This window comes from Acomys russatus, chromosome 27 (genome assembly GCF_903995435.1).
Source record: "Acomys russatus chromosome 27, mAcoRus1.1, whole genome shotgun sequence".
Classification (NCBI taxonomy): Eukaryota; Metazoa; Chordata; class Mammalia; order Rodentia; family Muridae; genus Acomys; species Acomys russatus.
Genome location: NC_067163.1, coordinates 55,678,510 through 55,739,457, shown reverse-complemented (window position 1 = coordinate 55,739,457; position 60,948 = coordinate 55,678,510). Strand labels below are relative to the sequence as shown.

Below are 60,948 nucleotides of genomic sequence, written 5' to 3'. Positions count from 1 at the left end.
AGGCGGGGGCTCTTCCGGTCTCTAGGCTCAGGTCTGAAGCTGAGGGAGGCGGGGCTTTTCCGGTCTCTAGGCTCAGGTCTGAAGCTGAGGCGGGGCCTCTTCCGGTCTCTAGGCTCCGGTCTGAAGCTGAGGGAGGCGGGCTCTTCCGGTCTCTAGGCTCAGGTCTGAAGGAGGGAGGCGGGGCCTCTTCCGGTCTCTAGGCTCCGGTCTGAAGCTGAGGGAGGCAGCCTCTTTCGGTCTCTGGGCTCAGTTCCGAAGCTGAGTCACTGCTAGTCATATCTCTGCAGGGAGCTGTGAGGGGTCCACAGCCCATCCTGGAAGCCTGGATATGGTGAGCAAGGGGCCGCTGTCTGGGGAGGAGTGGGCGGCTGAGCCTCTGGAGCCCGTGCTGTGGGCCTTACCTGGCGCTGGGTCGGAAGCAGTGGCTAACATGGCGTCCTGTGAGGTCTTTTGTGGTCCCTGCAAGTACCTGGGCCCACGTGGTGGCCTCGGCGTAACTTAGCTCTGTGCTTTGTGCCTGTGCAGAGCATCGGGAACAGGGCCTGTGTGTAGAAACACCTTGTAGTCAGCATCACAGTGCTTTCTGTGCATCAGAAGATGCCAGGGTACCAAACTCAGGGCGTTGTAGTTTCTCTAGTGTCATTAGACTTTCTGCACTAACTATTTAACCTCTAGGAGTGCGATCCATTTGGAGTTAATTTCGTGGAAGTAGTAAATGGAATCTCATGTGTTCCGTAGCACTCCAGTACTAAGCTGGGATGTAGAAGATTAGAATTGACGACAGAAACGACTTACCAATGCTTATGGGATAGCAAGTCACATAAAGTGGAATTCATGTAAGGGAGGGCGGCTTCTACCACACCTCAAAATACATAGTATGTTAACCAGGGTTGGTAGAGATTAGGTCCTAAAAAAAGGCTCACTCACTAGGATTATCTACACATTTGGCTCCAAATAGTAACAAAAGAGACAAATGCTTTACAACCCATCACTAGTCCAATCCCCACAATAAAGAGCAGGGTTCTAACAAGCTGCTCACTGGAGCATTACAGGGTTACAACCAACACTAAGGCCTGGTGTGCCATGAAAGTCCAGTTTTCCTTTGAGAATAGCATAGTTGTGCCATATGGTCAAGAAGATCCAGATGACAATTATTTGGAAAGGAAAACACTGTTGTGTTAAATGCTGTCCTGGTCCAGCTAGCCTTTCCCTGAGTCCATCATGAATGGAGAAGAACATAGCTCCTTCTGAAACCCAGGAAGATGCTTGGTAGATCCAGTAACAGCCTGCGGCCCAGGCCTTGGGAGCTTTCACTAAGGCCCTGAGGTGTAAAGAAATAGAGAGCTCCTTCTGAAAAACCAGGAATATGCTTGGGAGAGTTTGTCATGGTCTGATGCCAGGGGCATTGGAGTGGAGGGGTGTGCTTCTGTTGCTGAGACCCTCAGCTCTTACCACAATATTGGGCCGTGATTATCAATCAATCCAAAGGCCATTTTGGGATAGGTCAGTAATACTCTTAAGATCCCCTGTTTTACCTTTATGCAGCATGTGTAATTACCTTCCTTCTGTGTTTATTACATTGTATAATTGTTTCTGCTGTCTTCACAGAAGTGCCTCATTTCCTTCCATTTTTGCCTGGAAGTAGTATACCAGATGCTATTCTTCTTAATCAGCTTGCTTGACATGAGACCTGTCTTGTGCAAAACCTCCCCACACCAGCTTTTATCTTTTCTAACTTCTACTTTTCCAGTCTTTCTCACTCTGTGGCACATTCCCCTCTGGAACCTGTCACTGAGTAATAATCTGCTGCTTCAGGACACTCGGGTACTTAAGAAATAGTTTTTTTTTGTTTCTTTAAATGTCTTATTCATATATTTATTATTTAAGTTAGAATATATTGTGTTAATGATTCTAGTTTATTTATACAGGTGCCCATGTTTCCCTATTATTGTTAAAATTACAAGTATTATCTGTATTACCTGTGGGCCAGGCCAGCACACAGACACTTGTTATATTTTAAAATAGCCTTAGTTAACCTGGGGCAGGGCAGATATCAATCCTTTAAACTACCTCCCATAATGGGGCAGACATGGGATCCCTGCCTCAATCCCATGCCATCTGCTTCTAATAATTTCTGTCAAGCTACCTTCCATCCATAATCCCAAATACTTGGTAGTGTTCTTCATCTGGATTCTCCATCCACTCTGGCCATGTGCTTCTCCTCCAGCTAACTCATGGTGGCCTTCCTCTCTTCACTTCAGGTCTCTCTCCTCCTGGCAGTCCTTTCTTCTTCCCAGAATTCCTTCCTCTCTAAGCCCCACCTATCTCCTGCCCTGCCCAGGTGGGATGGCTTTTTATTAAGCAAAAGGTGGGTCAGACAGCAAGCGATAATTAGCATCAAAATACATCATAGTATCCCTTAACATCTCCCCTTTTCTGTCTAAATAAAAAAGGCCATTTTTCATATACAGTAAGTACAATTATGAAAAAATTATAAAAATCAATAGGTAAGACTTACACACATAATTTCTAATCAAAATGTATTTGGCACCCTTGTAGAAAATATCTATTGTGGTAAATTTAAAGTTTTGAACTTAAGTCAACATCTGTTAAAGCTCAAATCCATCAACCTAAAAGTATCTATATAGACTTAAAAGTATCTTTTTAATTTTTAAACAACTAAGCTTAATTTTAAAATCAATTCTCTGGTCTTTAACCTCATCAGAGACTTGAGAAGGAATAAATTTAATTACCTGAGTAAAAGGGAACAGCAGGTTAGCAGCTTCCAAAATTAAAAAATGACAGAGACAGTTTACTGCCTGAACAGACATCCAAAACTCTGTGACGTTGGAGCATCACCTTCAGCCTTCTGGCCCAGTATATCTGACAGACATATTTGTGAAGCAGGAACCATTGAGGACTTGCTTACCCTGTCTTGGCAGAGTCTGACCATCGACTCTGCCTGCATCCAAACTTGTCCATTTTAGACAGAATTGTGTCTTTGGGAGAAACGAGGACATATTTGTCCAGTGGCTGTTTTGCCACACTCAAAGCCATCTCCACAAGGAGGTTCTTCAATGTTCATCATCTTCTTTATGTTAGGCTGGGTACTGCCAGGAGTTAACCTGTCTTATTGTCAAAGAATCCTTAAAATGATAAAGAATATTTTAAAAGGACATATTCTGTAGGTCTCTGAGGTTTTTGAAGACGTTATCTAACTATTTTACCACATATATCTATAGAATTATGTTAAACCCAGCACGTATATTCCTATACTTGACATGACCATGAATTGGTCAACAGTTGACTTGTATTACTTAATTGACCTAAATAGCCTACAACAACAACAATGTATGAATTGAGTTGTATATGTACAATACCTCATATTAGAGTAGAAATATAATGTGTGGGAACAATAACAAATTTGAATTTTATTTCAATGTATCAAAATTAAACCTGCTTTGTGTCAGTATACAAAATTCTATATCAGTGAATCAAAACTAACCCTATTTGTAAGTAACAGTTAAAGCCTCAAGTTGAGGAGTAGATTCAATAATTTACTTTTTTTCCCTATCATCCCTACATATCTTTATACCCCTCTTTCTTTAAAACCCCTATCTCTATATCTTTTAATGAAATAATATCTGTAGTCCAAGAAAGTAACCAAAAACCTACCCAATCCCCCTTAAGGGAAATGGTGTGTCTTTCTCTTAAAGTTTTTTCAAGCTGATTTGGGGCAGAGAATACCTGTAGTGGGCCCAAATAAAAAAATGGTTAAACAAACTGGGAGCAGTATTTGTGGCCCAGTTTTTAAATGTTGAGAAATTCTAGGCTTAATATTAGTCCTGAGTGGGACAGTCTGAAATGCTGGGCCAATTTCGATCAGGAGTCTGTTTTGAAGCTGTCCTGTTTTGATGAGGAACAGCAACCAAAGCACTTTGGGCTGGAACATGAAGGACGCAGGATGTCAGCATCTCAGCATGCTGGAGGAATGAATCCTGTCAGTTCTGATCCAGCATTAATGTCCAATTTTTTATTCTGAAAGCATACAAGTTCTCACAAGCATTATACAGTCTTAATATATGTGTGTACTTGGTGTGTAGGATGCACACGTCTCAGCAGTCTCAGAGCTATTCCCATGTACTGGGACTAGCCATATAAGTTAACTGCTTGTTCTGTAGTTTGAATTCATATAAACATAGACTTTAAGTTAGCAGTCTCTTTTTTATTCAGGTCTGTTTCATTTTGACCTCTTTTAAAGACAGAATGTAACATTACCATTAACAATGAACATACAATTGTCATATTAAAATCAAAACAAGGTTGTATAGTTCTAAGTCTTTTCTAGGCTCTGTGGCGCTTGATGTATAAGCGAGGCCATGACCTGTTTACCGAGAAAATTTTTTTCTTTTTAGAAGCAAGCCAGTTGCCCTGAGCAGAAAAAAAAGGCATTAAGTTTTAAATAAACATCAGATAGATTCCCATTTTATCTTAGGGTTTATGTATATAGTAGGTATCTTGTACCTATGTTGGCAGCTTGTATGTTTGTTTCTCTTTTTAACCTTTCCTTGGTCCTTATCTTGACGCAAAACATATTTCTTAGGCTGTAGGTATCTTGTACCTGGCTTTTTACGTTTTTGGGAGGTGGTTTTGCCTCACCCCTTCTCTACGAGGGAGCCCTGTACCTTCATGCCTGTCTCCCTGTTTAACCTATGTCTTTACCTTGACCAACAAAACATAAATAAAGTATTTTATTTTTAATTTAATTTTTAAATTTAAAGTATTTTTATTACCTTTTTCATAAACATAAATGTCAGATTGATGCATATCTATCCTTTAGATCAGTAAGTATATATAATCCATTGTTAAGGAAAAGGAACAGACCAAAAAAATGTCACTTTAAATCCTAAGCAGTCTCTTGTAAACATCTCATCTTATCAGTATGGGGTCAAGCCTGTGGAGGCCAGGTTGGAACTCAGGAGTTCCTCTTGGCTTTTGTCTCTATTGTGTTGAGATTAAGGACTGGTGCCACTACCGCCCTCTTTAACTATTTCATCTCAATTTAGTCAAAATTTGTAGAAATTTTAATAAAAAAATCAAACAAGGAAACCAGAAAAGTCTAAGCCTTGGGTCATTTGTGCCAATTTAGGCTTCAGTTAGTGAAATCCTGTCCACCATTCCTTGGAATTTAGTTATTGTTATCTCTCTTTGGTGGACCTTTTCTAGAAAGGTCCTTTCCTGACAAACATCTTGCAGCTAAGGAGCTTAGAATTCCAACTGCTCCCAACTTTACGGAGAAGAATTCAGTCCCTTCTCCCTTTCTAGTTGTTCGTAAGTTAGTCTCACATTTCTCCACTCTCTGCCTATCTCCCTGAACTTCTTTAGAGAGGTTAAGAAGTGTGACTATGACTAAGCACATTGTAAACAAATCCATAAACACCAAAGCAAAGCCAAAAAAGATCCAGGAGCCTCCTGCCATGGCACCTTGGAAAGGGACCATAGTAGTTTATTATTTTTCTAGGCATTTAACTCCATTTCTCAGGCTAGTCTGCCTCTCCAGCTGGCCACGTGTATGTAGCCATCTTTGCTCTGGCCCATGGACGCTCTCTGGGAGCTATGACAAAGTGTGGATACCTGCCCCATGTTGGGCGCCACTTATTGTTTTTAAAATTACAAGTATTATCTGTATTACCTGTAGGCCCGGCCAACAATCAATAAAGACACAGACACTTGTTATATTTTAAAATAGCCTTAGTTAACCTGGGGCAGGGCAGATAATAATCCTCTAAACTACCTCCCATAGTGGGCCAGGCATGGGATCCCTGCCTCAATCCCATGCCATCTGCTTCTAATGATTTCTATCAAGCTACCTCCCATCCATAATCCCAAATACTTGCTAATGTTCTTCATCTGGATTCTCCATCCAAGCCACGGGCCATGTGCTTCTCCTTCAGCTAACCCATAGCAGCCTTCCTCTCTTTACTTCAGGTCTCTCTCCTCCTGGCAGTCCTTTCTTCTTCCCAGAATTCCTTCCTCTTTAAGCCCCACCTATCTCCTGCCCTGCCCAGGTGGGATGGCTTTTTATTAAGCAAAAGGTGGGTCAGACAACAAGCAGTAATTAGCATCAGAATATATCAGATTATCCCCCAACACTCTATAATGTCTACTACGTAGTCCCAATTTCTCTCTCTGATTTGACATTCTGCTTCTATGAAATAATAAATGACTTCATGTTTATTTTCTTTTTCTTTTTTTCTTTTTTTTTTTTTTTGAAACAGGGTCTCTTTGTGTTAGCCTTGGGTGTCCTGGACTCGCCTTGTAGACCAAGCTGGCTTCAAACTCACAGCGATCTGCCTGCCTCTGTCTCCCAAGTGCTGGGATTAAAGGCATGCGCTACCATGCTCTGCAGTATGACTCCATGTTTTAAGTTCCATTTCTAAATGTCCTCTATCAATTATTAATTTGTATCTGCTTTTATGTACTGATGTTGAAGTGTGTCATTTATTGGAGTACTCTGTTCTTTTTAATTAATTTACATACAGTTTCCCCTTCCTCCTCTCCTCTTAGTCATTACCTGTTACCTACCTGCCATCCCTTCCTCCTCTCTTACTCTTCAGGAAAGAGGATGCCCTTAAGGATGTCAACCAGCCTTGACATATCAAGCTGCAGTAAGACAAGGCACATCTTCTCATATTGAGGCTAAACAAGGCAGTCCAGTTAGGGGAAAGGGATCCATAGGCAGGTATCAGAGACAGAGGTAGCCCCTGCTCCAGCTGTTAGTTGTCCCACTTAAGACAATGCTACACGACTGTGAGAGATGTGCAGACAGCAACCTAAGTACTGTACAACCCCTGAATGGGCCCAGGCTGGTTGATTCTGTCGGTTTTCTTGTGGTTTCTTAACCCTCCTGGCTCCTACAGTTCCTCCCCTGGTTCTTCCACAGAATTCCTCAAGCTCCACCCAATGTTTGGCTGCTGGTCTATTCCATCTGTTTCCATCAGTTGCTGGGTTGAGCTAGGCGCCTGTCTCTGTACATTCTGTAGGCAGGGCAAATTGTGAGTTGAAGTTTTTAAGGGCGGATTGGTGTTCCAGTCCCTTTGGACTTCTTGTGTGCTTACAGGAAATGGCCAGTTCAGGATCTGTAGTCCCCATTGCTAGGAGTCTTAGGAAGGTCACCCTCATAGATTCCCGGGAGTTTCCATTGTCCTAGATTTCTAACTTGTGCTAGACCTACCTCCCACACCCCCAACTAATTCCACTTCTCTTTCCAGCCATCCTCTCCATACTTGTTCACCTTCTCGGTCTTCCTTCCATGGAGATGCCTCCACCTATCCACCCCCAATGTCTATTTTATTTTCAAGGAGATCCTAGCCTCCTCCTTTGAGCCCTGCTTGTTACTTAGCTTCTTTGGGTATGTGGATTGTAACATGGATATCCTATACATTGTGGCTAAAATCCACTTATAAGTGAGTATGTACCATGCTTGTTTTTCTGGATGTGGGTTACTTCACTCAGGATGATGTATTCTAGTTCCATTTATTTGCCTAGAAATCATGATGTTATTGTTTTTAATAGCTGACTAATATTCCATTCTGTAAATGTACCACATTTAGTTGAGGGACATTTGGTTGTTCCCATGCTCTGGCTATTACAAATAGTGTATCAAGTGTCCTTGGGTTGTGGCTGAGCGTGTTTGGGTATATGCACAGGAGTGGTATAGCTGGTTCTTGAAATAGAACCATTCCCAATTTTCTGAGAAACCACCAAATTGATTTCCAAAGCAGTTGTTCAAGTTTGTCCTCCCACCAGCATGTGAGAGTGTCCCCTTGTTTTGGAAATATCTTTGCTGGATAAAGCTGTGATCTGCCTAAGTGGCTAGACTTATAGTGTCCTATCCCTATTTAAATTGTTCACTGTGTAACCTGGGCTCTGACCCAACATATGTAGAGCGCAATATCTGTTCTAGATGGCTCCTCATTGAACATTAACTGGAGTTGGATATGTGCTATTATTTTTTGTTTGATTGGGGTTTTTTTGTTGTTGTTGAGACGGGTTCTCTGTGTAGCTTGGCTTGTTTTGTAAGCCAGGCTGGACTTGAACTCATATCAGTCTGCCTGCCTTTGCCTCCAGAGTGCTGGGATTAAAGGTGTACGCCACCATGCCAGGCTCACATGCTATTCTTTAAGAAATTTTTCATTAATTTCTTAAGTTCATAGAGTTTTTCTTCCCAGAAAGCCATATTAATTGTTGAACAGCTGAACCTCCAGCCTTATAGACAAATGCTTCTGAGGCTCTCTCTCTCTTATGTTGCTTCAGGTGCCCTTAATTTTAGTCTGTACCTGTGCAGGGCTATTAGCTTTCTGTCCTCTTGATTAAAATTACATCCTTCACTTAAAATGTTTTATAATAACAGGTTTTATAATTAATTATTTGAGTTACTTAATCAACTGCCTAATGCAGTAACAGGAAGAGAATTTGTGTGTGGAGCATGGCCTTTGCTTTCAAACCAGTATAGGAGAAATAGTCTATTGTGTGCACGGCAGGGCACCAGGGAAGGCAATAGCTAGATCTGAGACTGCAGTGTAAGGAGTCAGCTGCAGGGTCACCATTATGAAGAAGGACCTGAGTTAAGCAGGGTGAGTCATTTTCTAATTTCCAAACGTATTAATTAATGGCATGTGAATGAAGACAGAGCAGACTGGTGGGTGAGCAGTTTGGGGAAGTTAGCTTGAGCCAGTGAATATCAGTTTCCAATTAGGGAACTCTGCTGTGCAGATATATACAATCCTGGTTGACACAGTTAAGTCGTCTCAGATGTTTCAGCCACAGGCCACTCTCGGCTGCAGCAGCGTGTGACAGGTTCCAGATCTCAGCAGCTATCATTTGCCTAGGGGCAAGGCCTGGTGGTGTCTTACTGAAAGCTTTCCATCTCCTACGGGAAGATCTACTCTTTTCTAATTCAATATACCTAAGGGCTTTCAATTATCTTTACATTTTTAAAAAGTCAATTATTAGTATCTCTTTTAAAATTTCATTAAAAAAATCACTTTTCTAATCCTTTTGTGTCTACATTCCAGTGTTCCCTGGTCATTACTAATTTTCCCCCATTTTTCTCAAGTACTATTGATTTATTTCATTATGTCAATGACTCCTATAGCCCACATTTCCTTCACACTGTATAATTGGAAATTGCTTTGAACACCTAATCCTGCCTCTACTGCCCAGTGCTAGGAAGACAGTCCTGTAGCTCCTTCCAGATGAGACCAACGTCTGTGACACCTGGACTCTTACAGGTGCTGAAGTCAATCCTGGAAAAGGAGGGACCAAAGTCACTCTTTAGAGGCTTGGGTCCACATTTGGTTGGAGTTGCACCCTCAAGGGCTGTGTACTTTGCATGGTACTCCAAAGCCAAAGAACAGGCTAATGGCATTTTCGTGTCTAATAGCAGTGCTGTGCACATTTTCTCAGCCGGCTCTGCAGCTTTTGTCACAAATACCTTAATGCATCCTATTTGGATGGTTAAATGAGGATGCAGCTAGAATGAAAGGTGAGAGGCAGCAAGCAGATGAGTGTTCGCCATGTGTACCAGACAGAAGGCATCCGTGGCTTCTATAGAGGGCTGACTGCTCATATGCTGGGATCTCAGAGACAATCATCTGCTTTGACATTTATGAGAGTTTAAAGAAGTGTTTGAAAGAAGCTCCGATAGTCTCCTCCACAGATGGAAGTGAGAAAAGTTCCTCCAGCTTTTTTGAACTCATGGCAGCTGCTGCTGTTTCTAAGGGATGTGCCTCCTGCATTGCTTACCCACATGAGGTCATCAGGACAGGGCTCCGGGAGGAAGGCAGCAAGCACAAGTCGTTTATGCAGACAGCAGGCCTGGTGTTCCGAGAGGAAGGCTACCTGGCTTTCTACCAAGGACTGTTTGCTCAGCTCATCCGGCAGATCCCCAATGCTGCCATTGTTCTGTCCACCTGGAGTTCATCATGCACCTGCTGGGAGAGCGTGCTTAGTAACAAGCCACACTGTTATGTTCTAGAAGAATAAAACTGAAAACCCTAGAAATTTTCTTTTCCGTTCATGTTTAGTGTTCGAAACTGAAAACAGCAAAGGCCATAGAATACCTGGCTCATGCCACCTGTTGGACTTTTCCTTTTGGATTCATGTTTCTGGAAGGTTTAAATTCATTAACATTAATAGTTAATTATAACTTCTTTTTAACTTAAGAGGATTGAGGACTGAGCAGCAAGTAAATTAAGTCATGCTATGTAATTAAAACAAAAACCAAAAAACAAAGTGAAACTGTTAACTAAGTATGTGCAGGGATAAGCAGACCTCTATATGAACTTACCCAGACTCCCTGAGTAAACTCCCCATGCTTCCTATTTGAGAAAAGGCGTTGCTTTGGGAAGGACTCCGTGCTTTTTCTTACCTGTTTGGAGTAAGAAACCTGTCTCTGTTGCTCTGTCTTGCCTGATGAGATGGTAGTCAAGCAGACTCCATCTGCGGTTAACTAGGACTCACACAGCTGCGCCCACCTCGGAGGGATTTTTCTTAACTAAAGCTTTTGAAGGGGGAAGATCATTCCTGAATGTGGATCTTTTGAGCTGATATGATCCACCTTTAATCTGGGCCACATCTTTTGGTGGCAGCGTACTATATTAAAGGACATGGAAGAAAGAATCTGTCTGTCTTTGTCTGTCTGTTTGTCTCTCTCTCTCTCTCTGTCTTCCCCCTCCCTTCTTGTCCTGTCTCTGGGTAGTAAATTCATTTCTGTTCTGGCTTAGAGGCCACTTCTTTGGCAACTGTTCTAACACTGAAGAGCAGCACAGACATCGAGCCTCTGAATTGAACTCTGGACTGAACTACCAACTTTTAGTTGTTAGAGTCCTTGTTAGACCAGCTGGACCACGGCCTGTGAGCCATTCTAGTAAACCCCTTTGCTCCGTACACAGGGAAGTATTTTATCCGTTCTGTTCATCCAGAGAATCTTGACTAAGACAGCTCCCTTCTCCACCTAACAGTCAGAAAGAATGCTGGATGACTATAGAGTTCACTAAAGGCATCCATCCTTCAGCCACTTCTTTTTAAGTGTTCAACTTACCATGAAGACTATACTTTTCTTTATTATTAATTTGTCAAGAGACTGAGTTGAATTTCAGGTAGAAAACTCCTATACGAATGGAGCCACCCTTCATCTTCTGGTGAGAGAAAGATCTATGACTGTGTTTGTCATCTGATTCCTGATTTTCTCTCAGGGTTGTCTGAATTACTCCGCTTACCAAGTTAAATGTACATGAAGTTCCCTGACCTTAGGATGAAACCTCAGAACAAACATTTTGTTTCCTAAAATCTATGCTTTAGTTTTGTTTGTTTGTTTGTTTGTTTGTTGTTTTTCAAGACAGGGTCTCTCTGTTAGCCTTGGCTGTCCAGGACTCACTTTGTAGACCAGGCTGGCCTTGAACTCACAGAGATCCACCTGATTCTGCCTCTGCCTCTGGAATGCTGGGATTAATGGCATGCACCACCAAGCCCAGCAGTCTATCCTTAATTGTTAATATTGTAGCACCCTTCCACCTTTGTATCTTCATCTCAGTATTTAATGGATTAATTAAGGGTCTTGAGGCCAAGTGTCTTGGATCAGGCTAAGTCTCCAACAGATACTCTCTTGCCTATCCCATAATGTTAAATTTGATTGGATGATCCTATCACTTTTAAAAGCCCACCTCACCTTGTGGTTTTCACCCTTTATATATGGAATCCATTATCCCTTCAGGGGTGAGATTCTGATCCCAAGCTGACCGTCTCCTTTTGCCACAGAAAATAAAGCCTACATTTTTTAATCTTCAGTATCTTATGTGAATTTACTTGGCTTCCTCCAGGAACCCAACACATACTAAATGAAGGAAGGAAGAAGGGTGAGTTATTGGAGGCCAGGGCCAATGCTACTGAAATGTAAATCCCTGTAGATCCATGAGAAGTTTGTGCCTGGGCATGAAAACAGCCCAAGGAAACTATTGTGTTTCTTCAGCACATTCTAATTCTAGGGAGGTAGTCTTGTCTCTCAGCACAGGCTACCCAGTCACAGGGACCCCCAGTCAGAAATGGGGCAGCTCTTCTAGTGTCCAGGCTTAGTTCTTTTTTAAAAAATTTTTATTAATTTATTCATATTACATCTCAGTGGTTATCCCATCCCTTGTATCCTCCCATTCCTCCCTCCCTCCCATTTTCCCCTTACTCCCTTCCCTATGACTGTTCCTGAGGGGGACCTCCTCCCCCTGTATATGCTCATAGGATATCAAGTCTCTTCTTGGTAGCCTGCTATCCTTCCTCTGAGTGCCACCAGGTCTCCCCATCCAGGGGTCGTGGTCAAATATGAGGCACCAGAGTACATGTGAAAGTCATACCCCACTCTCCACTCAACTGTGGAGAATGTCCTGTCCATTGGCTAGATCTGGGTAGGAGTTTGACGTTTACAGCCTGTATTGTCCTTGGCTAGTGCCATAGTTTGAGCGGGACCCCTGGGCCCACAGGCTCAGTTCTGCAGCTGATGAATTGCTAGTCAGAACACCACAGGTATCTGTGTGGTGCCCACAGGCCAGCCTGGAAGCCTTGAAATAGTGAGTCAGGGATGACTGTCTGGGATGGAGTGGGCAGATGAGCCACTGGAGCCCATGTTATGGGCCCTACCTGGTGGGAAGTAGTGGCAAGTTGTGATATTCTGTGATGTCTTTTGATGTCCTTGCAACTACCTGGACCCACGTCGTGGCCTTTGAATGACTGCTCTCTGTGCCTTACTGTGTGAAGAGCATTGGGAACAGAACAGGAGCTGTGTATAAAAACACCCTTATAGTCAACATCATAGTGCTTTGGTGCATTAGAAAATGGCAGGACACCAAACTCAGAGAGTCTTGTTTCCTCTAGTGTCTCTGGAATTTCTGCACTCGTGTATTTATACCTTAGGAGTGAGATCCATTTGGAGTTAATTTCCTGCAAGTGGTAATTGGAATCTCATATGTTAGGTAGCACTCCATAAAGTAGAATTTAGCTGAGAGCAGGCTGCCTCTACAACTCTCCAAAATACATAGTTTGTTAACCAGGGTTGTTAGAGATTAGGTGCTAGAAAACATGCTCATTCACTAGGATTATCTAGACATTTGGCTCCAAATTAAAACAAAGGAGACAACTTGGACAAGTCCATTCCTCATATTAAGGAACAGGAGTCTAACAAGCTGCTCGATGGAGCATTACAGCATCACAGCCAACACTAAGGCCTGGTGTGCCATCACTACCCAGTTTTCTTCTTGAGAAAAGCATAGTTGTGTCATATGGTCACGGAGACCCCAGATGACAACTATTTGGAAAGGAAAACACTGTTGTCTTGAGGCTTAGCCTGATCAAGCAAGACTTTCCCATGTGTGGAGAAGCAGCATAGCTCCTCTAAACCCCAGGAAGATGCTTGGCAGATCCAGTAAAAGCCTGGGGCCTAGGCCTCGGCAGCTTTCACTAGAGCCTGAGGTACAGATAAAGAGATAGCTCCTTCCCTGAAACCATGAATATGCTAGGGAGAATTGGTCACGTTCTGCTGCCAGGGCCTTTTGGGAGGGGTTGCTTCTGTTCCTGAGATCCCCAATTCTTCCCACCACATGGGGCTGTGGTTATCAATCCCAAGACCACTGTGGGCTAGGTCACTAATGTTGTTAAGATCCCATTACCCTTATGCAGCATGTTTGATTACCTTCTTTCTGTGCTTATTGCATTGTAGGATTGTTTCTGCTGTCTTCATAGAAGTACCCCGTTTCCTTCCATTTTTGCCTGGAAGTAGTAGATCAGGTGTTATTCTTTTTAATCAGCTTGCTTGGCATGAGACCTGTCTCGTGCAAGATCTCCCCACACCAGCTTTCATCTTTTCTTCCTTCTATTTTTTCCTGTCTTTCTCATCCCATGACACCTATGGAACCTGTTAGTGAATAAAGATCTGCTGCATCAGGACACTTGTGTACTCAAGAAATAGTCCTGGGGATATCTTTTTTATTTGTTTAACTAAAGATTTTATTCATATATTTAGTATTTAAGTTAGAATATATTGTGTAATTAATCTAGTTTATTTTATACATTGCCCATGTTTTCCTATAACATCTATTATATAGTGCCAATTTCTACCCCTGATTTGACACTCTGCTTCCATAATATAGTAAATGACTCTATGTTTTAATTCCTGATTTTAGATGTTCTCTCTCCATTTTTAAATAGTCTGTGCTTTTTAAAAATTTGTGTCCGTCCATTATAAAAATATTTTAATTAATTTACTTAGATGACATCTCAATTATTATCCTATCGCTTGTATCTTCCCGTTCCTTCCTCCCTCCTGCTTTCACCCTATTCCCCTCCCCTAGGTCTATGACCAAGGGGGCCCTCCTCCCCCACTATATGGTCATAGGCTATTAAGTCTCATCTTGGTGGCCTGCTTATTCTTTATTTGAGTGCCACCAGGCCTCCCCACCAAAGGGAAGTGGTCAAGTATGGGGCACTAGAGTTCAAGTCAAAGTCAGTCCCTACTCTCCACATAACTGCGGAGAATGTCCTGTCCATTGGGTGGATCAGAGTAGGGGTTCAGTGTTTACTACTTGTATTGTCCTTGGTTAGTGCAGTAGTTTGAGCAGACCCCCCTGGGTGCTGATCCACCCATCATGTTTTTTTTGTAGGTTTCTAGGACCCTCTGGATCCTTCTATTTCCTCATTCTCCTATATTTCTCTTACCTAGAATCCCAGTAGGATGTCCTCACATCTATCCCATTCTCCTGGTAAGTGAAGACTTTCATGGGACATGCCTTTTGAGCTAGTGCCCATTTATAAGTGAGTATATACGATGTGAGTCTTTCTGCTTCTGGGTTAACCCACTCAGTATGATCGTTTCTAGTTTCATCCATTTGTCCACAGATTTCAAGATTTCCTTATTTTGAATAGCTGAGTAGTATTCCATAGTGTAAATGTACCCTAGTTTCTTTATCCATTCTTCTACTGAGGGACATTTAGGCTGTTTTCAGGTTCTGGCTATTATGAATAAGGCTGCTATGAACATGGTTGAGCGTATGTCCTTGGTGTGTGGTGGAGCATCTACTTGGTATATTCCAAGGAGTGGAATGCTGGGTCTTGAGGAAGCCCTATTCCCAGTTTTCTGAGAAAGTGCCAGATAGATTTCCAAAGCGGTTGTACTAATTTGCATTTCCACCATCAATGAAGGAGTGGTCCACTTTCTCCACATCCTCGCCAGCATGTGGTGTCACTTGAATTTTTTGATCTTAGCCATTCTGATGGGTGTAAGATGGAATCTCAGAGTCGTTGCTGCAGGACTTTCCAGTGGTGAAGCCAAAAAATGCCTCCAGCAGATATTGTGTATGAAATGGCACGTGCATACAAGGGACCTTACGTCTTCACAGATGAACATGAAGTGCTTTTGGAGACTGAAAGAACTTTAACTAAAATAAAGATTTTCAGGCTAGGGCCCTATCTGACCAGAGGGTAAAAGGGTGAGCTAGGAAGGCTGTGCTGTCCTAGTCATGGGATCCTTGTTCATCCAGTAGGGGATGTGCTACTGTCCTGTGGCCCAGTGGGTGGCTGTAGTTTAGCAGAGATTCTGGGAAGGCCTAACAACCATATTCACTAGCAGAAGGAAGCTGTGAGGGAGACCAACAGCCATACCGTGGTGAATGTGAGGCCACTGTACTCAGGTCAGGGGTAGCAGGCAGTTGAGCTACAGATACTGGAATGGAATGTGAAACAGACTGTTGTTCCCTCTGTTTGGTGACCTGGGCAATGGCTCTTGGCCGCTAAACTTCTGATTGTGGATTCCTTAGGGAGAGTGAGGCTTTGCAGCCAAGGGTGTGGGACACTGTTGAGCTCGTAACATCACTATCCAGTGTGCACACCCACATTGCTTTTGATGTGTGGGGGAAAACTGAAGGTCTGGTTTCTAGATGGTCTGACCATTGCTTTCTGCTTTTATGTTTTTTTTTTTTTTTTACAAGTTTTACAAAGAGGTTAGAAACTGTTAGAAAAGAGGTGATGGCTCATCCTTCAGCAACACATGACTGGAATCCGAGGGCTGGAGGCGTGGCTGAGTGGTTAAGAGGACTTGATCGTCTTTTAGAGGACCAGAGTTCAGTTCCTAGGACCTATATCATGTGGCTCTCAACTGCCTGTATCTCCACCTGCAGGGGACATGCTGATCTATTCTTACCTCTCTGTGTGTACATGGGGACACACACACACACACACACACACACACACACACACACACACACACACACACACACACACCCACCCACCCACCCAAAGAGACATGAACATATACAAGGCTGGCCAAGGCAACCCAATTGGGCAAAAATGGTTCCATGAACAGTCAAAAGAGTCAGAGGCACCCCTACCTACCTCCACTCTTAGGACTTCCACAAAAAATCCAAGCCAAACAACCGCAGCATGTACACAGAGGGCCTAGTGCAGACCCATGCCGGTTCCATGATTGTTGTTTCAGTCCCACCGCCCCACCCACTTCCCTCTTCTCCCCCTACCCTTCTGCTCAGAGACAGGGAAACCGCCTTACCAGCCTGCCCTGACACACCATGTTTCATCAGGCTAGTGCCGCCTCTTCCACTGAGGACAGACATCATGACCTTGCTAGGGGAGGGGAATCCAGAGGCAAGAAACAGTCCATGTTAGAGACACCCCAGCTGTAATTGGTAGGGGACCCACAGAAAGGCCAAGCGGCCCACCAGCTTCATACGATTCATCACTCAGGATGAAAAAATTTGTAGTTCCTTGCATTTTCCTGTGAATTTCTTTATCCTATTTTTTTTGTAAGAGCTGAGCAATACAGCATCATTTAACCATCCCAGATTTTCTTCATCCACTCTTCTATTGAGTCATCTTGTCTGTTCCCAGTTTCTGCCTGATATGAAAGGTTTTATGAATATAGTCGTGCAAATGTCCTTGTGGTAAGATGGAGCGTCTTTTGGGTCTTTGCCCAGGAATGGTAAAGCTGGGTCTTGAGGTCTTGATTCCCAAGTATCTGAGGAACCACCATATTAATTTTCATAGTGGCTGTAAAGTGTGCTCTCAGAAGAAAAATGAACATGTGATCTCGTTCTTCCACGTCTTTGCCAGTATAAGTTGTCACTTATTGTGTTGCTCTTAGCCATTCTGACAGATGTAAGATGGAATTTCAATATAGCATTGATTTGTGTTTCTTTGAAGGCAAAGGATATTGAACATTTTAAAAATATTTTTTTTTCGAGACAGGGTTTCTCTGTGTAGCCTTGGCTGTCTTGGACTCGCTTTGTAGACCAGGCTGGCCTCAAACTCACAGCGATCTGCCTGCCTCTGCCTCCTGAGTGCTGGGATTAAAGGCGTGCGCCACCATTAAAAATATTTTTTTAAAAATAAAAATAAAAATATTTCTTGGACATTGATGCCTAATTTACTAAGTTCCTTTTGTATTTTGTATATTAGGCCTCTGTTGGACGTGGATTTCATAAAAATCTTTTCCCATTGTGTAGGCTGCCATTTTGTCTATTGCTGGTGTTCTTTCCATTTCAGTATCCTGAGATCTCATTCATTTGTTGATCTTAATGCCTGCATGATTGGTATTGTGTTCTGGAAGCTTTCTCCTGTGTAATGTGTTCACAGGTGCTTCCTATTTTCGCTTCTGTCATTTTCAGTGCATCTGGTTTTATGTTGAGCTCTGTGATCCACTTGGAATTGAGTTTTCTGCAGGATGATAAATAATTCTCTGTTTCTTTTCTTCTCAATCCATATATCAGTTAGTTGAAGATCATTAGTGTGGTGGTCTTCAGTTTGATTCCATTGATTGGTATGTCTCTTTTTATGAGATGTTTTGACTATATTTCTCTTGTACAGCTTGAAATCAGGGATGGTGATACCTCCAAAAGTTCTGTTACTGTTCAGGATTGTTTTTTGTTATTCCATACAAAATTGAATATTGTCCTTTCAAGGTCTGAAAAGAATTGTGTTGAGATTTTCATGTGAATTGTATTGAATCTGTAGATTGCTTTTAGCAGGATTGCAATTTTGACTGTGTAAATTCTATCCATGCAGCAACATGGGAGATCATTTCATCTTTTGATGTCTTCTTCCGTTTCATTCACTAAAGAATCTAAAGAAAATTCTCTACATTATAGTCATTCAAGTCTTTCACTTGTTTGATTAGGGTTACCCCAAAATATTTTATATTAATTGTGGCTATTATGAACTGTATTTTAAAAATATTTTCCAGCTGGGCGTGGTGGCGCACGCCTTTAATCCCAGCACTCGGGAGGCAGAGGCAGGCGGATCGCTGTGAGTTCGAGGCCAGCCTGGTCTACAAAGTGAGTCCAGGATGGCCAAGGCTACACAGAGAAACCCTGTCTCGAAAAAAAAAATATTTTCCTCAGCCCATTTGTCATTTGTATATAGGAGAGCTACTGCTATTTTGTTTTGTTTTGATGTAATTCTGTATCTAGTCATTTTGCAGAAGATATTTATCAACTCTCGGAGTTCTCTGGAACAACTTTTGGGATCTCTCATATATACTAAGATATATCACCTGTAATTCATGGTACTTTGACCACTTACTTTCCAATTTATATCCCCATCATTTATTTCTGTTGTCATACTGCCGTGGCTGGAACGTCACATATTTTATTAAATAGATATGGACAGACAGGACAAGTTTTGCTGCTGTGAAAGTATAACTTTCCTGTATTTTCATAGGCATAGTTAACCTCCTTGGTGTGGAGTTCTTCTGACATTTTCTGTAGGACTGGATTTGTAGATAAATACTGTTGAAATTTGACCTTATTTTTAAATCTTATATTCTCCATCTCTCATGATTGAAACTTTTCCTGGGTATAGTAATCTTTTCTTAAAAATCTTTTCTGTACCATTAAGCTGCTATCCTTTCTGTGTTCCTATTGTTCTTAGGTTTAGACTTTTCATGGTGTCCCAGATATTCTGTATGTTTAGTGATGAGAACTTTTTCAGATCATTTTCTTTGATCAATATACCTATTTGTTCCATAGATTCTTCCACACATGAAATTCTCTTCTGTCTCTTTTAGCTCTTGGTGATGCTTGCATCTCCTCTTTTTTACTTGTCTAGATTGCTATTTCCATAATTCCCACAGTTTGTGTGTTCATTATTGTTTCTGGTCCTTAACACATTTATTTGTTTCATTGGCTTTCTTTAAGAGATTCACTCCATTTTCTTTGTCTTTTTCTTGATGTCTTTAAGTGATTGATTCAATTCTCTGAGGTCTCTATGATTTTCATAAAGGTGGTTTTAAGGTACGTTTCTTCTGTACTGGTAAATTCAGGGCTTGCTGTAACAGGATAGCTGTTGACATACTGCCCTGGTTCTTTCCTGTTGTATTCCTATACTGGTGTTTTGGCATCTGCATTTCAGGTGATTATTCATTTAAGTCTTGATTTCTGGGCTTGTCTCTTTTGAGTTAGTGCTTTCTTGCTTGGCTTCCTATTTTTTTCTGGTCTTCTGAACTGTGGTATATGCTTGAACAGAGTGTCTCTGCCCAAGTTCCTCAGTAGTTATGCAGGTCTTTGTAGCCTCTGATCCAGCAGGTAGTCTCCAGCTGAGTTGGAGGTTGGACTTATGTCCTGTAGTTAAGCCCTGATTGGCCACTCAACTTGAGGGCTAGGATGTGTTGATGAGGAGGGGAGGGGTGCTGGGTCTAGGATGACTGGCCTATTTGGTCTTTTGTTCTGGTTAGGCATGAGTGTCTTCCTGAAGGACAGAGAGTCAGAGAGGTCTGTAACCTCTTGGCCAACCTCTATTTAATTTCCATACAAATATATTTCCATACACATAGAATCACCTGAAGTAGGGTGATATTGGTCAAGATTCTATTTTTCCATTCTGACTTTTTTTTTAAAGACTTTTGGTTAAAACTTGGCTATTTGTCCTTTTCTCTACATCACTTTATTCTTTCACAATAATGTACACAGTCTTTATTGTTGTAACTCTGTAGTAACTATAGAAATCATATTCTGTCAATGTGTACTATTGTTTAATAATCCTATTGAGCATTCAGTTTTCAGTTTTAATGTTGCTTTGAAATCAGCTTTCCTGTAATAAATTATTGGCAGTTTTCTTTGGCTTGCAATACATTTTTGTGGTAAGTTGACCATACCCAACATTTTAATAATGATGGTCATTTATTCACCTCTATAATTATTTAGGCTTGTTATTGTTGCTAATTTATAAAAGACACTTAGCTTATTAGATAAAAATTATTATGGGGGTTGTGCAAGTTACTCAGCACTTATCATTCTTGGGGGTACTGAGTTCTAATCTCAACACTACAATCAGGAATCTCCTAATTACCTGCAACTCTAGATGAAAGCGAACTGGCACCATTTTCCTTGTGTGTCATGTGTATATACATAGAATGCATATATTCATATGTATATGTATACAAATTATGTATATGCATAAGTATACATACATATACACAACCATACATATGAAAGTGTGGATAAACCTGTTTTGATAGTGCTTGTGACTTATAAAGCAATTGGAGCAAAACAAGTTGCTTTAGTTGTACAATACAAATCATTCGCTATTTCTTTAAAAACCTGATATGTTTCCTTTATCATAAGAAAAATAGATACTTTTAGTAGTCACGGTATTTTCTACACTGTTTTCCCTGTGCACTCCATTCCTGGTCCAGCACACTGATCCCTGCAGGACCTTGGTAGCCACTTGAGGAAGACAAGTGAGATCTCTCTGTGCCAGCACCCTTCTTGAACAAGGATACAAGGAAAACACAGCAGCTGTGAGCTACACCTAGTCCCCTGCAAGTTCTTTCTGCTGGGCCACACACCTACGTGCATTCCTAGAGCTCAGATTTCCCCAGGGACCACCATATCACCAAAGATAACCAGATTCTACACGATGTCACAGTCAAGAGATTGTTTTGAGTTTCATAAGAGACTTTGGACATTTGAACAACATGGGCTGGTGTAGACCATAAGGATCTTTGAAGTTAATCTTGGGGTGACCTGAAGCCTATAGTGACTTGGGTTAATACTAGTAGATTGATTGAAAAACTTCCCAGATAGAAGTATGTATTTGAACACTTGTCTCTCATTCGTTACTTCCTTTTGGGGTGCTAATGGAGTCTTGAGTAGGCAAAGATTTCTGGAGGAAGTTAGGCATTGGGGATAGGATTTGAGTGTCTATAGCCTCAGCCCATGTCCAATTAGTTCATGGTGTATATATTTTTTTGTGATTTTAATGACAAGCCAGCATCCATTTTGTGTTCCCATGCCCTCACCTCCATTATAGACTATTGCTAAATAATATAAGGTAGATTGGAAGCATTTGCTTTTTACTCTAAAGCCATTGGCAGCCTTAATTTTTTTATTTTTTATTTTTGTTTTGTTTTGTTTCTGAAGACAAGTTTTCTCCATGTAATTTGGCTGTCTTGAAATTAGCTCTGGAGACTCAGTTGGCCTTAACATGTTTGGTTTCGCCTCTAAAGTGTTGGGATTAAAGGTGTAAGATGACATGCCTGGCTTTTTATTTTTATATTTTTGGAAGATGGGCCTGGAATGTGGGTTTTTGTAGGTGACAAGCATTTGCTGTCGTGCTGAGCTTCACCTACACCTTGAATGTTGAACTTTGGCAGAGGGTGTCATTCTGTTTCCTAGGTTGATGTCTGTTCATGACTTTAGTACTGTCTGAGCCTCCTACGTCATTGGATTGAAGCGGCAGGACATTCTTCTTTCATATGTTTTGATTTATTAAAAATGAATATAATTTCCTTGTTTTTAGAAGCTCAGTAGTATTCCATTTTGAAAATGTACCACAGTTCTTTTTATCCATTCTTTAGTTGAGGGGCATATAGGTTGTTTCCAGAATCTGTCCCTCAACAGAAGAATGGATAAAGAAACAGTGGGACATTTACACACTGGAATACTACTCAGGTCTTAAAAATAAAGAATTACACTCATTTTTCATCAATATACAAAATTCTATACCAGTGAATTAAAAATAACCTTATTTGTGAGTAGCAATTAAGACCTTGCATTGAGGAGTAGATGCAATAATCTACCTTTTGTTCTCTCCTCCCTCTATATTCCTATATCCCCCATTCTTTCTTTTCAGCTATGTCCTTACCTATGAAAAAAGATAAAGGAGAAGAGAGACATTCCTGAGTCCAAGCCAGTTTTCTCTCTGTATAAGACCTATAATAACTTATAACCAACTCCCGATGAAAATAATCATCTGTAGACCAAGAGAGCAAACAGAACCCCACCCAGCTTCCTTAGAGGAAATGGGTTGTCATTCTCTTAAGGTTTCTTTAGGCTGATTTAGGGCAACCCCCAAAATTGGGGAAAATGGCTAAGAAGGCCAGGGATAGCATTTGTGGTCCATTTTCTAAATGTTGAGAATTCCAGGCTTAATAGGAGACCTGTGTGGGGCAGTCTGAAATGCTGGGCCATCGGGATCAGAAGTTGTCTACAAGCTGTCCCAGAAGCTGTTCTGTTCTGATGGGTAACAGCAACTGAGGCACCTGAGGCTGGAACATGGAGGATGCAGGGTGTCAGCATTCAGCTTGCTGAGAGGAAAGAATCCTGTGAGGTCTGATCTAGTGTCAGTGTCCAGTTTTTTGTTTTTTGTTTTGTTCTAAAAACATAATTTCTCACAAGCATTTTACAGTTGTAATATTAAAATTGTATGAGGTGTGTGGGATGCACAAAACAATTAAAGTGGATTCTCATCCAGCATCTGACAAGACAGCGTAAGCAAGTCCTCAGTAGTTCCTGCCTCGTAAAGATGTCTGTCAGATATATTGGGCTAGAAGGCTGAAGATAATGCTCCAACATTATAGAGTGTTTGGGGACTTTTCAGGCAGTAAACTGTCTCAGTCATTTTTTTCATTTTGGAAGCTGCTAACCTGCACTTCCATTTCACTCAGGTATTTAAGTTTTATTCCTTCTCAAGTCTCTGATGGAGTTGAAGACCAGATAGTTTAGTCTTACAATTAAGCTTAGTTGGTTAGGAGTTAATATGTTTTTAGATCAAGTTAGATGTTTTAAGTTAATAGAGATGAGATATGATAGATATTGATTTTCATTCAGAAATTAAGACCCAACAAGATAGGAAAAATGTTTACTTCAAGTTTGCCAAATACAAATAGCCAAACCACTATGAATGTAACATTTATATAGTTCCTGATTGTCTCATGGTTCTTCCTGCTGAATGTAGTTTATTATTTTCATGTACAATAATGCATGTTAAAAAGAAACATAATAAAAAATGAAAAATGAAAAAAAACCAAAGGAGGATGAAATTTGCAGCAAGTAGATGGAACTAGAAATGATTATCCTGAGTGAGGAAACCTAGACCCTGAAAAACACCATGGTATATACTCACTTATAAGCAGATATTAGCCACATTGCATAGGGTAACCACACTACAATACCTAGACATAAAGAAGCTAAATAACAAGGAGAGAATATTTCATGCTAATTCAGAGGGGCAAATAGACTATACACCAGAAGCCATTGAAGAAACGGAAGAGGACAGGAGCCTACCATAGAGGTCCTCTGAAAGACTCCACCCAGTGGGAGATCCAAGCAGATTCTGAGACTCAGAGCCAGGGTGGAGCACAGGGTGTTTTATGGAAGAGTAGGGACATAAAAGGACCTGGAAGGGACAGGAGCTCCACAAGGAGACCAATGGACCCAACAAATCCAGGTGGAGGAGGGGGTGCTTCAGAGACTGATGCACCAACCAAGGTCATGTATAGTTGAGGAGCTAGACCCTCTGCTCAGTTCCCCTGTGGGTCCCATAATATGGAGAGTAGGAGCTATTTCTGACAAGGACTTTGGTGCCTACTTTTTGTTCACTTCCCCCTGGCAGGGTGCCTTCACTAAGGCACAGAGGAAGAGGATACAGGCTGTCCAGGTGAGACTTGATAGGCTGAGGTCAGATGAAAGGGGAGGAGGTCTTCCCCTTTCTGAAGACATGGGGAGAGTGGGAGGGGGCAAAGCGGAGGAAGAGAGGTTTGGAACAGGAAGTGAAAAAGAATGAGGCTACAAATATTAAGTGAACAAAGTAAAAATGAAAAACATAATAACCATATGAATCAATATAGCAGTTACCCCCACCCACTATTACATAAATAAATGTCACAGAAACCCTTAAAAATAATTATGAGTCTTTTGAATGTAAGCATGCATGTTCCGTGTCTGGTGCTTAGAACAGTCAGAAGACAGCCTCAAAACTTCTGAACACAGACTAATTGATAGTTGTGTGCCCCCATTTAAGTACTGGCAATTGAACTCATCTTCTCTAGAATACCAGAAAATATTCTTAATTTTTGGCCCATGTCTTCTGTCCTATCCTGTCCTGTTATATTTTTAATGACATACATATATATTGCTTACATTTTCATCTGTCCATCACAGCTGTTTGAATATGCATTCCCTTTTGTAAGACTTTATTAATCTTATAGGATAAACTGTGACAATTCACATTTCTGGGGAACAATGAAGAACTGGAGAAAATACATGTTTTTTTCCTAAAGAATTGCAGTGAGACCTTCAGTGTTTTTGTCTATTTTTTTTGTTTGTTTGTTTCTTTGGTTGGTTGATTGTTTGGGTGTTCTTGATGGGTGGTGAGTGATCACAAGGTTTTAACATATACCTCAGGTTGTCCTTGTAAATGCATTCCATAGGCCAGGCTGGCCTCCAACTCAATGAAATCCATCTGCCTCTGTCTCCAGAGTGCTGGGGTTGAATGCATGCACCAATAAACCCTGCATGCCTTTGTTTTTGTTTGCTTTGTTTTGATTTTTTTCAGTTAGTATTGGCCATATAATTTCTCTGATGTCTTCTCATTATGGTTGGCTTTGTTTTGTTTGTTTTTTCCTTTTCAGTATCTATATATCTATTAATAGGCATTTTTATTTCAAGGCTATATCCTCGAAATGACATGGCTGAACCTCCTCTTCAGTTTTGTCCTAAAATGACTTCATGATTACATAGAACTTGGGTGGCATGAATGAGTTTGGAAAGCACGTGAATTATATAAATTTACTGTCAATAAAGTATACATTGATAGTGTTGTCTGTTTTAAGCTCTCTGTTGTACACGTCTATTGGGTATTTTAGGATGTGGTGACCTATGACGATGTTCACATAAGCTTCACTCCGGAGGAATGGGCTTTGTTGACTCCTTCCCAGAAGAGTCTCTACAAAGAAGTGATGCTGGAGACCTACAGGAACCTTACTGCTGTAGGTAAGACTGAATTTCTTTCACTTTTTAAATTATGGGGGAAAGTTTTTCTTGGTTTTTGATGCTCTTCTGTAATTTTGATTGTGAAAGAAGCAGAATGTGGTAGAGATATAAGGCATAATTCTAAGGTTCACTGAGGATAATAACTTAAATTTTGAGTACTTGTCAATAATATTTATTTCCTGATAATATATTTTAGGTTATAAATGGGAAGACCACAATATTGAAGAACATTTTCAAAATTCTCAAATACATGGAAGGTGAGTTTCATGTGCCAGCTGCTACAGATGTACCTTTGAAGCCATTTGAATGTATCCTGGAAGTTTCAGGAAAAGCAACAGTGTAAATAAGCAGAGCTTTAAGTACACTGGTTATTAGTAAATTATACAGTACAATGTACCTCAGTGTCAAGTAGCTTATCCATGTTTACAAGGTGTTTCCTTAAGAGACAAGACAAGGAAGCAATGCTTTGACAGCTATCACCATTTTAATCTTCATCACTTGAAACTTATTCTGTAGAACTGCCAATTCTTTTGTTTGTTTGTTTTTTTGAGACAGGGTTTCTCTATGTAGCCTTGGCTGTCCTGGACTCACTTTGTAGACCAGGCTGGCCTCGAACTCACAGAGGTCCACCTGCCTCTGCTTCTCAAGTACTGGGATTAAAGGTGTGTGCCATCATGCCCGTCAAATTGCCAATTCTTTTAGTTTTATGCCCCAGGTATTGCAATAGACATAAATATAGATTAGATAATAAATATATGTACAAAACTTTCCAATAGACAAATCGTGTGTAGCAAGTCCTATGTTACTCGTATACTTGGAGTGACTTAGTAAAGTTTAGTGAGCAGTTTATGAGAGTCAAGAATATTACTGTGGAGAAACCTTAATCTTTCTATTATATATCTATCATGAGCATAAATATAAACTGTATTAGTGCAGTGTGGATAGCATTTACTTGGTACTCTTGCTTTCATACATATATTATAGGTCACATTAGATACAAGCTGTGAGAGCATAAGGGATAGGGAAAGAAGCACAGAACCTCTCTTTCTCCCAGAATGATTAGAAGGTATGATTGAATTTCCTTTTGAGAGTCTTTGTGAATGTTATATAAATGTTTACAATTAATTGAGTTTCCAACTTCATTGGGAATACATTCACCAGCCACCAAGCAAGAAAATCCATGTGACTAGAAAGGATATGGAAATTCTTTTATTTGTCCTGGTTCACTTTGCAAATGTAGTGTGAGTCAGGACATTACAGGAAAATGTATTGAATGCAATCACTGTGGTAAAGCCCTGAGTTCTAACAGGTCTCTTCAAAGATGTGAAAACCCATCTAGAAAAGGGATGTATAAATGTGAGCTTCGTACTAACGGCTCTAATGTTCATAGATATTTTCAAACACAGAAAAGAACTCAAAATGAGGAGGTAGCCTATGAATAAAACAGCAGGAGACAAAACCTTAAGATCTGATTCCTTTCTTCAATTAGACCAAATTGTAAAATTAAGTCATGTACATAAAAAAAAAACCCATCTATTTCATCAATGTGGTAAAAAGTATATACTTGCTATTTACCTTTACAGGAATGAAATAAGTCATATTGGAGAAACACCTTATGAATATACTCAGTGTGATCAAGCCTTTGTACATAACGCTAGTCTTCAAAATTATGAAAGCATTCCTACTGGAGAAAAACTGTATGAATGTAATCGATGTGGTAAATCCTTTGTATGGCACAGTACTCTTAAAAATCATGAAGGACAGCATACTGGAGAAAACCCCTATGAATGTATTCAGTGTAGTACAGATTTCAGTCATCTTCAAAGGCAAGAAAAAATTCATACTGCAGAGAAACCCTATGAATGTAGTCAATGTGGTAAAACCTTTTCACATCACAGTCATCTTCAAAAGCATGAAAGAGTTCATACTGGAGAGAAACCCTATGAATGTAATCAATGTGATAAATCCTTCGCATGTCTCAGTGTGCTTAAAAGGCATGAAAGAGTTCATACTGGAGAAAAACCCTATGAATGTACTCAATGTGGTAAAGCCTTTGCTCGTCTCAGTCATCTTAAAAGGCATGAAAGAATCCATAATGGAGAGAAACCTTATAAATGTACTCAATGTGGTAAAGCCTTTGCATATCACAATAGCCTTCAAAAGCATGAAAGAACTCATACTGGAGAGAAACCCTATGGATGTAGTCAATGTGGCAAAACCTTTGCCTATCTGACTAGTCTTCAAAATCATGAAAGAATTCATAGTGGAGAGAAACCCTATGAATGTAATCAATGCGGTAAAGCCTTTGCACGTCTCAGTCATCTTCAGATGCATGAAAGAATTCATAGTGGAGAGAAACCCTATGAATGTAATCAATGTGGTCAAGCCTTTGCACATCACAACAGTCTTCAATATCATGAAAGAACACACACTGGAGAGAAACCCTATGAGTGTAGTCAATGTGGTAAAGCCTTTGTAAGTCACAGTACTCTTAAAAGTCATGAAAGAATTCATACTGGAGAGAAGCCCTATGAATGTAGTCAATGTGGTAAAGTCTTTGTAAGACACAGTACTCTTAAAAGTCATGAAAGAATTCATACTGGAGAGAAGCCCTATGAATGTATTGAATGTGGTAAAGCCTTTGCACAACACGTTCAACTTCATAGGCATGTAAGAAGTCATACAGAAGAGAAACCCAATTAAAAAAAATAAATGTGCTAAAGCTTTTTCACACCACAGAAACCTTCAAACGCCTGAAAGAATTCATAGTAAAGAGAAACTGTATGAAAATTGTTAATGCAGTAAAGCTTTTACTTATCACAATAGTCTTGAAAATCACAAAAATTCATACTGGAAAGAAACCCTATGAATATCAATGTGGTGCAGCCATTATATTTTACACTACTCTTCAGGGCATGAAATATTTCATGAATGTATTGAACCTGGTAAAGCCTTTGAGGGTCACATTCTTCTTCAAAAGCACGAAAGAATTCATATCGGGGAGAACCAGTATGAATGTAATCGATGTGGTAAAGCATTTTCACAAGAAAGTCATCTCTAAAAACATGAAAAAATATATGCTCAAGAGAAAGTTTATGAGGCTGATGCACTGCCTACTGTTGCTAAGGTTCTTGCTATAGGTAGTTTATTGTATGTACATGTAATGTTATAAATGTATATGTAAAATTTTAAAAATTAAAAGAATGTAATCAATTTGTGATAAATTTATCAGAAAACACATAGGAAAGAAAGTTTATGAGTGTAGCAAATGTGGTAAAACATTTGCACAGATCAATCATCACCAGCCTCATACCATGAAATCTAATAATGTTATCCAAACTTTCTCAGAATGATTTATATCCTACCATTTAATATTAGCGCCTCCTGGGGTGTTTTCCTCTTTTTTTCTTTTTCTCTTCTTTTAAAGAATATTATTCTCTAAAGTGTGTTCTTTCTACATCTTTCCAAGGTCAAGAACATCCATCTGATTAACCAGGTTAATTCATTTAGGAATTTAGCTCAGTGGGAAATGGGCTTACAACAAATGTGTGAAAACCCAAGTTTGAATCCACACAAAACATGTCCACAGCACACACTGTAGTGTATATATCCCTTCCTAGTTCTCCATAGGTATATAGAGAAGTGTGAGAGGTGACAGGGCTTGGAAACTGAAAGCCATCCACTCAGGATTACATAACAAAGGATAACAACAAATAAAAACCAGTGTCACACATGGTAAATGATAAATCATAAAATGTTTTGTTGTGGGCCCTTATTAACTGCAGGCCCTTCCTATAAGCTTCAGTAAGCTTCATGGTCAGACAGCTGTATCCCATGATGGTAAATCAACCCACCAGGCCCAAAGGTGTTACAAGGCTAGTTCCTTGCAGGAACCAAAGCCCAGACCCTCACTCACACAAAATGTGTCAAAAGCTGGCTCTTTGAAGAAAAATATATCAAAGGTGCCCTAGAGACAAGCCCAAGAAAGAGTCCTGGGAGTGGCTCCTGCAATTCAATTACCCTAGGTTAGAAAACCCAGATCAGGGCCTGGAGAGATGGCTCAGTGGTTAAGAGCACCTACCAGAGGTCCTGAGTTCAATTCCCTGCAACCACATGGTTCACAAACATCTATAGTCTCTGATGCAGTCTTCTGGGATGCAGACATACATGCAGATAGAACACTCATATACATAAAATAAATAAAGAAAATCTTAAAAAAAAAACATCTGGAGTAGGGGTGCAGATATTTCCCATTTTTCCTTCCATAACTCTGAGTTTGTCTTTTTTTTTTTTTTTTTTTTGTATCATTAAGCTTAGTGAATTAAAACCTAGCTCTTTGACTCTTGATTGTCTTTATTTTTTTACCAAGTGTGGTAGGTTATCTGGCTTTTCACAAATCAGAGGCTCCCTTCTCCTGCTGGAATGGGCTCAGATTCCCATTGTCTCAAACGTGACTGAACATGGCTGCCCTGGGCTCCCTCCATGCCCAGAAGGCCACCTTCATGACCAGTTCTCAAGACAAAGCATTCTTCAGCTAGTCTCCAGAAGGCTGAAGAGAACTCTGTGACCATATTCTCAGCCCAGCCTCCTGAAAAAAGGAACCCACATTTTCTGACATCAAACACACATTGACGCATACATTCTAAAACTTACACAGAGGGGGGTCACATCTAAGTTTGATTTCTTTACTGTAATAAAGAACATAAGCAACTTGAGGCTGAAAGGAATATTTTTGGCTTATACTTTGGGACCATGGTCCATCACTGTGGGAAGCCAATGCTGAAACTGAGTCAGAAGATAAACTATGGAGGCAGCAGTTGATGCAGCCACTGTGGAGGAATGCTGCTTATAGGCTTGCTCTGAAGACTCATGCTTATGGACTGTTCTTACACCTCCCAGAACTGCCTGCTCATGGGTGGCACTCCCACATGAGCACATCAAACCCTCTTCAAGAAATTGCATAGACCTTCCCTACAGGACAATATATACATTTCCTCACCTGAGATTTTTCTCTTCCCAGAGAAGTCTAGCATTTATTATGTTGACAAAAACCTAGTGATCACTGTTGACCTCTGCTTACTAGAAAACCATACATTCCATTCTGTCCTCTGCACCTTATTCTCAAGATGTTATGTTAATGATATATGGTAGGTAACACAGTTCAAAAATTTCAAAATACAACAGTGTTTCAGAAATTAAAAGGTTCAATGTCTCTTTAAAATATCTCCCAAAGTGCACTCTGACAATATTGAAAATATACTAGATCAGGAAGTGAGGATTAAGAAGAAAGAAAAGTCTGAGGACCTTGGGTGTATACTTGGCAGAACATCTTGTTTAATCATGGTCTCAGCAATTTGTGTGATTCTTCTGCTGGGGTAGAGAGCAGGAGAGCAATGCCTATGGACAGACAGCCCTTATGAATGGTTCTGGACAGTTCCCCCTTTTATATTTACAAAAGCCATCGCCTTCTAGCTGAGGTTGAGAATGTCTGTGCCTGTCTTAGGCTGTCCAATTCAGGATATATGTCTTACCTGTCATCATTTCGTGAATTTCATTATTCATTACCTGTTAGGTTGTCTTGTACCTGAATGGATCTTACCTCTCTTTGACTGCTAGCCAAAGGGATTATGACAGACACACCCAAAAGGAATATGTGGCTGGAAATATTCAAATCAGGGCTTAAGTTGATAATTAGAGAACAATTCAAGAATCAATGAAACTTAAGAGTTGGTTCTTTCAGAAAATCAACAAAATAGACAAACCGTTAGGCAAACTAACTAAAAGGCAGAGAGAGAATATTCAAATAAAATCAAAGTGAAAAGGGAGACATCCTCATTACTAAGGATTTGAGGTCATGGTGCCTCATATTTGACCATGTCCCCTGGAGGGGGAGACCTGGTAGCACTCAGAGGAAGGACAGCAGGTAGCCAAGAAGAGACTTGATACCCTATGAGAATATATAGGGGGAGGTGATCCCCCTCAGGAACAGTCATAGGGGAGGGGAATAAGGGGGAAAAGGGAGGGAGGGAAGAATGGGAGGATACAAGGGATGGGATATCCATTGAGATGTAACAAGAACAAAATAAAAAAAAAGGGAGACATAATTGTGGTAATCCAAGGAATCATTAGGTCTTACTTCAAAAGAACTCTGGTGCCCTTGATTTGATCACTGCCCTGTAGCGGAAAGGTCAAATTGGAACACGGGAAGGGGAACAGACTATCCAAATGAAACCTGATAGGCTGTGGTCAGACAGTGGAGGAGATGGATCTCACTGGTCAGAGGTACATGGAGAATGGAAAACGGAGGGTGGGAACAAGAAGATAATAAGGGGATTATAATCAGGATGTAATGTGAATACATTATAATAAGAAAAATTAAAAACAATACCTTCTGTTTTAGTTGCATTAAATTTAAGTGGTTCAGAAAAAATCTAAGTTTAAATTCTTGATGTGATTGTGTTATGTCTAAGGGAACATTAGTGCTATTCCATACTCCATAGAAGTGATCCTTAACTGAATTCCAATTACATATACTCTCATTATACACTTTAGAAGTAATGCAAATCCAACCATAGTCTGCATGACAATTTAAATGAGCTCTAATTTTACTCCTAGGTCTTCATCTAGAAATTGAATCATCTTATACAATGCATCTAGTTTATTCTCTCATTTAACATCTATATCTTCTTGAATTCCAAGTGGCCACCATGACATTTTTAGACAATTGATTTACAAAAGAGGCAGTTTGCACTTCTTAAGACAAATCAATTACAGTGGTGGTAGTTGTAGCTATAAGATTAATCAAAGCAGAAATCCCAGCAACAGTTAATCCTGTTGTTCTCTGAGGTCTACATAAAGCATCTCATTGTTCTTCCAAACTTGTAAACGCATTTCACTATACCAAGATCCTGAAACTTTTAACTGGAATCATGACAAAGGAGGGGTGCTGAAATACCATAACTCGAGTGCCATTAGGTTCCTCAGAAACCCAAGTAGTAATTGTAGAATTAACACAGCTTACGTTAAAGTATTTATCAACAAAAGCAATTGTGAAATTCCCCCACAACAAAACATAAGGTGGGTTGACACATGCTCTAACAATTCACAATATAGGACATCCAGGACTCTTGTTTCTATGGCAGTCCTTTCTTTGGCCTCCTATCTGGCCCATGGCCACAGCAAGTTTCCATAGGTACATCTGAGGATGTCTTGAATCTGACCACCACAGTTCAGCAGATAGTGTTTTCCCCAGTTATCCATATTTGTTTGAGGTTAATCTTCAGCACTCCCTATTTGATTACCTGATAGAAATGTGTTGCTTTTAGTCACGTTATATTGTAATGATTTGTCCCCTAGACAGCTTTTCCATAATGAAATTTGGATGCTGTATCGTGTCTCTGGTAAAAATTTTTGCTAAGAATTCTTTTCCTCAATGAAAATACCTTTGGGAAGTAGTAGTTCTGCATTGGTGTGAATTCCTTCACATCCAAGGAGACTATAATTATGTACTCCAACACAACCAGATGGAGAAGTGTATGTTGCAAAACAGATGGGCAACCCTCTTCCGAAGTCTGAACAATTAAATCCTGATGATTGCTGTGTGTTTACCCAGTCTAGGGGAGGTCTTGCCAACAAACTCATCATTCGCCAGGACCTTGATACCTCGTCCTTCCCAAACTGCAGGATGTAAAAGTGGAGGGTCTGGAATGTAGGTCCAGTACAGCTCTCCATCACCTGACACATCACCCCCATTATTCATACCAGTATATTCAATCTCAGCAAAATGCACCAACCTTTCTGCTAACCATCAGGAATTCTCAACATTTTGTGGAAAAACACAAACATGCCCTCATCCCCATATTAACACTGGATCGGGGCTGTGCCATTCTCCTGTAAGAGGATTTTTCCAATTCACCTGAGCATAGGTATTCTGAATCTTAGGATGCCATAACCTTTCTGCGTCTGAGTGACCAAAGGGCATCCAATTTTTAATTTTAAAATAAACACGGTTTAAAACATTCTGTGGTGAATTAGGATATAAATCCCCCCTTTGCATTTTTTTGTGACTGAATTTTCAAAGTGCCACGAGCACATCTCATAATCCCCTGGCCTTGGGGATTATAAGGAATTGCAGTCTTGTGGCTGATTGAGAATTGAGGAAAAAGCATTGTAATTTTTGGTTTTATACCCTGTACCATTATTGGTTTTTATAACTGCTTTACCGAGATCACTCAGTGTAATACTGAGATCACTCAGATCCCGAGACCCTCAAAATGGCCACCAGGACTCGATACCAATGCAACATACACAGGGTGTTATATTATGGGCTGGAGCTTTAGATCACATTCCTTCCTGACACAGCAGGATAGGAGAGTGTCCCGGAGCTTCAAGGGCAATGGGTTCTTAAAGGGAAGTGGGGGTTGTGGGTCAAAGGAATGTCGACCCTTAGGCAGGTTCAGAGGAAGTTGGATCTTCAAGGAAGTTGTGGTTCACAGCAAAGTCGACCTTTTGGCAGGTTGGGTGGAGATTGAGTCTGGAGGGGAAGTTTTTTTCCCAGAGGAATATTGGGAGTTAATTGAATCTAATAACTCTGGTTGAGTTCCTGGAGACTGCTAGCAGGTCTTGTTTACGGCTGTGGGTGGTCTTTCCTGGAACGCACAAAGAAGTGAAGCACCTGAAGGAAAAGTTCCCACAGACCATGGCATTAATATGTAGAATATACATTACATATAGAATAGGGCATTAATTTTTCCCTTACAACAGCAGGCATACCAAGTGTAGCAAAACTCTTCAGGCAATGAGAAACAACATGTGTAGTTGCTTCTCCTGTTTGTGCAGTAGCCATAATAAACCCTGGATAAGTATATATAGTAACATGTACATACTTAATTTTTAAAATCCTGGTATATGAATAACAAGTATTTGTTATAATTTATTAGGAACCAAACACCTAGTGTTTATTCCATATGGAAGAACAGAATGAAATTGTGGGCAAATAAGACATTAACAATTTCTCTAGCAGTTTCTAGAATAATATGAAACTGCCTTCTTAAACTTTGGCTATTTTGATGATGCAAAGCATGAGATTTTTAAGCAAGTTCAATCTGAGTAAAATATATTTGTCTAGTATCTTGCTTTGTCATATCATTTTCTTTTGCTAAAGGACCAGGAAATCTAGAATGAGCTCGAGTATAACTGATGTAACTAGGATGAATCCTTATATGTAAGCATCTCTGTATTTGAGAGAACAGTAATTGTATTTGAATATTAGTAGTCTCAATATGTGGAACCATTTCTAAAATCTGTAAGGGTCAAGTTATATATTGAATATCAGTATATAAATTAAAAGAAGCATTAGCCATATCAAGGACAGCTGTCATAGCCATTATTTTTTGTTTGTTTGTTTTTCGAGACAGTGTTTCTCTATGTAGCCTTGACTATCCTGGACTCACTTTGTAGACCAGGCTAGCCTTGAACTCACAGTGATCTACCTGCCTCTGCCTCCCAAGTGCTGGGATTAAAAGCATGTACCACCACTGCCCTGCTCATAGCCATTAATTTAACCACTTGAGCTGATGATAATTTTTTTGGAGCAATAACCAATATTTTTTTATCACATGTTGTAAATGTGTACAGGCAGTTAATAAAATTTTTATTTTTATAAGCAAAAGATATAACAGTTTATTTAAAGAGAAGTCACAGAGAATAACCATAATTTTTATAAAATAAACCCAAATTTTAACAGCATTAACAATTTAGCGTTTTTAAAGTGGGTTCTTGAAGTGGGGGTTATGGGTCAAAGGACCCTTTCTACTTCTTTCTGAACTCTGGCTGGATGGTTCAGGTCCCCAGTTCTGACTCAAAACTCCTCTTCAAGCTGACTGATTTTCAACTGGCTTCTCTCTACTTCACATTGAATTGCTCTGCTTAGAAAAACTGCCTCTGATAGCCACAAACTCAAGTGCACAAAATCAAATGTTCTCAACTGAACGAAACTGCACTAACTTGTATTATACTCCTGAACTCTACTGTGCTGTCTCCAGGAAGCCTACTGTATTCCTCTATTACACTGTGCTGTTTGTTCCTCTCTCTCTCTCTCTCTCTCTCTCTCTCTCTCTCTCTCTCTCTCTCTCTCTCTCTCTGTTTTATTCTTAAATAGTCTTTCTTTCCTGAGAGTTATGTGTAATCTACCATTCATTCTGTTAAATCTTTCTGAGTCATCACTTTATCTGTCACTCAGATAGATAATATTGTTTGGAATTAAAGGTATATACTAAACTCGAGACAGATGGATGAAAGGTGTGCCATGTCTGTAACCCAGCCAGAAGGACTAAGGATGCTTATTTCAGCCAGTGGGGATAAAGATGCCTGCTAAGAGCATGGTTGTATCCCAGATGGACCACACAGACCTAGGCCTGTGGGTGTGGTCCCTTGCCAGAGTAGCCCTGTTGTTACATTAAAATCCCTCTACAACATGCCAAAGAAACCAGGAGATTTCTAAATATTTTAAGTTGGGAAAAATGTGACACCTTGTGGGTTATACTTTTAATATTTCCCTTAAAAATCTTACCCCTGTTCTCTAAATATTTTTATTAAATCATTCGTATTACATCTCAATTGTTATCCCATCCCTTGTATCCTCCCATTCCTCCCTCCCTCCCACTTTCATCCTATTCCCCTCCCCTATGACTGTGACTGAGGGGGAACTCCTCCCCCTGTATATGATCATAGGATATCAAGTCTCTTCTTGGTAGCCTGCTATGCTTCCCCTGAGTGCCACCGGGCCTCCCCATCAAGGGGATGTGGTCAAATACAGGGCACCAGAATTCATGTGTGTCGCGCGCACCTTTCGCCGATAAAGGAGACGCGGCAACTCAGGATTCTTCTGACGGCGATTTTATTGTACAGCTCTCTGCAGACTGATGGTGAAGGACCCTCTCCCCGTAAAATCCCCGGCTTATATAGGAACTATGGAGGCGTGGAGGGACGTGTCTTCTCGTGATTGGTGCTCTAGAGAATACCTAATTAGCATACCGCCTGCGTAAGCGGGTTATGTAAGGGTGACGTGCTTGCGCATGCGCACTGGCCATAAGGGCTTTTGTGAAGAATCAGGAAACAGGAAGCCAGCGCCATCTTGGAATGGCGGAGCGGCTCCCGACATCTCCCCCTTAATTTTCAAATTAAAATGCCAAACTGAAGCCATGAATTGACCGATCCAGCTCTCCACTTCATCAATAGGGAGCGATCAAGGTGGGCACATAGACGGAGACCCTGTACACCTGAAGTCCCGTGCAATGGGAACTCGAGCCCTGGGAGGTGTACAGGTCTATCCTGTAGCATCCTGGTGCAATGGGAACCTGTGCCCGTCAGGAATGCCAGAACCAAGATAGTGTCTCAGTGTTTGAGCATATTAAGCCAGACTTGAGGAGATGCTCCTTGTTCCACAGCAAGCATAGCCTGCGCAAGCCCAACTCTGTCACGTTGTTGTTGTTTTCTAAATTTGCAGAGCAACCAAAGACAGAAAACTAGTCCCGCCGCCAACATAAGGCCAAATGACCCCATCCCCATCCATTCTTTAACAAAAGATACAGCTCTATTCATCCAAGAAGAAAGATTATTGGCTAGTGAAGGGTCTATGCGGGTGGAATTGACATGAATTATGGAAAGTCTCAAATTTCTCATAATTGTATCAAATTGGGATTAAAGAAGGTTCCCATTCTCACTGGCAACGGTACGGGAAAGACTGACAAGATTCCCCATCGGATCTCCTGTGTCTTCAACACCGGGCTCAGTATCAGCAGATTCAGAAGAACCAGCAGCGGGGTCTCCATCCTTCTCGTCCTTCTTCACTATCCTGGTCAGCCGCACCGGCACCCAAATTGGATTTTCTTGGTCCTGTGGAAAAACACAAACAGCTCCCCTGGATCTTATTAATATTGGATCCGGGCCTTTCCATTTGTTATCGATAACATCTTTCCATTTTACCATTTCACGCGGTGATGCATGGCCTACATGTCTGTCTGCTGCAGACCGTCCTTCAGAATCCAAATTTAAAAAATTTAAAGTAAATAGGACAAGGGAGATAGAGGGCTTTGCCCTGGGGCTTATTCCCCCTTTTTGTTTTTGTAGATAAGTTTTGACTGTGCCATGTGCACGTTCCACAATGCCCTGAGCTTGTGGATTATATGGAAGGCCAGTTACATGATGGACGCCCATCCTTTGGCAAAATTGTTGAAAAGATTTTGACGTATAGGCAGGCCCATTATCTGTTTTTAACTGTAGGGGCTTTCCCCATGCTGCCCAGGCCTCAAGGCAGTGGGTGATGACATGAGCCACCTTTTCTCCTGTAAGAGGTGTGGCATGAATAATTCCTGAACAAGTGTCGATTGAAACATGAACATATTTTAAGTTCCCAAATGACGGAACATGAGTCACATCCATTTGCCACACTTGTAGGGGTTGAACTCCTCTAGGATTCACCGCAACCGTTGGTGAGGATCTAAACTCAGCACAATTAGTACATTTCAAGACAATATCTCGAGCATCTGAACGAGATACTCCAAATTTGAGTCTGAGAGTATTAGCAGGCACGTGGTAGAGTTTATGAAATGTGACTGCATTTTGAACAGGATCCGAAACTAAATAGATTTGTCTGGTTGCTTTATCTGCCAAATCATTAGCCTCAGCCATCGGGCCAGGTAACAAAGTATGAGCTCTCATATGTTGAATATAAAAAGGATGCTTTCTATTTCTAATTGAACATTGTATATCCGTAAATACAGCAGCTACATTACTTTTAGAATGAATCACTCCTACAGTCTCTAAGATTTGTACTGATCTTACCACATACTGTGAATCAGAAATAATATTTAGTGGCTCATCAAAAGTTTTCAATACTACAGCTACAATAGCACATTCCACTAATTGAGGGGAAGTATGGGCAAACTGGTATTGAACAACTTGCCCATTAACTACATAGGCACCTATGCCTGTTTTTGAGCCATCTGTAAACACATCCAAAGCATTTGGAATTGGCTTAGTTCTTGTCATTTTAGGGAAAATAAATGCATTTGTTAGTGCAAAATGCAATAAGGGATGTTTTGGATAGTGATTATCTATTTCTCCTGAATAAGAGCAGCGCAGGACAGCCCAAACGTCCAGAGTGGAACATAGTATGTGCACTTGTTGGCTGGCATAAGGCGTTATAATTACATTAGGTTCTATGCCAAAGTGGGTTAAAGCCATCTGTACTCTTTTAAGAGCAATATCTGCTACTTGAGTTGGATAATGTCCCAAAACTTTCCCTGGAGAAGTGTGTGAATGAATCCACAGTAATGGTCCGTTTTGCCACAACACCGCTGTAGGTTGTTGGGGCGATGGGATAACACACAGCTGAAAAGGACTTTTTGGATCAATGCGAGTTAAGAATGCTTCCTTTAATCTTTTCTCTACCATATCTAAAACCTTTAATGCCTCAGGTGTTAAGTGTCTGGCTGATGTAATAGTAGACTCTCCTTCTAGAATAGCAAATAAGGGCTTAAGTTCTGCAGTGGTTAAATGTAAGTAGGGTCTTATCCAATTAATATCTCCTAATAGCTTTTGAAAATCATTTAGAGTCTTTAATGTGTCTCTCCTAATGGTAATCTTTTGAGGCGTAACCATGGTTGGACTTATAGTAGTGCCTAAAAAGTTTCCTAATTCACCTTCTTGCACCTTTTCTGGGGCTATATGCAGCCCTCTATTTCTGAGGGACTCCGTTAAGAAGACGAAGGCTTGCTGTATAAGCTCCTTATCGGAATGACATAATAAGATGTCATCCATATAATGACAAATTCTTAAGCTTTTGAACTTATCCCTCACAGGTTGAATAGCATTAGCAACATACATTTGACATATGGTGGGGCTATTGGCCATCCCTTGAGGAAGGACTTTCCATTGAAATCGTTGATCAGGTTCTTCATGATTAATACTCGGTAAGGTAAAAGCGAATCTCCTCTTATCCTGCTCATGTAAGGGTATAGAAAAGAAACAATCCTTGATATCTATAATGATAAGTTCCCAATTTTTTGGTAAAGCTGACAGTAAGGGCAATCCCCTTTGAATGGGTCCCATAATTTGCATTTGTGCATTGATGGCTCTTAAATCGTGAAGTAGTCTCCATTTCCCTGATTTTTTCTTAATAACAAAAATAGGAGTATTCCATGGTGAAGTTGATTTCTCTAAATGTCCAGCATTTAATTGTTCTTGAACCAGCTCTCGCGCGGCCAGGAGCTTCTCAGAGGGAAGTGGCCATTGAGGAACCCACACTGGCCCCTCTGATTGCCAAGGTATGGGAATTGCCTCCAAAATGGCCCTTAGGAAAAACCCAGGCCGGTTCTATCTTGTTTTGGAAATACTGATATTGGACTAGTTCTGCCCTGTAATGATTTCCCTAACCCCTTTTTAGGAACACAGCCCCTATTTTTCATCATCTCTTGACTATTAGAAGAGTAATCATTGGTAAGTCTAAAATCCATTTGGCCCAATATATCTCTACCCCATAGGTTAATAGGGAGAGCTAGAACATATGGGACTACAGTGCCCGTTCTACCTTCAGAATCTTCTCAATGTAGGACTCTAGCACTAACATTAGGTGAGGCTTCATACCCTAACCCTTGCAAAGATTGTGAGGATTGGTTAACAGGCCATTCCGGGGGCCACCACTTGGTGGACATAATAGTGGTATCCGCCCCCGTGTCCAGAAGGCCTTTAAATCTTTTTTCTTGAATCTTTAACTCCATAGTGGGTCTACCATCTAATTGTAGGGATAAGAATGCATGTTGTCCTCCGGAAGATCTAAAACCAGAGGTTCCTCTACTCTGTTCCCTACTTGGGAACATCTGGTGTAAGCTTGGCAACACAAGAAGTTGAGCTATTCTATCCCCCGGGGCCACGGCGCTGATCTCTCTAGGAGATGAGCACATAACCTTAATTTGTCCCATATAGTCCTGATCTACCACTCCTGGATGTACTATCAAACCCTGCAAGGTTGTAGAAGACCTTCCAATTACCAGGCCTACTGAGTCCTCAGGCAAAGGTCCATAAAGATCTGAAGATACAGGCTGGCATCCCATGACAGGGGTTAGTACTGCTCTGGTGGCGGCACACAAGTCCAATCCTGCGGATCCGGATGTTGCCCTCCTGACTGTTTTGTTCTCACAAACTCTCTGGATTTGTTCTGAAACCTCTCTATTGCCCCATACATTTGAGGGCCCTGGGGACGAGGGCCCCTCTGTCCGTTTTTTGACTGATTATCGTTAATTGGCCGGCCCTGAATGTCTTTTACGGATCTGCATTCATTTGCCCAGTGTTTTCCTTTTTTGCATTTTGGACATAAACCTGGTTGCCGAGTGCCTGATCTTATATTGGCAGAATTTTGTGAGCAACATTGTTTCTGGATATGACCTGGCTTTCTACATCTAAAACATCTTAAACTCGCAGCCTTTTGAGCGGATAAGACTGCTGCAGCTAAACCTGTATTAGTCAAAGGTCTTCCTATTTCCCTGCATGCTTTCATCCAGGCATTAAGCCCTTTTCCTTTTCAGGGCGTTATTGTATTTCTACATTCTCGGGTACATTGTTCAAAAATTAACTGTTCTATTAAAGGCATGGCAGTATCCGGGTCTCCAAAAATTCTTTCTGCAGCTTCTATCATCCTGGCTACAAAATCTGAAAATGGCTCATTGGATCCTTGAATAACCTTTGTCAAATTTCCTGTAACTTGTCCTTTATTAGGTAAACTCTTCCATGCCTTAACCGCTGCCTTATTAATTTGGCCATAGACTTTAACCGGATACATGGTTTGATTAGCTATCCATTGTCCTTGTCCAGTAAGCATATCAAAATTCCATTGCGGATGTTGATTAGCTAGATTTTGGCGAGCTTGGGTTGCACAGAGGTCATGAAAAATAGATTTCCAGTCTAAGTATTGTCCCATAGTGAGACATGCTTTGACTGTATTATACCAGTCCTGTGGAGTCATGGCCTGATCTGCTAGCCTGTCCACCAATGCCTGAGTATAGGAAGCATTAATGCCATAAGTTTGAACTGCTTCTGCCAAGGCTTTTAGCTGTTTTAACTCTAATTGAGAATATTGTCGTTGCTGTTGTGCATCTTCCCACACGGGAAAAGCTGCTCTAATCTTTTGTCTTTCTTTCTCTGGAATTAAGGAGCTAGCCGTCTTAAGTCTTGTTGCCATCCTTTTGTTTTTTGCCGAGGTTGCCTCCTCTAGAGGAGGTGCTGACGGTCTACACCTAGGGGCGAATGGCGGATCAACCCCATATCTCTCTGACTCATATTTAGCAGCTTCCTCATCCAGTTCTATTTGTTCCTCAGGATCTAACTCGTCCTCCTCTGAGGCAGATCCCAAGTCCCCGTCCTCTGAAGACGTCTCCTCAGAGGCGGAAGATTCTACTTTAAGATTTTTAAATTCATCTAAGACGGGATACAGCCCACTGGCTTTCTCTTTCTCTCCCTCCTTCAGTTTCCCTTTTAATTCGGATCTTTTTGATTGAGGTTTCTTCCTTTTCTTTAAACCTCTTTCCTTTTCTGCTTCTGATAGACTATCTTGATGGTCGGCCAAAGCCTTTTGTCCCTTGCTAACTGTCTTTCTGTATCTTTTATCTTCTATAAGACAAAGGCAACACAGCAAGACGATAACAAAAGCAACCAGCAAGAGCGGACCGTACCACACAAAAGAAATCATACCTTGCAGAAAAGTGCCTAGGCTTCTCACGCCGTCAGTTCTGAATCCTCTTCCGACGAGCAGTCGGGGGTCCTTCAAGTCGTTCCTTCACCCAGGGGTCGGCAGGTCCCGGGTTTCGGCACCACTTGTCGCGCGCACCTTTCGCCGATAAAGGAGACGCGGCAACTCAGGATTCTTCTGACGGCGATTTTATTGTACAGCTCTCTGCAGACTGATGGCGAAGGACCCTCTCCCCATAAAATCCCCGGCTTATATAGGAACTATGGAGGCGTGGAGGGACGTGTCTTCTCGTGATTGGTGCTCTAGAGAATACCTAATTAGCATACCGCCTGCGTAAGCGGGTTATGTAAGGGTGACGTGCTTGCGCATGCGCACTGGCCATAAGGGCTTTTGTGAAGAATCAGGAAACAGGAAGCCAGCGCCATCTTGGAATGGCGGAGCGGCTCCCGACACATGTGAAAGTCAGTCCCCACTCAACTGTGGAGAATGCCCTGTCCATTGGCTGGATCTGGGTAGGGGTTCGATGTTTACTGCATGTATTATCTTTGGTTGGTGCCATAGTTTGAGCAGAGCCCCTGGGCCCGGATCCACCCATCGTAATGTTCTACTTGTAGGTTTCTAGGAACCTCTGGATCCTTCTATTTCCCCATTCTCCCATACTTCTGTCACCTAGAGTCCCAATAGAATGTCCTCACTTTCCTGATAGGTGAAGACTTTCATGAGACATACCCCTTGTACTAGTGTCTAGTTAGGAGTATATACCATTTGACTCTTTCTGCTTCTGGGTAAACTCACTCATTATGAGCCTTTCTAATTCAACCCATTTGTCCACAAATTTCAGGAATTCCTTGTTTTTAATAGCTGAGTAGTATTCCACAGTGTAGATGTGCCACAGTTTCTTTATCCATTTTTCTACTGAGGGACACTTAGGCTGTTTCCATGTTCTGCCTGTTATATGAATAAGGCCACTATGAACATGGTTGAGCATATGACCTTGTTGTGTCCTGGAGCATCTTCTGGGTATATTCCAAGGAGTGGAATAGCTGGGTCTTGAGGAAGCCCTATTCCTAGTTTTCTGAGAAAGCACCAGATAGATTTCCAAAGTAGTTGTACAAGTTTGCATTCCCACCAGCAGTGAATGAGTGTTCCCCTTTCTCCAAGGGAGCCACCTTTCCTTCTTGAAGCGCACAGTGCTGAGACTGTACCCACTGTAGACTGGGTGCCCGAATGGCGCCTAGGCTTTCTGTGGGCTTGTGTGGGTCAGAGGGGCTGTTCTGAGGCCCCAATTCACCCTCGTAGTTTTCCCTAGTCTAGGAAGTTTGAGGCACCCCCACCACAGATTCAGTCCCAAAACTGAGTTGGCCTGCCAAGCAAGGCCGCTGTGTTTCCTTCTCAGTGCGTGCAGTGGCTGGGCCCGTACCCTCCGCAGACTGGGTGCCCAACTTGTGTCTAGGCTTTCTGTGGACTGGCATGCATCAGGGGCGGGGGCGGTCAGAGTTCGCCCACCAAGCAAGGCCGCTGCTCAGAGCTTGCCATTTACATTCTGGGTCCTGTCCGGGCACTGGGGGATTAGTCTGTCGTCCTTCCTGGGGTGCTGGATGACCAGAGGTCTGATTAACCTGTGGTCTGTACGGTGTGGATCTCTCTTGACCAGTAATCCACAGCACCCACAGTCCATGGGTCCAGTTAGCATCTGTGGTCTCTTCCCTGTAGATCAGGCAGCATGCGTCTTTGTCTCCGCCATCTTGGTCCCTCTATTCTCTAAATTAATAATCTTTATGTTTCTCAACTTGTATAGAAGTCAAAAAATGACAGCACTCAGGCTAAATTCCCAGTTTTAGAGATGCATTTTCTATCAGTCAAGCTAAGTTAGAGAATGCATAGTATATTTTACCATATGCATTCTTATAATGAGTTCTTATGGGGCCGAGAACGTAGGACACAGAAAACACAAAACGTAATATAATGGAGAAAGAAATTAGCATGTTCTTTTTACATAGCATGTTTATGTCCCCGCAACTTGAAGATAAAAATAACAGCATGGGTTTGACTGGCCTACCTTGGCAGAAACAAGAGTGGAGAGTGACCTGGACTACAAGAGTCCTGAGTCTCTTAGAAAAAGAGGCTGGGAGAATCCATAGGGAGTGTGGGGATGGTACAGCACAGTAAGGTATAGCACAGCCTGTATCTGCAACCCCCAGCTGTAAGAGCTGCTAGTAGCAATACCCAACAATTTATTATTTTTATTTCTGTTTGATGTGTGGTTCCCAAGACTGACTCTAGGCTGATGCAAATTCCCATAAGCCTTCCAAGTCTAAACAAAACAAAGTGTCAGCTTTCTTTGATTGTTACCTAGTGCTGGAGGCATAGTCCTAAAAAAATTCTTCAGTCTCCTATGGATGCCAGAAAGTTTATCAAGTAATGAGTCAAAAATAAAATAAACCAAACATACATTCTGCAAATCTGGTGTCACCTTCTTAGTATAAATGTGGTAATATCCTGATGGCTCAATCACACCAGGATGTTTATGGGTTTCCCCATTCTTGTTTATGTAAAGACATTACAGTAACCAAAGAGGTCAAGTTTTATTGACCTTTTCAGTGAAACCATTAGTAAAATGGTAGCCATGTTCCATAGCTGCTTCCTTCCTGATGTGCTCAGAAGTCATGATGGCAGCAAACCATTTGGTGGCCTTCTGTTAACCAAGCTCCCTGCTAAGGTGAGTCCATCCTTCAATATGCACTGTACCTGCGCGATCCAGACATCTCAGAGGTTGCTTGTGCACTGTTACACCCTTTCTTTGTAAGGACACTTTACTTAGGTTAGCATGAATAGTAGCATTAGAGAGAAGAGCGAATCATCGTGAGCGGGCCAGGGTTTCCAGCCAACGGATTCCGGCTGAGTGATGGCCCTTGGCTGACATGACACCCTGGAGAAGCTAAAACCAAAGAACCTTTTGTTTTCCTCTTTTCTTTCTTTCTTTCCTTTTTTTTTTTTTTTTTTTTTTTGGTTTTTGAGACAAATTAATCAAAGCAATCACAAACAAAAATAATACTGCTTGAAGTATTACCTTCACAGATTTCTAGTTAGACTACAGAGCTTTAGGAATAAAAAATAACATGTATCATTGATATTTTTTTTTTGAGACAGGGTCTCTCTGTGTAGCCTTGGCTGTCCTGGACTCACTTTGTAGACCAGGCTGGCCTTGAACTCACAGCGATCCGCCTGCCTCTGCCTCCCGAGTGCTGGGATTAAAGGCGTGTGCCACCACACCCAGCTCTCATTGATATTTTAAAAGGATTCATTGAGTAGTGAAATGTAGTTAAGCATCTATACATGAATTTATACCCACACACCCATGTATCATCTAACAAAGAAGTCCACAGTACACAGGGAATTGACAGCTCCATGGAGAGGAATGAAACTCAAGCCTTTCCTTTATTGCTTTAAGCTGTCAATATAAAATAGTACAACCTCTAGCACCTAAAAGTGCACAGATGTTATAAAAGACAAAAGGGAGAATTCCCAAATAATACTGCTTGATGAAAGGGTAAAGGAAATATGGTGTGTTAATACAATGGACTTGAATCCAGCCATAAAAAGAGGTGGAACTTAGGTTGATCTCATGTCGAGCAAGACCTTTGACCCTTCTAACCAGAGTTCATAGTACTGGAACAGGCTACTGGAGGAGAAAAACAATCCTCAATATCTCTCAGCTACAAACCCTGTGACCCCAACATAACCCACATGGCAGCTCACAACCTTAAAAACTAGCATCCTTAAAAGAGGAAACATAAAATATTTGTGTGTTTGAGTTGAGGTTTGCTAACTCAGGATGACTGTTTTTCCTAGGTAAATCAGGCCAGCCTCAGGGGCACATATTGTCAGGGCTGCAGGGCTACAAAGGATCTGAACCATCTGCCAACTTAACACAGTATTTTGTTATTGGAGGCCATGCTAGGTCCAATCCAGAGTGGCAATTGACCTTGCTTTGCATATGCACCGAGCAGGGTAGGCTCCTTTCACTGGACTCTGACCTGGGCAAGCACAGAACACAGGCATGGTGCTCAGTTGCTGAGCATCATTGTGACCTCATAGCCTGTCACGGTGACTGAGCCAGCGCAGCCATATGTGTAGGTGATGAGCAGAGATCATTTCACACTGAACCAAGTGCCTGCCCTAGCAGGACGTGCATGTGGCTCAGTGGAAATATTTGTCGGTTTTTTTCAAAAATTGTATAGAATTTGGGGGTCAGAAGGAGGTAAAATGGGAGGGAAGAGAGGCTAAGATGGGCCTGGGTGGCCCTGAGGCTCAGTCATGCTTGAGGGCATGGATTACGATGTTGAGACCTCTAAAGTCCAAAAGCCAGCTCGCTGGTACACCCGCCTGTGGCGGGCATGCGTGTGCTGTGGGTGCTTAGGTAATAAAAAGGAGAAATTTCCGCTCCATCTCATTGGCTATGACCCTATTGGGCCACTCCAAAGAGCAGCCAGCAAGGGTGATGTGCATGCAGTTGAGAAACTCATCAACTCCAGTCAGTGTCACATTGAAGAATTTGATAGAGGGAACAGGTAATCGAGCCCGAAAACACTGGGGAGTCGGGAAATGGTGAAAATTCACAGGGACACTCAGGGTCAACCAGGAGAAACACCACCTTCCAGGGCTGCATCCTGAGGGAGGGGAGAGGTCCTGCTGAGTCGCTTCTTTCACTGAGCCCCTGGGTTTTCTGCCTGCTTTAGGCTCCTAGGCATAGGCGTCCTACACACCTTGGAAGGGCAGCTCCTCGGCCATCTCTAAGGAAAGAAAGAAAAAAAACTTCAGCTACTTTTCAAATCCTTTTCTGTTGTCTCTTCTACAGCACTTTATTTTTGTTGTTTATTTGTTTATCACTTTACAGGCTGATACCAACCCTTCCCCTCCACTCCTCCTAGTCCCGCTCTCCTGTCCCCTACCCCCATTTCCCTCTCTGTTTCTCAGACAAGGGGAGGCCACCAAGAGGTACCAACCCATCCTGGCACCTCAAGTCACAGCAGGACTAAGCTCCACGTCTCCCACTGAGTCCTGGCAAAGCAGCCCAGCTAGGGGAAAGGGACTCAAAGGCAGGCAAGAGTCAGGCAGGCAACAGCGCCTACCCCCACTGTTAGGGGACCCATTGTTGGCCAAGCTGCACATCTGCTACATAAGTGTAGGGGCTCTAGGTCCAGCCCGTACATGCTTTTTGTTTTGTGGTTCACTCTTTCTGTGCCAGATTATTTTACTCTGTAGGGCTTCCTGCAGTGTCCTTGACCCCTCCAGCTCCCTCTACCCTTTCTCCCACTCTTCCACAAAACTCACCAGGCTCTGACTATTAGTTGACTGTGCGTCTCTGCATCTGTTTCCTTCAGCTTCTGGATGAAGCCTCTCAGAAGACGCTTATGCTAGCTTCCTGTGGGCAACCATAGTAGAATATCATTAACAGTGGCAGGGGTTGGCTCTCTCCCACGGGGTAGATCTCAAGTTAGGCCATTCCAATGATTTGCCATCCCTTCAATCTCTGCTCCATCTTAATCCCTACACTTCTCGTAGGCAAGTCAGCAACAGAGAATAAAGTTCAAATCAAGCAGGTGTTCTCCTGTTATTCAGACAGGCTGGTGTGAGCAGGGAGGATGGTTGTGATAGAGCACTTACCTAGAATGGGGCAGCCATGCACTGTATCCCTAGCATATCTAATGAACACAAGAGTAGAGGCAGAATTACATAAGGGAATTCCAGCTAAGTAGCTACTTATATGAGAAGGAAATGAACATCATACTGCGTATTCTTTACAGCTGAATGTGCTTTTACATAGTAGTCATAACTTCTTGAAATGTCCTCCCAATCTGTAGGACTTCACTGCACTACGCGTGTGCCCACAACCATGTGGATGTCGTGACACTGCTACTAGACTACGACTGCAGCATTGATATCCAGGATGACGAAGGCTGCACACCCTTGATTAAGGTAGATGAGATTTGGTCCTTGTTTGGTTTCTGTTGTTGTTGTGATAAAGCACTGACCAAAACCAAATCAGGAAAGAGCAGGGTTATTTGGCTTAAATCTCCACATCACAGTCCATCATTGAGGGAAACCAGGGCAGGAGCTCAAATCAGGAACCCAAAGGAAGAGCTGAAGCAGAGACCACAGGGGACAGGGGATTGCTGCATTTCCACGGCTTTTTCCAAGGCTTGCTAAGTTTTTATATAATGCAGGGCCGTGTGTGCGGATGTGCCACCATACCTAAGAACGTGGGCCCTTGCACATGAATCCATATCGGGAAAATGCTCCAGGGACTTGCCCAGAGTCCGGGCTCATAGTGGCAATTCCTCAAGTAAGGATCCCTCTTTCCAGGTGTTTTCAGCCTGTGTCAATTTGCGGGGGGCGGGCGGAGGGGGGCAGAAAGGGACAAACAACCAACCTCTGACCTACAACAACAACCCCCACCCAGCACAAATCTAAATACTTAGATGATCTAGGTGTGTTGGCACACCCTCTAAATTCCACCCCCTTGGAGAGCTAGGGTGGGGAGATTATAAATTCAGGCAAGGCTGGGGTATACTTAAGGAGAATGAATTTAGGCAAGCCTGTGATACTTAAGAAGACCCTGTCTCAAAAAGAGGGGATGATAGGCATACCTGAAACAATTTGTCTCATCTAAGTGTAACTATCTTGTGCAGTATCTTGACTTCCTTGAACTGAAGGTATATCCCTTTCTGCAATACTCACAGGCTGCCCAGCGAGACAATCTGGAATGCATGTGTGTGCTGCTGCAGCAGGGGGCTGATCCCCACCTAAAAGATTTTAGTGGGCATGCAGCCCTCCACCATGCTGTTTTGAGAGGTAACATCACAACTGTTGAGAAGTTGCTTGAATTCAATGCAGACATTGACGCTAAAACAGAGGTAAAGATCAATCAACTTCATTTTATTCCCAGTCACTCTTATCATGACACTCAGATCCATGTTCCACACGCCAAAGCTCAAGCTGTCTCACTGAATCTATTCACGGGAAAACATTTGTCTCCAAATGTGTTTTTCATATTTTTTGGTTGTTAGTGTAAGATAGCAAAACACAGCATAGCTTGTTTCAGAATTGGGCTTTATTTTAAAATTCAAATTATAAAGAATTTGGGCCCAGACAAACACCACAGCTACAAATAATAAATATAAATAAATGTTTTCATGTAACTGTTTGTAGAAGTTACTGGTATGGTTTTTGGCTCAGGGATGAGGGTGGAGAAAGGACAATGGAACAGGCACACAAGTAAATTTGGACATGTGACCATTGAAGAAAACGTATCAGAAAGATGTTATTTGTGTAACTTTTAAAGATTTTTGGTGAACATAGGAAATGCTTTTGAGTTTGGTAAGCAATTCTTAGTTGAGCAGAGAAATATTTTTGAGTTATAGAGACAGAAACTCTGCTCCAGGCACCTGCTGAGCACACCCACTCAGCAGAGGCATGCCCAGCCTTTACTCCATGTTTTAGGGTTGGGGGAATGGAAGCTCACCTCCATGGAGCTAAGAGGCTTGACCAGTGAGTGTTTACAGAGAGTTCACAGGCCATGGTGTTCACAGGCCATGGTGGACAGGGGAAAGCTGTGGGAAAGGAAAGAAGGCTGCCGTGTGTGGGAAAGTACGCCAGGGGCTCTAGGAACATTGATGCTTTGTGACTCTTTACAGCATGTATGTATGTTTACAAAATAGGTGGTGAATTTTCAGTTGAGAAATGAATCATTTTGTAAAATATGTTTTTTCCTTTACAGTATGGTTTAACGCCTGTTCAGCTTGCCATAAATAAAAATAACCACCAGATGGCAGAATTTTTAACATCAAAAGCTGCAAATGCACATAGAGTAGCTGACCCGAAGAGGTAGATTTTTCTTTTTCTTTTTCTTTTTCTTCTTGTCCTCCTTCTCCTCCTCCTCCTCCTCCTTCCTCCCTTCCTAAGTGACAATTGCTTAAGTCAGAAATCCTAAAATGAAAGGAGGAAGGTTGGCAGAAATCCACAGACACACAGTGAGGATGCCTAGCACACATGGAGTGTGAGCTGGAAAAGGAACTGTTGTGACCACAGCAGAGCAGTGTGCATCGGGGATCAGCCACTTCACACTACGAGCATTCAGCCAAGCACAAGAATGAGCTAGATCAATGTACCTTGGTGCTACACTGCAGAATCTCTGCCTTTTCGGCGGCGTGTGTCACTAAAGAAAAAGCCCCACATGTTCTACCATGGATATACATCCGCAGTGCCTGTCAGAAATTGTATAACCTCTGTCTGACTCAAAGGATTGCAGCATTAGCCATTTCTTTAGACTTATACAGTCTATAATCACAGGTAACAAATGGGCTTTCCTAAAATCCGTTTGAATCTTGTAATGTTCAACTCAACAGAAAACTACCTTTCTCTAGGTGATGTCCTCTACAGCGTCATCCTCTAATTACCCAAAACCTTTCGTTATTCTGCAGTTCAAGGCGCACGTTTTCCTCCCCATTTCAGATGACGTTTTCACAGGGGATTTATGAGTAGTTAGCGTCTTTCTGCAGATTCTGGCACTTCAGCATTCTAAGCCTTGCCCCGATTTCTGTTCATGTTTAGCTCTGAAGCAGCTTGTTCCTACAAAGGCATGTGCCTCAGTCCATATGAAATCACCTTTTTATGCTGAAAATTTCATTTTAGTTCAATTGTACTTATTTTATGTTTAGCCATTATTTCCAAAGTAACAGCTCCGTATTTTAAGATGAGCCTTTCTAGAGTTAACCACTCTCATTGATAGCAATCTACCACATCCTGCTTATTCAAAACTTCAATGTTTTAAAAACTGCATGTGCATGCAAGGGTGTGTGTGTGTGTGTGTGTGTGTGTGTGTGTGTGTGTGTGTGTCTGTGTGCTTGTGTGTTTGTGTCTCTGTGTGCAAGATTCCCCCCAAATGTAGTATCTGAGGAGGACAGTAGAGGGTATCATATCTTGTGCAGTTGGACTTAGGGATGTTAATGAGCTGTCTGGCACGGGCGCTGGGGACCAAACTGGGGACCAAACTTTGGTCCTCTTCTGCATGAGCAGCTAGTTGGCTTCACTACTGAGCCAGCTATCCATCATCACATTCAAAACCTTTTGCGGAATGCACGTGTGAGCCTGGTCTTCAGGGGGAGTGAACAACTTTAGGCTTTTCCTTGTCTTTTCTGGCCATAGACATGAATTAACACCATTCTCAATGATGAGATCAAGCTATGGAAAGACACTAGAATTGTTTTCGTTCTTTCACCCCACATTTTCCTGAGCAGCTGCTTTCTATCCTGTGTAGCACCTTTTTTCGTGTGGTGGCAGAACTCATACTGCTCTTGCCCCTCATGGGCAATAATTTCCCACTGCTCACTCAAGCGGTGTGTTATGAACTATTTAAAATGGCTTGAAGGTACCAAAACTGCAGCTTCTGAGAATGAAGGCAGAGGGATGCTTAGGAGCAAGAACAATGTTCATTATCTACAGAAGCCCCTTCTTGGTAGAGAGCATTGCCCTCAATGAAATGCCTCCCAAGTGCCCTGACAGAGATAGGGCTGCGGTGCCCTAGAGACGTAGGCCGATGACTGTAACAGGAGCACTAACTCCATGAGCACACAAATACAAAGTTACTGCAGCCATAAAACAAAACCTACAGAAGGACCACTGTCCACATTCTGTGTGTGTGTGTGTGTGCACACGTGCACGCACTCACACATGTGTATTCACAGGTGAGCATGCATGTGTGTGTGTGTGTGCTTGTGTGTATGTGTGTGTGCTTGTGTGTATGTGTGTGTGTTGGTCTTATTGTTTTAATAAAAAGCCAAACAGTCTTCATTTATTCTTGAGTCACAGAGATCTCTGAGTTCAAGGGCACCATGGTCCATGGAGTGGGCTTCAGAATAGCTTGGCTACCTAATATAAAAGTAACATTTATTTGCCTGAAACAATTGTCACCTTGGAGGCTTATTGTCTCAGTCGGCTAACCTGGGCCTAGTCCTGGAAGCTTCTAGTCTCCATACAATCTAATCTAGGCCTAGAATGTTTTCTGACGCTGAGACTTACTGCTAAAGAAGATCACCCTTTCTATCTCTTTCTGAACTCTGGCTGGCTGGTTCATCCCAGCTGTTCTGGCTCAAAATCCTCTCCAAGCTGACTGATTCAACATGGCTTCTCTCAGTCTGTCACTGAGTTGCTCTGCTTGGCCTCACTAACTTTAACAATCTATTCTAACCTTCTGGCTCCTTCTCATTCTGTGCCTCTGTCTGCCTTCACCTGTGTCTAATTTGTTCTCTCTTCAACCTGTCTCTGTAATACTCTCCCAGCAAAAATGCCTCTGAATTCCACTAACTGAGCTTCCACAGACTCAACCTCACTGCACTGCCTGAATGAACCATGCTGCCTGAACAGAAATGACTAGAATTCAAAGAGATCTGCATGACTTTGCCTCCTGAGTGATGAGATTAAAAGCCTGTACCACCACACCTGGACCTAAGCTTTTCTATACCCGAAACTTGCTCTGTACCCAGCTGGCCTTGAACTCAGAGATCTGCTTGCCTCTGCCTCCTGGGATTAAAGATGTGTCTGTATTAGAGCTGGATCACACAGTCCTAGAAGGACTTTGGATGTGATCTCGTGCCAGAGCAGCCATGTTCTGAAATAAAATTCATCTACAGATTCTGTTTCAAAAATGGTTGTAAATATTTAAATTAAGATATATTAAACACTCAAATAGAAAGTACTTAAAACATATGTTAAATGCTCTCTCTTATGACTAGTAAAATGATAACTTTTAATCACATGTCACAGTAAAGGAACACAAACAGAAGTCTCAGAAGAGAAGCACGTTAGATCCAATAAAGGTAAGACTTTTATTGAATTACTGTATCTAGTCCTACCTACCCTAGATAAAATAAGAGTAAAGATTTTAGTCCGTTCTTCTACTGAGGGACACTTAGGCTGTTTCCATGTTCTGGCTATTATGTATAAAGCAGCTATGAACATGGTTGAGCATATGTCCCTGTTATGTGGTAGGGCATTTTCTGGGTATATTCCAAGGAGTGGGATGGCTGGGTCTTGAGGAAGCCCTATTCCCATTTTTCTGAGAAAGTGCCAGATAGCTTTCCAAAGTGGTTGTACTAGTTTGCATTCCCACCAGCAATGAAGGAGTGTTTCTCTTTCTCCACATCCTCGCCAACATGTGGTGTCATTTGAGTTTTTGATCTTAGCCATTCTGATGGGTGTAAGATGGAATCTCAGTGTCGTTTTGATTTGCATTTCTCTGATGACTAACGAGGATGAGCATTTCTTTAAGTGTTTCTCAGCCATTTGATATTCCTCTGTTGAGAATTCTCTGTTAAGTTCCAAGCCCCATTTTGCAATTGGGTTGTTTGGTTTTGTGGTGTTTAATTTTTTGAGTTCTTTATATATCTTGGATATTAAACCTTTGTCAGATGAAGGGTTGGTGAAGATCTTTTCCCAGTCTGTAGGCTGTTGCTTTGTTCTCTTCACAGTGTCTCCTGCTTTACAGAAGCTTCTCAGCCTCATGAGGTCCCATTTATTAATTGTTGACATTAAGGCCTGGGCTGTTGGTGTACTGTTCAGGAAGTTGTTTCCTGTGCCTATGTGTCCCAGGCTCTTCCCCACTTTTTCCTAAGAAACTGTGGTATATTTACACGATGGAATACTACTCAGCTATTAAAAATGAGGAATTCCCGAAATTTGTGGACAAATGGATTGATCTAGAAATTATCATAATGAGTGAGTTCACCCAGAAGCAAAAAGAGACAAACGGTATATACTCACTTATATCAAAACACTAGTCCAAGGGATACGTACCATGAAAATCTTTACTTACCAAGAAAGTGGGTCAAAGGAGAGGACATCCGATTGAGACTTTAGGCAAGAGTAACATGGAAGAAAGGGAAAATAGTAGGACCCACAGGGTCCTGGAAACCTACAAGAAGAACTTTATGACAGGCAGATCTGGATCCTGGGGTCCTCCTCAAACTAAGGCACCAGCCAAGGAGAATATAGGCAGTAAGCTTCAAACCCCTACCAAGACCTAGCCAACGAACAGGATATTCTCCACCATTGAGTGGACAGTGAGATCTGACTCTCACACGAACTCTGGTACCCCTTTTCTGACCATGTCCCCTGGATGGGGAGACCTGGTGGCACTCAGAGGAAGGATAGCAAGTTACCAAGAAGAGACTTGATATTCTAAGAGCATATATAGGGGAAGGAGGTCTCCTTCAGTCACAGACATAGGGGAGGGGAGAAGGGGGGAAGTGGGAGGGAGGGAAGAATGGGAGGAAACGGGAATGGTGAACAATTGAGATGTAATATGAATAAATTAATAGAATAAAAAAAAGAATAAAAAAGAGTAAAGATTTTGGCTCTACAACAGGAGTTAAGGAAATCAAGTATAAATGCAGTTATATTGTTTTCAGTTTCCCCTAATAGTCTGAAAAGTCCAATGTAATCAGGAAATTATTGATAAGCACTTTCAAGTATGAAATTATTGTCAATATGTTGCCTACAAATGAACATTCACTCTAGAATGGTATCCAGATCAGGCTCAAAGACACTGATAATGACAATGAGTTAATAATTTTCACAGCTTACATTTTTCTAGATTTGTAATAAAACATATTTTTTTTTTAAGTTGTAGAAGCACGTTATTGTACAGATGCAATGCCTTCCTGCAGGTAAGGGTTAAGAATATACATTAATACTAAGGAAATTCATAGATAAGAAGCTAATTCTTGTTGGGTGTACTCTGAGACATATACTGTTTTATATACATAATTTTTCCTGTGCCTTACAGTCCCCACTGCATTATGCATATATGTTTAGCTTGAAACGTTGCTCAGTGTTGTTCATATGCACATGAGGATTATACTCTCTGTTTTGGAAAATGAGCCTCTTGGTGTTAACCATGAACACTGATGTCCAACTAACACTCCTGGCCATTTCAAAACCTTTCTGAAATCATCTTATGAGACCAGACCCACATGTCGAGTTCTCCTTTCAGACATTTGTCTTTCCTGAGAGCTTACATAATTTGGAGTCATTCTGGGTTGTCAGACCATACTACAAGAAGACAGCAGATTTCTTTCCTCTGTTAACACCACCTTAACATGCCAAGGCCCATTTTGTGAGGTGTGGCACTCTATCCTAGATGGTGGGAGACCTCCATGTCTTCCTTCTATCAGAGTGCTCCATCCATCAATTGTCCATTCACATGACCTGTTTTCCACAGTAATGGATTCTCTGACGCCTAACAGATTATCTGAACATAGAGAGCCAGACTACAACATAATTAGTATCTCTGTCTCTCTGTCTCTCTCTCTGTCTCTCTCTGTCTGTCTCTGTCTCTGTCTCTGTCTCTGTCTCTCTCTCTCAAAGGGACCTTATCTTCCATATCAGTTAGACGTGAACATGGGGCTGAAAGCCCATTGCTTAGCTCAGACACTGGTTTGGCCAAAAATGAAAAGTTCTATTTCAAGCCAGTTCTGTGTTCACTATGACTGGTTACTTCCATTATAGAGGACAATTATGTTATCTTTTTAATGGGTGGGACTATGTACCAATGAAATATTTGTTACATATTATTAAATAGATTATTTACTCCAAGTTGAAAGATATAAAAATCATCGCAGCTGATGTCCAAAATTAAGATTCATTATTTCCAGTAGCTACAACTGTTCAAGACATACACTACAAAAAACACATGTTAAGTTCTACTTGGAATTCTAGCCAATTCCACAGTGGGGAAAAAAAGAAAGTAAGAAAGAAAAAGAAAAGAAAGAAAAGAAACTAAAATTATCCAGTAAGTTTTATGATTGTTTGCTCATATTATTATCCTGTTAAGTTTATGGAAATGCTAGTTTGCCGTACAAACAAGCAGATAGTGGTTTTAGGACTCACTCATGAATGGGCCCAAGGAATAGACTGAACCTAACCAAAGGTGCAGTGGGCTGTAAGAGTGCTAGCAGACATAGAAATCAATTGTTTGTTTTTGGTTTTTCAAGACAGGGTTTCTTTCTATAGCCTTGGCTGTGTTAGCCTCTCTTTGTAGATCAGGCAGACCTTGAACTCACAGAGCTCTGCCTGCCTCTGCCTCCCTGAGTGCTGGGATTACAGGTTTGATCCTCCATGCCTGGCTGCAGGAATCTTTTTCAAGGTCCACAAACCAACCTCTTGGGAGGTAATATCACAGTCAGTGAACTAGAAGGTACTGTCTGCTCTAGGGGCCCAGCATGACATGAGAAATAGAATCGGGGTACTAGTTACATTGAGTAAAGGAATATAAAACCATCAGTTACTACAGCCATCAAAACAAAGGCTGGTGAGAAGCTAGTGTCTCCGTGTGTGTGTGTGTGTGTGTGTGTGTGTGTGTGTGTATGTGTATGCATATGCGCATGTGCACACACACACATACATCTGTGTCTGTGTGTGCTAATTGTTGGGCTATTTTTTGTGGACCAAATCCTTCCCTTTTTTCTACATAAGAAAAAATTATAAGGAAAGTATCACCAAATATAATCAACCAGTTTAAAAAAAAGGTAAAAATTGTTAGTAAATTTCTAATGTGATGTATATTAGGAAATAAAACAACAAGAATTCAAAGAATTTGGTAAATGTTTTCATATGAATATTAAAATGTCACTTTTAAAATATGCCACAGTGGAGTAAGAACAACGGGACAGCTAAAATCCGTCCTGAACTCCTCTTCCCAGATCAGCACAGGTAAGACTGACTGTGAATACTCTACTGGTTCTACCCTATTTACAAAAAAGTTTTGTTCCTGAAAATAAGAAAATGAACTAAAGTGAAATATGAATACAGTTTATCCTATATTAGTTAGCTTCCCAAATTTTAGGGATTCAGAATTATTTAAGAACTTGTTTCTGAGAAATTTTAAATCTCATATTATATCATCTGAGCTATGTTTGTTTATTTAACATGCACTACTGGTGCATGTAGTATCTCTTTATAAGTAAAAATATTTTTAACCTAGTGTACATTACGTGTCATCTATAATCACATAACAGCAATTTGGGTTTGTCATAAAATGGATTTTTATTTCCATTTTTACCATAAACACGTCACATTTTCCTACATTTCATGATATATGTCAGTGTCAATAAAATGTGATCATGTAAAAAAATGAAAATGAAGTATTCATTACTTTCATTAGGTTTTTGAGGACTAAAGTTGATTAGGGTTATCTGGGTTTTTTCCTTTTCTAATTTCTCAATTTAGACATATAAAGTAGTTCATATATTTTTTTACTGTTATTTTTAATTATCCGCCATTTAAGTGAATACTTCTTGACATAATAAATGGCAAACTCAACAACTTTCTAAAAAGTGAATGGAGTTTGAGTTTTGTAGACAGTGTCGGGGACTGAAAACTGCCATTCTAAGTGTTCTAAGCAAGTGGTCTCCCTGTTGGATAGTCTGCCAGCACCCTTTCCCTTAGTTTTACTAATGAGTATAAGATATAGTATACAAGACATCATTTCCAGGGAAAAATGCCACATCATTCTGTAGTACACAACACTGACTGGTCCACTGGGTCTGGATAAGATTGTAACAGTGGGACAACACTACAGAGTTTGTATTGTCAGCTAGTGTCATCACAGCATCTCTCACCCCCACCTTGCCTTTTGAAAGGACCAGCAAGTGGGTAATGTAGAGAAATGTAAATGACCCTCTTCACATAAGCGTGAGATGAAATAGTACTGTTGTAACACGGAGGACGTTCTGTTACATTATGTCAGTAGTAGATTTTTCTCAGTGGTGATGAGGATTCACTGACGCCTCCCACATGCTGAGCTTAGGCTTTACCATGGAGTCACATTCCCAGCACATTTGTTGTGGGACAAATGCTCTGGCCCACCTATAAGCAATGCCAGGGAAGGTATACTGGAGATTTACCCACTGTAAATGAGGTAAACGTGATTAGATTTTCTTCCTTTGTGGAGAGAAGGCTGTTAGGGCACAGTGAAAGCTTGATTCATTCAGGGGTTTATATGTGGAAACAAAAGTTTCATTTGAGATACTACTCCCTTGGAACTGCTGCTCCATCCCCAAGGTTCTTTTATGCTTCTCTCTCTGGAGATGCAGTTCCGGGTGCACAACTGCTACGATGAGGAGTCTTTGTATAGCTCTTACCGTGAAAAGCGATGGAAACTGACGCTGGGCTTCTTTGCACTGCACATGAGCTAGGGACTAGAGCTAGAACTGAAGGACCTTTAGCATCTTCCTCAGAAATGGTCAAGAACAGCACACACACTGACCTCTCTGGGTATTTGCCATCCTGGCAGCTGGAAATTCTTTTCAGAGCTGTTTAAGTCCTGGGTCTCCTTGTGTCTCCTGTGTTTGGCTATGCTGCAAGAACTGTCACCATAGACTGAGCTTCCCTGTGCCAGGAATTTTCATCCTCAGTGGAGCAAGTTCAACTCAATACTTGCTGAAACCCTTTCCACTTCTGTACGAGAGAAGTATACTCACTTAGATTCTGCCAGCACCATTAGTCCAGAGACAAAAGCAGCAACAGCAACAATTCTGGCTAAAACGCCACTTCCTCTGCCTGATACTGCTCAGGATCATACATGCTTTGTCAACAATTATAAGTAATAACTTCTAATAAGTTTGTCTCTTTGAATTTTAAACATACAAAGAAGTGGAAATTAAGGGTTCGCCATATATTTATTGTTTATAAATCAAATATTCACTCTAAAAGCTATCCAGAATTGGTGTCAAGTGTATGTGGTAACAAAAGATTAGCCTTGCCATGTAATCGTCATATTGTCTACAGTTCTTTAATAACAATGCCTTTCTCTTTAGTAGCTGGTGGAACAGACAGAACTTCACTCCGGTAAGTGTGTGAGCATTTTAACATACAGTGAGTATGGAGAAAATATAAAGTTCAGAAACTCATGCTGTGTTTTCCTCTGTGTAAGATAATTTCACCTTTATTTATTCTATCATCACAAGATGAATAATTATTTGTGGAGCACACAATGTTGCAGTCTCTGATAACACCTCTGATAAGCCTGAAATACATAGCAAGAGCATCATTAATAGTGCCAGGGGTTGGCTCTCTCCCATGGGGTAGGTCTCAGGCTAGGCCAATCATTGGTTGGATCTTCCCTCATTTTCTGCTCCACTGTGTTGTGTGTGCATTGGTGTTCCCCTCCCTCCACTAGAAGTCCTGCCTGACTAGAAGGTGGCCACATAAGTCTCCATGTACCCCACTGCTAACAGTCTCAGCTAGAGTCACCCCCATATCTTCTCAGGAGCCTACCCTGTCGTAGGTCTGCAGCTTGTCACAGAGGAAACCCCCCTCTGTTTCCTTTCTCTCTTCCAGCCCTCTCACTTCTCATGCCCATCCCCCACCCACCCTCATTTGCCTTCCACATCATCTCCTACCCACACTGTACTCTCTCCTCATTCACTCCGATGTCTATTCTGTTTCCCTTTCAGGTGAGATTCAAGGAACCGCATTCGGATCCTCTTTGTTCCTTAGCTTTCTTGTGTATGTGGATTGTAGTATCATTTTCCTGAGGATAATATTTTGTAGTTCCATCAATTTGCCTGCATATTTCATGTTTCCCATGTTTTTAATAGCTGAGTATTCCATTGTATAAATGTCCCACATTTTCTTTATCCATTCTTCAGCTGAGGGACAACTAGGTTGTTTCCCGTTTCTGGCTCTTGTGAATAGAGCTGCTGTGAACATAGCTGAGCAAATGTCCTCGTGGTGCAGTGGAGCATCTTTGATTGTACACCATGAGGTGGCATTGCTGGGTCTTGTGGTAGAATTATTCCCAGTTTGCTGACAAAGTGTCAGATTGATTTGCCAAGTGGTTGTACAAGTTTGCACTCTACCAACAATCAAGGAGCATTCCCCTTTCTCCAAACCCTGAACAGCATGTGCTGTCGCTCAAGTTTCTGAGGGGTGTAAGATGGAATCTCAGAGTTATTTTGATTTGTATTTCCCTGATGACTAAGGATGTTGAGTTGTCTTTAAGTGCTACTTGGCCATTAGAGATTTTTCTATTGATAATTCTCGGTTTAGCATCGTATTCCATTTTTAATTGGATTATTTACTTTCTTGGTGTTAAAATTATTGAATTCTTTATATATTTTGGATATTAGCCATTTGTCAGATGTAGGGTTGGTGAAGATCATTTCCTAATCTGTGGTCTGCCATTTTGTTTTGCTGACAGTGTCCTTCGCCTCACAGCTCTTCAGGTTCATGAGGTCTCATTTATTAATTTGTTAATCTCAGAGCCTGAGCTGTTGGGGTTCTGTTCAATAAACTGTCTCCTGTGCCAATGACTTGAAGGCTGATCCCCATTTCCTCTTTTAATAGATTTAGTGTATCTGGTTTATGTTGAAGTCTTTGATCCACTTGGACCTGACTTTTGTGTAGGGTGAAGAATAGGATTTGTTTGCATTCATCTGCATGAAGACACCCAGTTAGACCAACACTATTTGTTGAAGATGCTTACTTTTTCTGCATTGTATGGTTCTGGGTTTGTCAGAAATCAAGTGTCTGTGGGTGTGTGTGTTTATTTCTGGCTCTTCAATTTGATTCCATTGATCAAACAGTCTGTTTCTATGCCAATCCCATGTGGTTCTTATTACTATTGCTCTGTAGAATAGCTTGAAATCAGGGAGGGTGCTACCTCCAGAAGTTCTTAGATAGGACAGGATTATTTTTGCCATTCTTATTTTTTGTTTTTGTTTTTCTGTTTGTTTGTCTCTCCATATAAAGTTTAGAATTGTTCTTTCAAGGTCTGTAAGGAATTGTGCTGGGATATTGATGGGGATTGCCTTGAATCTGTGTAGA

General features: G+C 41.4%; 3 protein-coding genes and 1 pseudogene across 3 annotated transcripts; all 4 read left to right on the top strand.

Annotated features, from left to right (window-relative positions):
- The first annotated feature begins 272 nt into the window (after positions 1-272).
- Positions 273-25,615, top strand: LOC127210229 (zinc finger protein 120-like). Its single transcript, XM_051169914.1, has 3 exons — positions 273-331; positions 25,193-25,319; positions 25,516-25,615. The coding sequence occupies exons 1-3, from the start codon at positions 329-331 to the stop codon at positions 25,578-25,580; spliced, it is 195 nt and encodes a 64-aa protein (XP_051025871.1). The 5' UTR covers positions 273-328; the 3' UTR covers positions 25,581-25,615.
- LOC127210228 (solute carrier family 25 member 33-like) lies at positions 9,258-10,013 on the top strand (annotated as a pseudogene).
- A 759-nt stretch (positions 25,616-26,374) lies between the features above and the next one.
- On the top strand, positions 26,375-28,393 carry LOC127210146 (zinc finger protein 431-like). The gene is made up of 3 exons (XM_051169819.1): positions 26,375-26,385; positions 26,903-28,015; positions 28,245-28,393. Exons 1-3 carry the CDS (start codon positions 26,375-26,377, stop codon positions 28,378-28,380), a joined length of 1,260 nt encoding a protein of 419 aa, XP_051025776.1. The 3' UTR covers positions 28,381-28,393.
- Positions 28,394-46,380: 17,987 nt separating this feature from the next.
- LOC127210145 (putative ankyrin repeat domain-containing protein 20A5) lies at positions 46,381-49,954 on the top strand. Its single transcript, XM_051169818.1, has 4 exons — positions 46,381-46,634; positions 47,928-48,042; positions 48,807-48,980; positions 49,844-49,954. The coding sequence occupies exons 1-4, from the start codon at positions 46,381-46,383 to the stop codon at positions 49,952-49,954; spliced, it is 654 nt and encodes a 217-aa protein (XP_051025775.1).
- Positions 49,955-60,948: the final 10,994 nt, after the last annotated feature.

Coding starts and splice junctions, on each gene's coding strand:
- LOC127210145 (XM_051169818.1), top strand. CDS start 46,381: ATGCTTGAGGGCATGGATTACGATGTTGAGACCTCTAAAGTCCAAAAG. Junction 48,043..48,806: donor GCTGCACACCCTTGATTAAG/GTAGATGAGATT, acceptor CAATACTCACAG/GCTGCCCAGCGAGACAATCT. Junction 48,981..49,843: donor ACATTGACGCTAAAACAGAG/GTAAAGATCAAT, acceptor TTTCCTTTACAG/TATGGTTTAACGCCTGTTCA.
- LOC127210229 (XM_051169914.1), top strand. Junction 25,320..25,515: donor CAGGAACCTTACTGCTGTAG/GTAAGACTGAAT, acceptor AATATATTTTAG/GTTATAAATGGGAAGACCAC.
- LOC127210146 (XM_051169819.1), top strand. Junction 28,016..28,244: donor AGTCATACAGAAGAGAAACC/CAATTAAAAAAA, acceptor GCATGAAATATT/TCATGAATGTATTGAACCTG.